The following is a 72,089-nucleotide window of genomic DNA, read 5'->3' as shown; positions in this document are numbered from 1 at the left end:
GCGGGGCCCTCACAAAATGTATGTGTTGATTCCTTAGAACTCAGGATAGGCCGTTCAGTGAACTCCACAGCTTTACCCAAAATAATAATACGCTAATCGCTTTAGGCGCGCATTTAAATAAATCTTATCTTTTTTAAACTCGGGTGCACATTTATGTGACCCAAATCCAAATCTCAACGGAGTCGAAATGTGTCTCTAATCACAGGTACATTGATTGTAATGTGGTTCGAGATGCGTGTCCATGACGTTGCAAATTCCTTAAAAAAAATAATAAGAATGAGATGAGCCTCTCCAAATAAAAATACAAAAATTGCGGGGCCCTCAGTAAATATTTGCTTTAAATTGCTTAGACTTCGGGATGGACCGTTTAGCAAAATTTCACGGCCCTACCCCAAAGTAAATGATACGCTAGTCGCTTTAGGCGCACCTTTAATAATTTAATTTTCTTGAACTCGGGTGCACATTTATGTGACCCAAATCCAAATCTCAACGGAGTTAAAATGTGTCGACGACCACGAGTACATTGATTGTGATGCGGTTCGAGATACATTTTCACAACGTTGCAACTCCCTGTAAAATAATAATAGCAATAATGAAAGCGGTAAAGAGTTGAAATCTGCACATAAGTTCAAATTTGTATAAAATCAGATAATCAAGCCGAATATGACAATTGAGCGACCGTGCTAGAACCACAGAACTCGGGAATGCCTAACACCTTCTCCCGGGTTAACAGAATTCCTTATCTGGATTTCTGGTGCGCAGACTGTTAAACAGAGTCATTCTTTTCCTCGATTCAGGATTCAACCAGTGACTTAGGACACCATAAATCTCCCAAGTGGCGACTCTAAAATAAATAAATAAATCCTGTTTCGATTGTCCTTTAATTGGAAAAAACTCCCTTTCCGAGCGGGCGGAAAAAGGAGGTGTGACAGCTCTAGCGACTCTGTTGGGGATAAAGAATGTTGTACCCAAAACCACTGGTTCAGGGTTAGAAATTCGAGCTTAGAATAATTTTTATTTTTGGCTTTGTTTATTATCTGATATTATCATGAGATATGTGCTTCATATGCCGATGATAAGTGTTACCGCTTTGATATTATTGACTGTATATATAAATTGTGTCGAACCCTTCTCTTCTTACCTTCGGGGATGCTGCTCATTAGTATGAGACTCCCTATTCTGTTAGTGTCATGTCCAAGTAGAAAGAGTCTCGGATAAGTTACAAAGCCGGACGATCCCGCGGGTCCCCGGTATGTATCCCCCTCCTCGACTCGAGTTGTCCGCTCGGGTAAGCCAGGTCTAGAAAAAAACCCAGTTTTGAAACTTAGTAAAACATGACTTCATGCTGGATCCCTAGTAGGAAACGTTTATTTGCATCACGTTGCATTTGACTTAGGGGGCTCAACACAGGGGTTGGGCCCGTCTAGGAAAAGCAACCTGGAACAAAAAGACCATCCTGATGCATCTTGTTTGTTGGCGCATTTAATTTGCTTCGAATTTGCATGTTGACGGTGGGTGAAAACAGAAATTCTGGAAAAAGTGAGAGTTGCTCATTTAAGAAAAAACCAATGTCCAAATAATGTGAGAACTCTGCCAAAATTTTGATTTTTTGAAGAATGAAAATTGGATTCGTGATTTAATTAATTTTTCTTACCCGAACTACGTCGGTTTGATTCTCACCGGATGTGAGATACGTAGGCAACCCTTATCGGGTCCAACTTCCTATTTTTGCAAAAAAAAAAACGATCAGGAAAAATGACAAAATATTGCTATTTTCATAAAAGAGTCAGATGATGCCACTTTTTGCGAAAATAGCCGAATGTTCCCAAAAGGGACGTCGGAAGGCTGTCTTTGCACAAACAGCCGCCTTTGGCCATTTTTCTTACCTTTTGGCCGGTTAAATCCCCACAGCCTTAAAATCTTCATCCCTGAAGAGCTGAAAGACCGTATTTGAAAAATCATTCTTTCTTTTCTCAAAATTAAGGAAAATGGGGAAAAATAGTTTTTGAGTCAAAATAAAGATTTTGCTTTTGTCTAAATCACCTTAATAAATGTGCAGAATGAGCACGAGTAAGAGTTCATCTGGGGCCATTATAAATAGAGTCCCTTTGGGCTTACACATGTGGTGGAACGACTTGGAAGAATCAGGGCGAGATACAGCAAGATATACTTAGGAAACTTGGTTGGATTACTGGACATCGATCTGCGAGGGGACATTATAAGGGCTTTAATCTCATTTTGGGACCCAGCACACAATGTATTTCATTTCTCAGACTTTGAGCTCACACCGACGCTAGAGGAACTGGCAGGGTACATCGGATGTCCTAAAATCCCTATGAAAGAACAATATCTTATTGCACCAAGGACCATGACCATACACAGGTTCCTAGACACTGTGAAGATCCGCAGAACTGTACACAACCCAGAGTTATCAGAAGGGTTTTGTAGTTTGGCATTCCTGTACGATAGGTACGGTCATCTTGGGGGGTTTAACAATCCCAAGAGTAAGATCTGCAGCGGGGAAAGCCGGCTGAAATGGGAAAGACATAGGTGTATTACTTTTATGGTAGCCTTTCTGGGTTTCCTGGTATTCCCTAGAAAGGATGGGAAAATTAACATACAAATCGCTGGGGTCGTCAGCACTTTGCTCAAACAAGACAACAGCACTCTGGCACCGATGATAATAGTAGACATCTTCCGCGCTCTCACTGTTTGCAAAATCGGAGGAGGTTTCTTTGAGGGTTGCAATATACTACTGCAAATGTGGATGATAGAGCACCTATGTCATCGCCCTCAGTTTCTGAAATATGGGTCATCACAAAAGACTTGTATAGAAGAGTTTTCCATAAGGGTCGACGGGTTCAGCCTGCCAGAAGGGGTTGCTGAATGGGTCACTCTGTTGCGTTCCGTCTCAGCAAACTAGATAGAATGGGCATTTGGGTGGCTACCCATAGATGAGATCATACACATGTCAGCCGTCGAATCTCACTTGTTGTTGATGGGTCTCCAAAGTATCCAACCCTATGCGCCATACAGAGTGTTGAGGCAGTTGGGGCGATGTCAATTAGTCCCAAAGGAAGAGGATCTCAGTAGCCGGGTGGTCGAAATCGGGCCTGGTGGACAGTTCCCTGAAGCAGTCGTTCGGAGAATCTGGAATGAATGTCAAACCCTGAAAGTAGATACTTGTGTACAAGATCGGGCCAAGGGCGAAGTGTCGCAAAAATACCTCACATGGTACAGAAGAGAGCTTGATCACCAGAGACCAACTAAGAGAGCTCACGCCCAAGACTTTGTAGAATCGTCGCAAGCACAATGAGGTTGGCTAGCCAAAGAGAAAGAATATCGGGTCGAGATTGGCAAACTAAAACAACAAATTGAGGGGTTTAAATACCAAAGCAGCTTGCAAATTGCTGCTGATACAGGGGAGAAAAGCAAGTTGACTCAAGAAAACAAGGCCCTGAGAGCCCGAATCCGCCAAGACAGAAAGAATGCCGGTGACCAACAGAAAAATCGGTCCAATGAGAGGTTGATAGCAGAGCTGAGGAGTTAGGTCAGCAAAAGCCGAGAGGACTTGGAGAGATCTGAATCTTGCATAGCGAGAATGTGGGTCAGATGGGCAAAAGGTACAATGGCCCGGAGGAAGCATCTTCAACAAGTCATAAGGGATTCTGAAATAAGCATCGGACTATTAAGAAAAACGAACTCCACTCTTCAGGAGCGGATCTTTAAACAAGCCCAAGATGCCCAAGCTGACAGAAGGTGCTGTTATGATGTGATGGCCAGAATGGAAAAACAAATGGAGAGATTCCAGGATCGACTCGCCGACAATGCTTAATCACTTGGACTGAAAAACCGGCGAATAGAGCAATTATTCAGGGAAAGGGACAACATCCGAGGTAGGATTGACGAGATTGGGCACTACATTTACATGAGATGCTTGGCATGTGAGCAAATGCCTCGTGACACCCTACTCGCCTCCGTCATGGGCTACGTTTACCGGATCATGAATGAGTTGAAAAGCTTACAAAGGGGTCTCACACCAAAGCCCGTGGAAAGGCCGAACGATGCCTCGCGAGCACCTAAGTTGAAATCCTTAATGTATCCCTAGTTCAAGTCTTGTTTGTTGACTTTATGGGTCCGTTATCTTCCCATATGTTTTTTTTCTTTTCATCGAGTCAGGTTAAGAATTTTGGAATCTGTACTATTGTTGTTCTTTGTTTAAAATAAGTAGTTTGTAATAGCAAATTTTGGTGATGAATTGAATGATTCCAAAAGAATTTTATGTCATTACTTTGTGGCAGAAGTACGTCCGGTCTGATTCATGCGGGGACGTGATACGTAGGCAATCCACATAAGATTCGACCGCCACTAAAAAGAAAGAAAAAGAAAAAGAAGAAAGAAAGAAAAGGAAAAAGAGAGAAAAAGAAGAAAGAAAGAAAAGAATAATAGATAGAAAAACGGGGGTTTCCCAAAACACTTTAAAGGCACAAATAAAGCAAGCCGGGATGACGCATGCGGTTGAAGCAAAAACATGTTAGAAATGCTTAACTGCTTAGGAACATTGCATCCCCAACGTGCTATTACCAAATCTATTAAACTCTAACGCTAACAAGTTTGTTGTTTTTCCCAAATACCATATAGTTAGTTGTTAAAGCGTTCTGGCAACACATCCTTATCAAACCAAATCCAAGGGACTTGTACCAATAATCATGACTACTTCAGAAAATAGTGCCGAGGAAGAAAGGCCAGTAAGCCAATTGTTGAAAGAGGCAATGGAGAAGATAGAGAGGATGGGATTGGAGATGAATGCGATGCAGTTAGCCTTGGCTAAAGTACAAAAGAGCCCTGAGCCACTAGGGTATATGCCGGAATACCCTCAATCTGGCCCTTCAACAAGCCTCCTGAATCACCGCTATTATCAGGAGAGAAGCACCTATGATTCCCAAGCTTCACCACCCCATCAACCTTTCCCACCACCAAATGTTCCCACTTTTATGGGACCCACACCAGCCACACTGCAAAGATCAACCAGTGAGCCGTTGTTTCAGGCTCACGATGTGCAGTACTATCCCCCTGAACCCACATTCAATGCACCAGAACCCCATACCTATAATTCGCACTTGGAGGTCCCGGCGAAGATTGAAAAGCCGGTTAAGGTGCCAGAGCAGGATGAGGTAATGAGGAAGTTCAAAAGCCTGGAGCAATCCTTCAGGAGCATGCATGGATTGGGCAACCAGGTCAGCGTGGCCTACAAGGATCTATGCCCTTTCCCGGACGTCCAACTTCCGGCAAGGTTCAAGATGCCCAAGTTTGACTTATACGAAGGGCACGGTGATCCTATGGCACATTTACGGGGTTTTTGTAGCAAAATGAGAGGATCAGATGGCAAAGATGAGCTACTGATAGCTTACTTTGGTCAAAGCTTAAGTGGATCGGCATTGGAATGGTATACCAGGCAAGATCCCAGCAGATGGTACACTTGGGATGATCTAGCTTAGGCTTTCGTGGGTCACTTTCAATACAATCTCAAGATAGTCCTTAACCGTCTCACATTACTGAGGACCGGAAAGAAGCCTGGGGAAAGCTTTCGCGAGTTTGGTTTCCGCTGGAGAGAACAGGTAGCCAGGGTTGATCCTCCCATGAGAGAGGGAGAAATGGTGGACTATTTCCTGCAAACGCTGGATCCAACTTACTTTGGTCACTTGGTGACGACGGTTGGAAAATACTTCAATGAAGTAGTAAAGATAGGGGTCATGATAGAGGAGGGATTGAGGTCCGATAAAATCCTGAATTACTCAGCGCTCAAGGCAACGACCCAGGCTATTCAGAGCGGCACGGGAGGTGCGCTGGGAAGGAAGAAGAAAGAAGAAGTCGCCACGGTTGAGGCAGGCAGTTGGTCCAGGTCCGGCAAACCATACTACAACCAACCCAGACCCCACAGGCCAAATTATCCATACATCCCGCCACAACACTACTATCCACCTCAAGAACCACACTTCTCCGTGCACCAAGCCCAAACATATACTCAGCCTTCGGTTCGCTCGCAATGGAATGCGTCGGCTCCCCAAAATGCATATCCACCTCCACAGAACACATACCCTCCACCCCAAAACGCCTACCCTCCACCAAGGACATACAGGAACCCTCCAGGGGCGGGCTTTCGAGGAAGTCAAGCTGCTAGAAATGACAGGCTACAGAGACAGAGAGCTTTTACTGAGTTGGGAGAGACCTATATCGCCTTGTTCCACAAATTGAGGCAGCTAGGTTTGGTGAGTCCTATCGAGCCTAGGGGGCCAAACCCCCCACCCCAAGATTTAGACCGATCGATAAGCTGTGAGTACTGCTCAAGAATGCTAGGGCATAATACCGAAAAATGTTGGAGGTTGAGGCATGCAATACAAGATCTTATTGACGCCAACAAGATCGAGGTCCAGATGCCGGAGGCACCCAACATCAACCAGAACCCATTGCCAGTACACCACGAAGCTCACATGATCGAGTTGGTGTACAAGGGAGGAGAGTCGAGGAAACCCTCACCGACGGTGATGATGATCCATGCCACTCCGAAAGAAGAACCGACCGGTGGGGAAGCAGGGGTACATTTGAAGGGGGAAGATGTCAAACCGGTGGTGATATTAGGGAAGAATCCATCCACCGCAACAAAGAAACCAGAGCCAGCCAAATTGGTGGTATCATGAACGTCATCCACACCCGTAGTTGTTGTAAAAGGGGTCTGCAGGGAACCGGCCATTATAAAGCCAGTGGTTCAATTGCCAGTGATTGATAACAGGGTTGTGCCTTGGAAGTATGAAAAGGCAGTGGTAATGTACAAGGGAAAGCAAGTGGAGGAGGATAGTTGTGAGGTGCAGGGACTGACTCGGTCGGGACAGTGTTTTGCTCCCGTGGAGTTGAGAAGGTCCAACCCAGCAGTGACAAAGAAACCTGTGTCAGAAGAAGAGGCAGAGGAGTTCTTGAAAAAGATGAAAGTGCAGGATTACTCCGTGGTCGAACAATTGAAGAAAACACCGGCCCAAATCTCGTTGTTATCATTATTGATCCATTCGGATGAGCATCGTCGGGCCCTAATGAAGATACTGAATGAAGCTCATGTGCCCAATGAAATTTCAGTAAATCACCTTGAAATGATTGCCAACAAATTTTTTTAGGTAAACAGGGTAACGTTCTCTGATGATAATCTGCCAGTGGAAGGCACGGAACATAATAAAGCTCTCTACTTGACTGTCAAATGTGAAGATTCGGCAGTTACTCGGGCGTTGGTGGATAACGGCTCAAGTGCCAATATTTGTCCATTATCCACCCTGAACCAGTTGAAGATTGACCATGGTAGAATCCGCAAGAACAACATTTGCGTCCGAGGATTTGACAGAAGTGGAACGGCCACCGTGGGGGATATTGTACTCGAGTTGACCATCAACCCGGTTAAGTTTACTATGGAGTTCCAGGTATTGGATGTCGCGGTATCTTATAACCTTTTGTTGGGACTTCCGTGGATCCACGCGGCCAAAGCGGTGCCATCCACCTTGCATCAAATGGTCAAGTTCGAATAGGATAGACAAGATGTCATGCTGCATAGGGAAGACACTGCGTGCACCATGTGAGGCGCCATTGTGCCCTTCATGGAAACCAACGGTGACAAAGGTCCCTGGGTTTACCAGATTTTTGATGTAGTATCAGCAAACAAGATTATCGAGGGTGAAAGCATTCCACACCCTAGGGTAGCTTCCACAACTGTCATGATGGTTTCAGAGACGCTGGGTAATGGGTTTGTGCCAGGAAAAGGCTTGGGGGCTGAGCTTCAGGGGATTGTTCAACCTGTCTCCCTGCCCAAGAATTAAGAGACCTTTGGATTGGGGTTCAAAACTACTGCGGCAGAGGTAAAACGAGCGCGGAAAATGAAGAAGAGAGTTCGGGTTCTTCCCAAACCAATTCCGCGTCTCTCCAGATCCTTTATTAGAGCAGGTGCCGAGGGATCACCGGTCCCGAAAATTCTCGGGCCCTTGATTGGGATGGACGGGGATTTGAATCGGAGCTTCGAAAGGCTGTTCGCTGATGTCCATGTAATAAAAGTTGGAGAGGGTTCCAGCAGAGCAGAAATACAGTTTGTGGGGCCTAAGGCCAATACCAACAATTGGACGGTTACTTCTCTTCCTACCCGGGGGGAGTCCTGGTAGTAGGCTTTGATTTTTCTTTCTTGTTTTTTTCAGATTATTCCAGGGTGTAATCCAAATCTCATTTTATTTTTGTAAAGTGTGAACCCTGTTATCCCGCATTTTTAATAAAATTCTCTTTTGTTGTCTCATTTTAATTTTGTTTTGTTCTTTTCTCTTTCTAAACAGTTCTCTTTTTACTGGTTCTAATGACATGGCATGCACAACGGATCTTCGACCTAGTCTAATAAATCAATCTGACTCCGACTTAATTATATAAGAGATCAGTTATGATAATGAGTCTGAATATGACGAGGATGAATCCTTCGAAGAAATAAACCGAGAATTGTGCCAGTTCGAAGAGAAACCCAAGCCTAATATGAATGACACCGAAGCTGTCAATCTAGGGGATGCGGATAATGTCAGAGAAACCAAGATCAGCATCCACATCGAGCCAAACATCAGGGAGGAATTAATCAAAGCCCTCATTGAGTTCAAAGATGTTTTTGCATAGTTATATGATGATATGCCGGGATTAAGCACCGATCTAGTGGTACACAAATTGCCCACTGACCCGGTATACCCTTCGGTCAAGCAAAAACTGAGGAAGTTTAAGACGGATATAAGTGTGAAGATCAAAGAAGAAGTGACCAAGCAGTTGCAGACAAAAGTTATTCGGGTCACTCGATATCCCGAGTGGTTGGCCAATGTGGTACCTGTGCCAAAGAAGGATGGGAAAATCAGGGTATGTGTCGACTACCGCAATCTCAACAAGGCAAGTCCGAAGGATAATTTTTCATTGCCAAACATCCATATCCTGATCGATAATTGCGCTGGACGCGAGATCGGATCCTTTGTGGACTGCTATGCGGGGTATCATCAGATCTTAATGGACGAAGAAGATGCGGAAAAGATGGATTTCATTACGCCATGGGGAACTTACTGCTACCGGGTAATGCCATTTGGATTGAAGAATATTGGGGCAACGTACATAAGAGCAATGACTACTGTGTTTCATGACATGATACACAAAGAAATCGAGGTGTACGTAGATGATGTGATCATAAAGTCCCGGCATCAGGAAGACCATGTAGCAGACCTAAGAAAGTTCTTTCAAAGACTGCGAAGGTATGATATTAAGCTCAACCCGACCAAATGCGCCTTCGGGGTTCCATCAGGAAAGCTGTTAGGATTCATCGTCAGTCGATGGGGTATTGAGTTAGACCCATCCAAGATCAAATCCATCCAGGATTTGCCACAGCCAAAAAATAAAGCGGAGGTAATGAGTTTATTGGGAAGACTAAATTATATCAGCAGGTTCATCGCTCAACTCATGGCGACTTGTGAACCCATATTTCGGTTGCTGAAGAAAGATGCTGCGGTAGACTGGACGTCGGAGTGTCAAGAGGCCTTCGACCATATCAAAGGGTATCTGTCAAATCCACTTGTGTTAGTCCCACCTGAGCCGGGGAGACCATTAATTCTTTATCTGACGGTCCTGGAGAATTCGTTTGGCTGCGTGTTGGGGCAACACGACATTACATGAAGGGAGGAGCGGGCCATTTATTATCTTAGCAAGAAGTTTACAGTATATGAGGTCAAGTACACTCAACTCGAGAGGACATGTTGCGCCCTAACTTGGGTGGCTCAGAAGTTGAAGCACTATTTGTCCTCATATACTACTTATCTCATTTCCCGTTTGGATCCATTAAAGTACATTTTCCAGAAACCTATGCCTACAGGGAGGTTAGCAAAATGGCAAATTTTGCTCACAGAGTTTGATATCTTCTATGTGACGAGGACAACCATGAAAGCCCAAGCGCTGGTCGATCATTTGGCTGAGAATCCCGTTGATGAAGAATACGAGCCTTTGAGGACGTATTTTCCGGACGAGGAAGTAATACATATAGGTGAGCTGGAATTACCCGAGGAACCAAGTTGGAAGCTTTTCTTTGATGGAGCCGCAAACGCGAAAGGGGTTGGAATAGGAGCGGTACTCATTTCTAAAACAGGACGTCACTATCCTGTTACAGCTCAGCTACGTTTCCATTGTACCAACAACATGGCCGAGTATGAAGCATGCATTTTGGGTCTGCGACTAGCTGCAGACATAGATGTCCAGGACATTCTGGTCTTAGGAGACTCGGACCTCCTGGTGCATCAGATTCAGGGTGAGTGGGAAACACGGGATTTGAAACTCATACCATATCGACAATGTTTGCACGATCTGAGCAAGCGATTTCAATCAGTGGAATTCAAACACATCCCAAGAGTTCATAATGAGGTTGTCGATGCATTGGCCACCTTAGCATCAATGTTACACCACCCCGACAAAATGTACGTTGACCCATTGCACATTCAGGTTCGTGATCAGCATGCTTATTGCAACGTGGTAGAGGAGGAAGTGGATGGCGAGTCGTGGTTTTATGACATAAAGGAGTACCTCAAGATGGGGATATATCCAGAGCAGGCCACCAGAGACCAAAAAAGAGCCATTCGGCGTTTGTCAAATGGTTTCTTCCTTAGTGGAGGAGTGTTGTACAAAAGAACCCCAAACTTGGGATTGCTAAGATGTATATACACCGGTCAAGCCACGATAGTTATGGCAGAGGTGCATGCTGGAGTCTGTGGGCCACATATGAGCGGATATGTATTGGCAAAGAAAATTCTTCGAGCAGGGTACTATTGGCTCACCATGGAGCATGATTGTATCAATTTTGTGAGGAAATTCCATCAATGTCAGATACACGGAGATCTGATTCATTCTCCACCGACAGAATTGCATACAATGTCAGCGCCATGGCCATTTGTCGCATGGGGCATAGATGTCATTGGGCCTATTGAGCCGGCAATGACCAACGGCCATAGGTTCATCCTGGTGACCATCGATTACTTCACCAAGTTGGTGGAAGCTAAAACTTTCAAGTCGGTAACCAAGAAGGCATTGGTGGATTTTGTTCACTCCCATATCATCTGCAGATTTGGGGTCTCAAAAGTGATCATCACGGATAATGGTGCAAATCTTAACAGCAATTTGATGAGGGAGGTATGCCAACAGTTTAAGATTACACACCGCAATTCCACCCCATATCGTCCCAAGGCGAATTGAGCAGTTGAAGCAGCCAATAAGAACATCAAGAAGATACTGAGGAAGATGGTAGAAGGATCTAGACAATGGCATGAGAAATTACCCTTTGCCTTGTTGGGTTATCGCACTACAGTCCGGACTTCCGTAGGTGCAACTCCTTATTTATTGGTATACGGAACTGAAGCGGTAATACCAGCAGAGGTCAAAATTCCTTCCCTCCGAATTGTCGCTGAAGCCGGGATTGGCGACGATGAATGGGTCAAAGCTCGACTGGAGCAATTGAACTTAATAGATGAAAAAAGATTGGCAGCAGTATGTCATGGCCAGTTGTATCAGAAGAGAATGGCAGGGGCATACAATAAGAAGGTGCGCCCCAGAAAATTTGAAGTAGGGCAGCAAGTATTGAAACAGATCCTCCCACATCAGATCGAAGCAAAAGTCAAGTTCGCCCCAAATTGGCAAGGGCCTTATGTTGTGACTAGAATGTTATCCAACGACACTTTATGTCTAACAGATATCGAAGGAAGATGCGTCGACATGGCTATCAATTCTAATGCAGTCAAAAGATATTATGCGTAATTTCTTTGATTATGGTAGTTATTGGTCCATTTGTTTGTACTTGGTACTTATTGGATAATGAAATGACGGAGGCAATTCTTTCTTGTATCCAAACACTTTTAACTTTTGCTTCCCCTTTTGAGCCTTGTTTATTCTTTCATACCCCTCTTTTGGAGTCAATAATAAAAAAATATATGAAAAAAAAGAAGAAAAGAAAAATGAAAACAAGATAAAGGTCATAAGAAAAACAAGGGAATCATGGGAACTACGTTTGACCTGATTCCTCAAAGAGGATACGTAGGCGCCTCACGGCTCGGTCATAGTGCACCATAGTGTGCATAGTTCAACATAGTACAACGAAAATAAAATCCCCCAAGCAAGAAAACTGGGGCAGAGGTTATGTTTTAAAGTTTCAAAAAAGGGTTGATTCCAAGGGTTGTAGTGGTTCACCCATCAAAGTTATTTTGAATTTTTGATAGCCTTTCTTTTAGCCCCACACCAAAACCAACATCGATGTCCAAAAAGACCTCCCGATCAATATCCGAGAGGTGCCAAGTCAGGCAAATGAAAGCTGAGAATAATGCACTGATCCCCTGCAAGAAGAGGATCATAAACTGGAAATGAATTGATAGCCGAAAAGAATCTCTAGAAGAGAGAGTCATATCGGCAGCACTCCAATCCCCTGCTGAAAAAATAAAATGAGAGAGTCTTATCGGTGAAAACCTTCACAAGCACCATAAGGCGATGAAAGATGAGAGAAATAAAACGAAAGAGTCTTATCGGTAAAAACCTTCACAGGCACCATAAGGCGACGGGAGCTGAGAGAAAGGAGAGAGTCTTATTAGTGAAAACCCCTCGAAGGGCACTATAAGGCGACAAGATAGATTGGCAAAAAGGATCCGCATTTGCGAAGAGGTGGGCACCTATTTATCCCCAGCAAGTGAAGCCATCAGGAAGATTGATTGATACAAATAGACTGGGCCGATTAATCCGTAATGCACGACATGATCGTTGGGACCAGTCATACTGTCCAAATAAGTTCTTTCCTTTTCTTCTCCCCCAGCGTTTGTTCAGAAAGATTTTTCTCTTTTTCTATCTTTTTCATTTCTTCGTCTAAAAAAGACTTTTTCCAGAAATTTGTTTTGAGAAGGATTTTTCAGAGTTTACTACCAGGGGCCAAAATGGTAGAAAGCAAAATGCGAAGGGGACAGGCCAAAGTCAAGGCAATAAGACAAAAGGCGTTTGTTGCAAGACCAAATGACAAACTGGCCTAGAAAGTTAAGGGGAACATGAAGAAAAGCGGAAAACGACGGTTGAGGGACTTATGGACCAAGTTCCAAGAAGATCCCCAGCAGAACTTCGATAGATCACTGACCAAGGTCCAAAGTGGTCAGACAACACAGAAAGGGGGAAGGAGGAAGAGAGAATTAATTCGCAGCAAGATAACCAACAGTCCTATCCTCAATAATGTTATCCCCAGATGATAACATTTTATTCCCTGCGGTACTGGGAGAAGATAAACTTTTAAGGGAGTAGTTTTGGAGTAGAAGAGGACTCCCCCAGCATGTTTTGAAACAAAAGAGCGGGGAAGGGATAAATGGAAAACCATCCCCAGCAGAAATGTCATCCCCAACAAGCAACTTTATCCCCAATCAGTTTTGGGAGCATAGAGCAAGGGAAAGGGAAAGGAAAAATCATCCCCCAGCAGGAGTGACACGATCACTCACCATGTTAAAACTAACAAAAAAAATTTTGATTTCTATAGGAAAATAAAGGTTGATGATGGCAGAAAGACACGCCACAAGGAAGGTCACCAAAACCGGGGCAGAAAAATTTCTGTCGTTGTCAAAAATTTTCTCGGAGGAACGAGGAAACAATTTCAAATATTTTCATGTCTTAGTTAAATAGGCGCCCACCTGTATAATGAGAGGAATATTTTCATGTCTTAGTTAGATAGACGCCCACCTGTATAATGAGAGGAATATTTTCATGTCTTAGTTAAATAGGCGCCCACCTGTATAATGAGAGGAATATTTTCATGTCTTAGTTAGATAGGCGCCCACCTGTATAATGAGAGGAATATTTTCATGTCTTAGTTAGATAGGCGCCCACCTGTATAATGAGAGGAATATTTTCATGTCTTAGTTAGATAGGCGCCCACCTGTATAATGAGAGGAATATTTTCATGTCTTAGTTAAATAGGCGCCCACCTGTATAATGAGAGGAATATTTTCATGTCTTAGCTAAATAGGCGCCCACCTGTATAATGAGAGGAATATTTTCATGTCTTAGTTAAATAGGCGTCCACCTGTATAATGAGAGGAATACTTTTATGTCTTAGATAAATAGGCGTCCACCTGTATAACGAGAGGAATATTTTTATGCTTTAGATAGATAGGCGCCCACCTGTATAACGAGAGGAATACTTTCATGTCTTAGTTAGATAGGCGATCACCTGTATAATGAGAGGAATATTTTCATGTCTTAGATAAATAGGCGTCCACCTGTATAACGAGAGGAATACTTTTCATGTCTTAGTTAGATAGGCGCCCACCTGTATAATGAGAGGAATATTTTTATGTCTTAGTTAAATATGCGCCCACCTGTATAATGAGAGGAATATTTTCATGTCTTAGTTAGATAGGCGCCCACCTGTATAATGAGAGACATTTTTTCATGTCTTAGTTAAATAGGCGCCCACTTGTATAATGAGAGGAATATTTTCATAGTTTTAGTTAAATAGGCGCCCACCTGTATAATGAGAGGAATATTTTCATAGTTTTAGTTAAATAGGCGCCCACCTGTATAGCGAGAGGAATACTTTTCATAGTTTTAGTTAAATAGGCGCCCACCTGTATAATGAGAGGAATATTTTCATGTCTTAGTTAAATAGGCGCCCACCTGTATAACGAGAGGAATATTTTCATGTCTTAGTTAAATAGGCGCCCACCTGTATAATGAGAGGAATATTTTCATGTCTTAGATAAATAGGCGCCCACCTGTATAACGAGAGGAATATTTTCATGTCTTAGATAAATAGGCGCCCACCTGTATAACGAGAGGAATATTTTCATGTCTTAGATAAATAGGCGCCCACCTGTATAATGAGAGGAATAGTTTTTATGTCTTAGATAAATAGGCGCCCACCTGTATAACAAGAGGAATATTTTTCAGTCTTTGCATTTTCATGTCTTGAAACCAGCAACTCACCAGAAAACAGAAGGTTGCAACAAGAGATCCCAGCGCAAATTCAAGCGCATGAGCCAAAAGGAAGATAAGACAAATCTCGAGAAGATCGGTTTTTGAACATCAAGTTATTCCCAACATAGCAAAAGCTTTAATGAAGGAAGTCATATCCCCAGCGGACAGAACCAGATAGTGAAAATTGGTATTCAGAGAAGCAAAAGGCCGGTATCATCCCCGTCAGTTTCTCGGAAGAAAGAAGCACTGGAATAGACGCAAGCCGACAAGAAAGCAAGGCGTCAAGAACAAATGGAGGGTAGATGGGATCTTGTAATCCGTTATCTAGTCTAGCTTCTTGATTTTTCTTTTAAGCACGATGTAATAAGGAGATCGGTAAGCAGTAGTAACAGCATGCAACAACAGTAACAACAAATCGCAGTCCCATGGTAGTCCCGGCTACCAACACTTCCTGAACTACATTAACCTGATTCCCCTTTAGCCAGGGATATGTAGTAAACCTTTGAAGCAAAGGTTCGATTAAATCATTTCAAAACAAAATGCTTCACATGAAGTCTTCCAACGAGCAAAGTCGCTCGTGTCTGCTCACTTTATCTTTGCACGAAAGCTCTTTATGCTTTCGGACAAAGAGGGGCAGCTGTGAGCACGTGATTTTTGCTTCGTGAAAACTACTCCAAAAGAAATCGAAAAAGTAAAACAAATTACCTTCGGGTACAATTTTGAGAATTTGCGTGACATTTTGATCATTATTCTATCCGTAAATGCTCGCCTTGCTATAGTTAAAAATAAAAAATACATGTCGCATGCATGATACATTTATGAATTAATTAACCATTATTTGGTTTTAAAAGCTAAAATCACAAAAAATATGCATTTTTATTCTACTTATTGTCATGGGAATTTTATTAAATGTTTTAATTCGTGCGATAATTGTTGTTAGGTGTTAATTAATATTTGTGTAGTTTAACTTTGGTTTTAGGAATTTTTGTTTAATTATAAGAAAAGAAAATACCGGATTTGGGCCAAAAATTCAACTGAAAATCAGGCCCAAACCAATACAATGACCCAGTCCAAGCCAGGTCTTCCAGGGACGCCCCCAAAACGACGCCGTATAAGGCGTTTGATCTGAGCCGTCCGTCCAATCTAATCTAACGATCCCATGGCCTTCCCCAGCACCCGACCCATTTAAACCTTAGACCGACCCAGTCTCATTTAATGGAAACGACGCCGTTTCCTATTACAAAATAGATCATGGCCATAGATCCAACTCGATTCAACGACCTGGGTCTAATCTCTTACCCCATATATAAACCCCTCATCACACCCCACGCCCCCAAACCAAACCCCATCACCTACTGTGCACCATTCGTCCCAGACACAAACCCAGCATCCCCCAATCAAACCCTAGCCGCCACCCTTCACCCTCGCCGTAAACCCGGCAACCACGACGCCGGTGACCGCCAAAATAACACCCCTGATGCACCCAACCACCCTGAACACAAATCTGTTAGCAGCTTGCCTCGAATCATTCCCCATCGTCTCGAATCTTCGTTTGAAGGTTCGAGCAAAACCCTGATCTACACCAACCCACCCCAAATTCACACCAGGAACTATCCTACCCTCACTCGTGACCAAACCAAGTTTGGTTTGGTCCGAATCTACCCACAAATCCTCAAGCCCCAAATCGGATTGTTCAAACCCTAGAACACAAGAACTTGGGGAATCCGGCCAGTTTAAACGGAGGGTTGGAGTCTAATGGACCTTAATCGAAGTGTTCTCGGTTGATAACACCTCAATTAAAGTCCGTTCGACCTCAAATGGTCAAATCCAATCAAATCTTGGGTCGTTTGTTGTTGAGCTTCCAAAGTGAGTTTTTTTTTTTTTCTGTTTTTGTTTGAATGATGTTTGTGTTCGTTAACATGTTTAGTTAGTTTGTTGATTTTACTGACGTTTTCTTTCAATTTTCTCTATCTTCGTAAGACCTTTTTATTTGGTCGATTATTCTTCTGTCCATTGTTAAATGCGTGTAATAGGATACATACTCGATTTGATCAGTGTCGTCGAATGTTTCATTCATGTTGTTCCCCTATTTTGTGCCAAGCTGTCTGAAGCCATTTGGGGCCCTATTCGTGTTATTTGTTTATCGACTAATCGTTCTATATTATAATTAGTATAGTCGATTAGATAAACTTCGTCGATTAGTTGTACATGGCTGAATGTTCAAATGTTCTGATTCTGATAAGCCTCACATGATTAATAGAACCACTGTAGTTTAACTGATTGTTTGAAATTATCTGCGAATGGTTTGTAGCGGCAGTACAATTAGAAATGGTTAGAAGTCAGTCTTGGGCAGGTGTTGAGTTTGAACTTCCATAAGTTCAAGCTTTAGGCTGCTGAAGCTTAGGTTAAAACAGTAATAACCAGGGGTAAAAAGGGGTAGTTTGGGGTTTGAAAAGATCAGAAAATGGTTAGTTTAAGTTGGGCTGACAGTAGGGTACTGAAGTATGATTAAACTAATACAATAGTGGGGAACAAAACTTGATAGCATGGGATGTTAGTTGAGTATTATAATAGGCCCATAACATTTGAGTAATAATAAAATGAATTGATGGGGGATTAGTTGGTTGTTGTCAGCTGCCCATACCATTTTGGGCACAAAACACCTGATAATAGGAAATTAAGGGGTATGGGCAAAGTTGAGGTCTGAAGGAAATAAGGCAGTCTGGGGCTTGCCTATTTTGCCTATAAATAGGCTCATTTAGAATAGAGTAAGGGGTTGGACATCAGAAATTGAGAGAGGTAGAGTGTTAAAGCTAAACTTCTACATTAAAGAGTTTGAGACTGCTTTTCTTGAGTGTTTTGACAAAAATCAGAAATTACTACTTTCGTGCACCAGTCTGTTGTGTTGGGACACTGTTGGGGTTCAGTTTAGTTCTTCCTGGTTTCTCTACTTGTTGAACACTGTTTCAGTTGAGTGTTCTTGGTTTGCTGTTGGTGACAAAAATCTGACTGCTGGGGTTGTGTTGCTGTGTGTGTGCTACTGCTTCCACTGATCATTCCTCTTCTTCTTTTTCTTTCCTATACCAGGTACACAACTGATACATTGGTCAATGTAGGCTGAAATTTGAAGCATGAATACAAAAATGAAGAGTTGAAGTTATTTTAAATTCGCTTTAGAAATATACTGAACATTAGTTGTATGTATGATAATTTACTTTCTCTACTAGAACCATGTAGCTAGCTGTGATGTAACTGAACCTTTATACATATCATTTAGTTGGAGAACTCTATGCTTTGCTTATAATTAAAAGGGACTAATGTTGCAGTAGCCATGTTCTGTTAGTTCATTATTGTTCTCGAGAAGCATGTTAGGTATCCAATAGTTACTTCTTTAAACAAATGGCATGTTTTCGAATTGGTAGGAATATTGCTTGATCAGACAAGCAGTACTTTACATTTTCAGCCGCCTTATAAATGTCAAACATATACAAAATAGGTTAACTAGGCCCAATTGGAATAAGGATGGCTCAGGTCGAGTTTCACGTTATGCACATTGGGCCTGGGCCCGTAGTATCAAAACAACTACCCATATACGCCTTCATGTTTCGGATTTTGCAAATCATATTCGGAACCCGACTATAACTAACTTGTAAGCATGTAAAAAAAGTTGGACCGTTCTTCTTCTTTCATTATTGGAGACAAACTCAATAGAAAACATAGCCACTATAGGACGACCTTTTAAATAAAATGAGACGAGCCTCGCCAAATAAAACGCATAGATTGCGGGGCCCTCACAAAATGTATGTGTTGATTCCTTAGAACTCAGGATAGGCCGTTCAGCGAACTCCACGGCTTTACCCAAAATAATAATACGCTAATCGCTTTAGGCGCGCATTTTAATAAATCTTACCTTTTTAAACTCGGGTACACATTTATGTGACCCAAATCCAAATCTCAACGGAGTCAAAATGTGTCTCTAATCACGGGTACATTGATTGTGACGTGGTCTGAGATGCATGTCCATGACGTTACAAATCACGGGTACATTGATTGTGAGGTGGTTCGAGATGCGTGTCCATGACGTTGCAAATTCCTTAAAAAAAATAATAAGAAGAATGAGATGAGCCTCGCCGAATAAAAATACAAAAATTGCGGGGCCCTCAGTAAATATTTGCTTTAAAATTGCTTAGACTTCGGGATGGACCGTTTAGCAAAATTTTACGGCCCTACTCCAAAGTAAATGATAAACTAGTCACTTTAGGCGCGCCTTTAATAATTAAATTTTCTTGAACTCGGGTGCACATTTATGTGACCCAAATCCAAATCTCAACGGAGTTAAAGTGTGTCGACGACCACGGGTACATTGATTGAGACGCGGTTCGAGATACATTTTCACAACGTTGCAACTCCCTGTAAAATAATAATAGCAATAATGAAAGCGGTAAAGAGTTGAAATCTGCACATAAGTTCATATTTGTATAAAATCAGATAATCAAGCCGAATATGACAGTTGAGCGACCGTGCTAGAACCACGGAACTCGGGAATGCCTAACAACTTCTCCCGGGTTAACAGAATTCCTTATCCGGATTTCTGGTGCGCAGACTGTTAAACAGAGTCATTCTTTTCCTCGATTCGGGATTCAACCGGTGACTTGGACACCATAAATATCCTAAGTGGCGACTCTGAAATAAATAAATAAATCCCATTTCGATTGTCCTTTAATTGAAAAAAACTCCTTCACCCCTGCAGGGGCGGAAAAAGGAGGTGTGACAGTGTGTACTCGATGATTTTCTCAAAATCGCTACGTTTATACAATTGCTATCGTCCTCACTTTCACTACCTACACAACGATGATCATTTATTGTCCATAATACTTAATATGATCTAGCTAGGGTCCTGTAAAAAAAAAGATGACATACAAAAAATATGCACATAGAATAAACTCAAACACATTCTCTACCAATATGATAATTGTCTTCCAAGCATAAATTTTATTTTATCTTAGTGTTAAGGTAAAATAATTCTTTACTATTACTTGTAACTTATTCTCATGCCCTCTATTAGCTTGGTATATTTTTTTATTCGCAATTATATATGCATAGCTAAATTAATAAGCTTAAGAAGTAGATATAATAACTTAACCACAAAGAGATAATAAATTTCCAGTTAAATCGATACAAAAATAATTCAGTAAGTAATAAAACTCTCAATACAACATCTATGATTTTTAAATATATATAGTATTCTGACTCAAGCTTGGAGCAAGTAAATCCCTATGCAAGAAAAAAAAAAGATAAATCCCAGAGTGACGGAAATCCTTAGTTAAATAATCAAGAAAAATATTCTAGCTAAACTTGCAAGATAATATTCCCAGCTAATTACACAAGAAATTAAATACTCGGGTATTTCGCCATAAAAAAATTTAGGTGCAACCACTTCAAGATATTCCCAGACAATTTTCTGAGGTAAATTACCAAGAAATTTCCTAGATAAATCACAAGTAAATCCTTGTTAAAGAATTCTCAAGTAATACCGCAATAAATAATTCCTAGGTATATAAATCCCCACATAAATCCCCATGAAAATATTCGCATGTGAAACCCGAACAATAAATCCCTAGGTACATAAATTCCCTGGGAAATTTTCCATGTAAAACCATAGGAAATAATCCCCAGGAAATTCCCCAGCAAAACTAAATCCCCAAGTACATCCCCATGAGATAATCCGCCGCAAAATTCGCATGACAATTAGATGGGTAAGTTTATGCCGACTCACAAACGAAAAAAAGAAAATTTTTTGTGTTCATTTACCTAGGAATTTACCTACTGATAGAAGACTTGCCGATTATTTCCTCATGTAATTCCCTAGGTAATACGTTTGCGCCTAATGGCGCCAAAAATACTTGCGGATTTATCAGGAAAAATTAAATTTGCAGGTATGATATTCTACAATTTAAGAATTTCAAATTTCGGCATGAAAATCTGCCGGTAAATTTGGGAATTTTATCCCCAGAATATCCCCAGGTAATCCGCCTTTTTCTTGTAGTGGTAGTTATGAAAGATAGCATGACAATATAAGAGGTAAAAATCTTTAGTTAAGCAAAATAAGAGTCAAATAGGCAATAAGAATGAATCATGAGCAATTAATTCCAATTAGAGCATGTAGAGGTGAAACTAGTAAGTGGAAAACTCAAGCATATCAGGTGCACCTTCATACACAGTGAATATAAGGACCTAAGAACCCTAAAAGGCCAATTTTTCCATAAATAAGTCCGATCACGTACTCGTCACCTCGCGTACACGAACTACAATTAACATAACAGACTCAAATCCTATGGGAAAGTCCCCCACACAAGGTCATGCAAGATACTTACCTCGAACCGGTTCAAAATCAACCCGAAACCATGTTCTTGCCACAATTACTCAACTCCAAATAGCACAAATCTGTCTAATTCAGTTGCATAATGTAAATAACAGTTTAAGTAACTGATTCTACAAACAAATTCTAAGTTAATACGCAAAATTGGATAAATGACCAAAATGCCCCTCGGACACACACCTCGGAATCGGGTAAAATTTATATTTTCAGAAACCTCGTACTCTCACGAGTCTATACATACCAACAACACCAAAATCAGAGTTCAATTTACCCCTCAAATACCCATTTTAAGGTCTCTTAATCTCAAACCCTAATTACCCATTTTGCACTGATTTTTCCCTAAATTTTCACCACTAATTAGACCTTTAATCACATATAAATGAGTTATGAAGTCAAGAATATTACCTCCAAGTGATTACCCTTTCGTTTCCTCAAAAATCTCCCTCAAAAGCTTCAATCTCGTTCAAAAATGATGGAAAAATGAAGAAGGGTCGCGGATGGGCTATATAAATACTGCCCAGGTATTTGTACATCGCGATCGCGGGAGAAGAGATGCAATCGCATAGAAGAAATAGTTGTTGTCCCAAAGTGTGCTACGCAATCGCGGAAGGACTGATGCGATCACGTAGAAGGAAAATGGCTACTGTCCAAATTTTGTGCTACGCGATCGCAAACTAAACAATGCGATCGCAAAGAAGGAAAAATGTTGAGGCCCAGAGCTACACTATGCGATCGCGAACCTATCTGTGCGAATGCAATGAAGGAAAATATGGCAAGTTGACATTGTACTATGCGATCGTGGCTATGCCTATGCGATCGCATAGAAAGAAACACCAGATAGTAGAACAACAGTTCAAACATAGGGAAAAATGACTCGTGGCCCACTAGGAACACACCCGAGGCCCTCGGGTCCTCAACCAAACATGCCAAATAATCCTAAAATATCATTCAAGCTTGTTCCAACCTTCGAAACGCTCAAAACAACATCAAAACATCAATTTCATTGGATTCAAGCCTAAGAATTCCAAAAACTCTCAAATTACGCTTTCGATCAAAAAGTTTATCAAACCTCGTCCGAATAACCTGAAATTTTGCACACACGTCAGATTCAACACTACGGAGCTACTCCAACTTCCAAAATTTCATTCTGACCCCGATATCAAAATCTCACTATCGAACCGGAAACTTAAAAAAATTCAACTTTCGGCATTTCAAGCCTAAATTAGCTACGGACCTCCAAAACACAATCCGAACGCATGCCTACATCCAAAATCACCATACGAAGCTGTTGAGATCACCCAAAATTCATTCCGGGGTTGTTTACTCAAAAGTCCAATTCTGATCAAATTCACACCGTTCAAACTTCCAAAACTAGATTTCTTCTTACAATTTGACTTTGAATCATTCATTAACTGAATTCAACCATGCACGCAAGTCAATACTCATGTTATGAAGGTGTTCAATACCGTACACCACTGAACGGAGCTTAAATTCTCAAAACGACCGACCGGATCATTACACCAGGGAGGATGGGCCCTACCAAAAGTACCCCTGCCTCCAGATTAGGCGCCACTAAATCCACAGAAATGACAATGCCTCTTATCAGACCCTTGCCTTCTCTCCTATGAAAGAACATCCTCGATCCGTATGGTGATATTAGCAGCCATCTGAAAAGAATTCTCAGCCCCAGTCACCTTAGACATCTGAAGCTTGATAGGATGAGTGAGTCTCTCAATAAAACTCCTCACCCCCTCTCTCTCTCTCAGTAGGAAGCACAAGAATGACATGACATGCTAGATCTACAAAACGGATCTCATACTGTGTGACTGACATATTTCCCTGTTGGAGACGCTCAAACTGCCTGTGGTAACTCTCCCTCAATGTGACAGAAAAGAACTTCTCAAGAAATAACTAAGAGAACTGGTCCCAAGTAAGAGTAGGCAACCCATCTGGTCTGGTCAACTCAAAATCCTTCCACCATCTCTTGGCAGAACCCGTCATATGAAACATAGCAAAATTGACCCCATTGGTCTCAACTATACCCATGTTCCGCATCATCTCATGGCATGGTCAAAATAATCTTATGGGTCCTTAGAAGGTGCTTTGTTGAAGTGATCTGGGAAGAGCTTAGTAAACTTGTCCAATCTCAATAAACCATCAGGAGACATAGCATAGCCATCACCGGCCTGTGCCGCAACCACTGGCTGAACTACCTTAACTAGCGAGGTTGCTCTGCTTCGGAGTGTGAGTAGCAGGAGTCTGTGCTCCTCATCCAACCTGAGAGACGGCTGGTGCCATAGGAAATGTGTCGGCCTGGGCCACACTCTCCATAAGACCCACCAAACGGACCAAAGCATCCCGAAGCACCAGAGGGGCGATGAACCCCTCCGCGACCTGAGCTGGTCCTACAGGCGCAGTCTATGTTGGAACCTCCTCATCAAACTCTACCTGAGGCTCCGCCGCTGGTGCTGCTGCTCGAGCTCTAGGCCGAGCTCTGCCCCTATCTCGGCCTTTGGCGCGACCTCGGCCTCGACCTCTTTCCCTTATAAGAGCTGCTGCTGGGTGCTCCGGCTGTTGCCCAGCTAAAGATACGGTGCATGTTCTCGCCATCTGCGAGAGGACAAAATAGAAAGGTTCAATCAGCAAAGATAGAATAAAATCGCATGATAGAGAAGGAAAAAAGTGAGTTTTTCCTAAACTCCATAGCCTCTAGAAGATAAGTACAAACGTCTCTGTACCGATCCTCCAGACTCTACTAAGTTTGCTAGTGACTTGTGATACCTATGTAACCTAGTGCTCTGATACCAACGTATCACAATCCGGAATTCCCACAGTCGGAACCGTGATGGCGCCTAACGTTTCACTTGCTAGGCAACCCAACGTTAGAACACTCTATCCATTTTTAACAGTTTTAATATTAGTTGACGAGAAAAGAACCGAAACTACTGCAATAATTGAAAGTAATAATACATAAGTTAAAACAGCCCAACGTTTAATACATCTCTGAATCCGGTGTCACAATTGCACGAGCTACTAGAATAGTACATACAAGGGTCTAAAATAAATACAAAGTCTTCTAAATGAAAATACACAGCTGAATAAAGTAAAGGGAAGGGGACTCTAGGAGCTGCAGGCGCTGAGTAGTTGTACCTCAAGTCTCCGCAAGCTGTCCAATCCGAGCTTACTAATAATCGCCGCTGGGACTGACTCCAAAATCTTCACAAAAAGTGCAGAGTATAGTATGAGTACAACCAACCTTGTGTGCTCTAAGTGCCGAGCCTAACCTCGACAAAGTAGTGACGAAGCTAAGGCGGGTCACTTACACTACAATCTATACGCAGTATATAATAAGGGCAGAAAAAGGAAATACAGAACATGATAAGAAAGTTAACTGCAAATAATAACCACAGCCTCAAGTTATAAACCAGTGTCGTCCAGAATTACCAATCCTTAACATTTCAAATGATAATACTAAAAACCAACACAGTCAAGGAAATACAAACGCATAGGTTGTTGCGACACACAAACCAGATCCTGTCGTACAACACAGAATCCTCCCCTATTTCATCGTAATAACATCAACAACAACAAATAACATATATGTGTTGTAACGCGCAACCCGATCCCACAATATATCAATATCAATACCATTGTTCGCCCTTATTTCACCATATCAATTCACCCTTATTTCACCTGTTGCGACGTGCAACCCGGTCCCACCGTACAATACAAATTTACCCTTATTCTACCATATCAAACCAGCCTTATTTCACCTGTTGCGGCGTATAATCCAATCCCACCATATCAGTATAAATTACTCAATGTGCGCGATCAATTTTTCAATTCAAATTACGAGAAACTTTACGGTCAATGAATACCCAACTGAACCAAAAAGAAACCTTGTACAATATGAGAATCTACATAAGTAATACTACGCAGTAAGGCCAGTCCAGTAATTGACAATTAGAATGTGCAAATAAGCCAATTTAAGCAAATAGCATGGAATTATGAAATTATATAAAGATCTAACATTATTAACAGGAGAATACATTGATTATCAAGTAACAGTTAAACATGAAAAATATTTAGAGCATATAACAATTAAGACATGGAAAGAGACAATCAAGGAAAAACGGAAAATTAGGAAATCAGATAATTCGTCAGCATATAACCACTTGTCACCTGGCATATACGCCGCTCACATGAAATTCACATAGCACATAGTCTAAGGGTTCCTAATTCCCTTAAGTCAATGTTAACCACGACACTTACCTCGCTTCAAAGATCACTTAAAGCTCAACCACAGTTTTGTCTTTCAAACACGTCTCCAAACCAACAATATCTAGAAAATTACCAATCAAACGATTCAAAATAAGCTTTAGGAATCACCCACGATTACAAAAGATTCAATTTAGGTCACTATTGAAAAAGTCAACAAAAGTCAACTCCCAGGCCGACCTCAATTTGAGGTCTAAATTTTCATTTTATTAAAATTCCTAATTCTACCGAAACCCTCAATTTCCACCATGAAAATACAAGATTTTAGGTTGAAATCTTAGGAAATGTAATGGAATACTGAAAGAAAATAGGTTACCAATGAATTTGGGAAGAAAGGGTCTTGGAAAAATCGCCTCTATGGTTCTAGATTTTGAAAATTTGAGGAATGAGAGAAAAATCCCATCTAACTCAAATTTTACACAGTTGTAGATGTCGTAATTGCGACCTGGAGTTCACAATTGCAAACCCCGTAAATGCGAGAAACACTTCGTAATTGGGAAGCCTTAACATTTCTGCTGCCGTCACAAATGCGGACAATCATTCGCAAATGCGAACTTGAGGGGATCACAATTGCGACCCCAGTTTTCGCAAATGTGAAAAGCTCCACCCCGCTTACTGCTCACAAATGCGATGGTTCCTTCGCAAATGCGAGGCTCACCAAATCAAATGAAATTTTCAAGAAAATTTTGAAACTTCTATTTTCATAATAGGACGTCCAAATCACGCCAAATCAAATCTGTTTCTCACCAAATTTGACAGAAAAGTCATAAATATAGTAATGGACATGTACCGGATACCGGAACCAAAACATGGACCCGATATAAACATATTCAAACATCGGTCAATTCTCAAAAATCATTAAACTTTCAAACTTTCAATTTTCGATAAAAATTAATAACTCGAGCTAGGGACCTCAAAATTCGATTCCGGGTAGACGCTCAGGTCAAATTACGATACGGACCCACCGGGACCGTCAAAATACGAATATGGGTGTAGTCAACTCAAATAAATATTTAAGGCAAAATTCTTATTTTTATTAGTTTTTAACATAAAAAGCTTTCCGGAAAACTATTCGGACTAGACACGCAAATTGAGGAGGGCTAAAATGAGATATTTAAGGCTTCAAAGCACATAATTGAGTTCTAAAATATAAGATGATCTATCGGGTCATCACAGCATTGCTCAAACTCTATATTGAATGTTAGTTTCTTCGTACTTGTGGTGAATTTGCATCGAACGAATTATTTTCCTCATTATCAAGCCAAGATTCTACTTTCTACAAATAAAACAAGAATATACAAGTACACATAGAGCTTTCAAGCTTAAAACCAGTGCAACTGTTCGAACTTCAGACTTAGTGGCTACTGAAGTGAAATTAGGCTACAATAATTCGAACTTTATACAATTGGCCTGAAGTTGAGTTGAAGCAAATGGTTTTAAGTTCGAACTATCACAACTCGAATTTCAAGAAAATGGTTTGAAGTAAGTTATAAGGAATGAACTTGCACAACCATGATCAAAGTTGTTACAACATGCGACAAGTTTATACATAGTAAAATTAACCATATCTATAACATGTGAGACTTTAGTTAACAAATTTTACATAACTCTTTATGCACTAACTTTTAGGTCCTTTTGATTACCCCGCCAAAGTTTTTTTTTTTTTTTTATATGGAGATGTTCCATTCGAAATCTTATTGTTTCTCGAGACATCTTTTTTGCTAAGGGATATAATGAGTTAGTTCTTATCAAATAAAAACAAATATTATCAAATATAAATACCACTGACAATAATTTTTTCTCGTTGTGGCATAATTCAGTCGAGCATCGTTCAGTGTCCCATTAGCATAGTAAATAAGACCAAAAAAATTTTCTACAGCCTAAAACAACCCCATCTATTCTAGAATTATATGTAACATCGAGAGGCTACTTCCAATCAGGAAACACAATTAAAGGGAAAGTTTTAAACTTTTTCTTAATAGTACCAAAAGCTTTTATATAATCACCTGATAGTACCAAAAGCTTTTATATAATCACCTGAAAGGTATAGATTTGTTGCTTTCATTTTTTATGACTATTATATATTTTTTCTTTAGTACTACTTCAATATAACTTACCTAAGTGATACGAGAAATGTGGTAAATGATATATGTTGCCAATTGTTTTTAGGCAAAATACATAGTTTACCCATCGATCTTGCAGCAAAATTCCTGTTACACACCTCTCGTTCATGGATAATATTTTACACACTTAACCTTTCAAAAGTGTGTCTAAGACACCTCACTTTTGTGCCTGGCCAATATTTTTAGATAACGTGAAGGGCACGCCCTAATAGGATCGTGACACGTGTCATCGACTTTAAAAGGGAAAGCAAATATTAGAAATTACAATTAAAACCCATCTTATTCATCTTTCCTTTTTATATCTTAAGCACCATTTTTGTTGCCACCATGGTTGTTCGTGGAAAAGTTTCTAATAACACCAAAATTCAACTTTTCTACACTATCTAAACAACTAGCCGAAAACAATCGACCAATAAATTGAGTTCAACAACTCAATAATCAACAAGATCCAATTGAATTTTCAAGTTTTTTTCGATACCCCAATAATGATGGATTCTAGATTTTTTTTACCAAACCTTCAATACTATTGTTAAAGCTTTTAAATCTATCACAAATAAATAGTTTTCATAATATTTGGACAATAAACCAACAAATTTCGCTCAATTTTAGATCTAAAATTTTATGTTCTTTTAAAAAGTCTATATGGGGAAGAAGATGAGGGGGAGGGTGATCTGAGGAAGAAGACCAGAGGGAGGGGGAGGGGGAGGGGTTCTTGTGTGGAGGGGAGACGAAAAATAGGATATTTTTCGGGGCTTCACACGCTTTTTTGTGTGTAAACACGCAAGCGCTATCTGGTCAAAAGTAGTGTGTCTTAGACACATTTTTGAAAGGTTGAGTGTATAAAAGGTTTTCCGTGAAGGAGAGGTGTGTAACAAGGATTTCGCTCCAAGGTTGATGGGTAAACTATGTATTTTGCCTTGTTTTTATAATTTCAAATTTAACGTTTCTGCATTAATGAATTCATTCTTCTTCTATTGGCCTGTAACTATCATAAATGAGGATTTTGTGCATGTAAATAACTGGACTAATTTGTTTGATCTTTGCTACAATTCACCCTAAGGCTCTTTCGCGTGCTTTTAGTACTTCAATTAATCTATTTTTTTTTCTGGAGTAAGAAAATATGAAATTATTATTGAAAATAATTCTCGTTCAAGATAAACATATTTTAGATGAGAATGGAAGACTTTAAGTTTAGTTTTTTTATTGAATTTCTTTAGATTGCATCTCCTCATCCTAAAATTTTTTCCAATCTTTTAGCTTTACTGGGTTCATCATCTTATGTGGTGCCTAATTTGGCCAACTATCTTTTGATTGACTCTGAAATTAATTGATCGTCATATGCAAGATCAATGATCATTCGATCAAAAAGGGTATTATTTCAAAAGGGTATATTAAAAAGACTAAAATTGCACTAATTTTAAAATTGTCATTATGTTCTAAAATAAAAACCATTAGAAGTGACTATGGGTGCAAATCGCCCTATTCGTGCCAGGCAACTAAGCAAATGCCTAAGCCCACCCAACCTCCAACTAAGGTTACAAACAAACCAAGGGTGAACTAACCACGGTTACTCTCTTCGCAATTAGCTCTCATTCTCAGATCAGCTCAATCTCTAGGGTTTCGAACCGCGAAATTATTGATTTTTGTCATCAAATCACTTGAATTTTCAATTTATTTCTTCGTGCAGATTACTTTATAGATCGGTATATGGAAACCCAACCATTAATGGAATTTCCTCGGAGAAATATAGATAAGCGACCTCGAAAACGGCCTCGTTTGGCATGGGACGTAGGGCCTCCAATTCAGCCTCCAATTCCACCAATTCCCAAGGTTTGATTTCAATAATATATATAATAATTTTGACTGATATTTTATTGTGTTTTTATTCTTCTTTATTTGGTGGAATTTGAAGTCTGTTTATGACTAAAAAATTGCTAATAATATGTGATTAAGAGTTCTTTTGTTTTGAGCAAAATATGAAATTTGTAATGTGACAGTCATAGGGAAGTTGTAGAGGTACTTGTGAAATTCGATTTAGATGCGAACATCAAGAATGGTGATAAAAGCCTGTAAGGCCTAGAAGGATAAAGTTGGTTAGTGACTGGTTGCTTGTGAGAAGATGTAGGTGGTTTCGGTAAGGCCTTTCATTTCTCCCCATTTAAAGGGTGCTAAATTACGGGTCTTGAGTAGCTTATTCCTAAAAAGATTATAAACTTACAGTTCTTGAGTGACTTAAATTTTAGCCTAAGATTGCTTTCGAAGTCAAAATATTAATGGGAATAAGGATAAAAACTCAATATGGAGCTGTATGGGGAAAAGAAAGTTCTTTTTCCTTCATAATATAGCATCAGGCATAAAGTTTAAGTGTTGAGGCAAAGTTGCTTGAAAGGTTTATTTGTTATGAAAGGATTCTCCAGTTCCCGAAGGTAAGTATGCATTTCCAAATGTGTATCTTAGACTTTGTTTAAGATATCAGAGCGAAGAAAATGTGTTCAAAACAATCACTATGTACATGTTAGGATACAGGACACGCATTAAACGGTGTTTGAGAATAATTTCACTGTCAACCGCTGGACATTCATATGTGTCTTTAGTGACCTTTTAAATTGAGCAATGTAAGGTGAATTTTGTGAAAGGATGTTGAAATTCAGAAAAGCTTAATTTATTTAGTTCAAACAGTTCATTTAAAAGAAAGATTGAAAGAAAGAAGATAAAATCAACACAAACGGGTGAGAAAGGATATATAAGTCGATATAGTTGCAGTAGAATAAATGTATGCTTCTGGAATCTTTATCACGCAACCTCCTATGTTTAGAGAAAATAATGTCACCATGTCCTAGTCCTTTTAGCACTGCTTTTATCTATGTCTATGCTGCATAGGTTAATGGAAACTATTGCAAAACATGATCTAGACATACTGCCCCTTCCTGAGCCGAGGGTCTATTGGAAACAGCCTCTTTACCTGCATTAGGTAGGGGTAAGGTCTGCGTACTGACTACCCTCCCCAAACCCCACATGTTGGGATCAAACTGGGTTAGTTGTTGTTGTTGTTGATCTAGACATACTGTCCCAAAGTATCATACTCACATCATTTCCTCTATCACACATAGGAGTAAGGTGTTGATATGCTATAGGCATACTGTTGCAGAATATGGTTACATGTACTATTGCAAAACATGATGTAGTCCATATCAGTAAATAAATATTTCATGGCCTTTGATATGCTATATGAATTATGTCATTCAAGGGAAAAGGCATTGAGGCAAAATGTACTAACATATTTCTATTCAATCTAGGTTCTTCCAACAATATACTGTGGGCAAGAGTTTGGGAACGGAGCATTGCTGAACTATGCTTATTCTTCAATATATTACAAGGGTATCCCTCATAATGGATCTCCTCCTCGGAGACCAGATGATAAAGATGGCCACTATGTTTTTGCGATTGGGGAAACCTTAACTCTTCGCTGTAAGTTGTTGCCGTTTCTTCCCTTAAAATTAATTAATTTCTAGGTAACTCCACATTATAAGTCTATCAGGATTTTCAATAAGTCCGAAAAGGTGATTCTGTCTTTCTTCTGGTCGGCAAAGGCCTTTCCATTATCTTTTTTTTTGACTTGTATATATGAAAAGTTGCACTTTTGAATTTCGACTATTCTTACCTAAGATCGACATTCCTACCGTCCCTTCTATCCAATGATTTAGAACCTTAGCATCTAAATGTTTTTCACATTGGTTTCTTCAACTTGACTCTAGTATTTGACAAATTGCACAAGCCAGTAGTATTTCAAGTAGTACTAAGCATTCTAGATGTGCATCTGTAAGTGTCTTAGGAAAGGAGATTTGCACCTATATGTGAGTTACAATGCTGCAAACTCTGATTTGAGCTGGCAATTGTTGAATTAGCCTTGGTCGAGGATATAAGGGTACCAACTAGTTAACTTTTTTTTTTTGCCTCTCTTTTTTACTGATTAAAAAAAGTAATCTCCATTCTGTTCTGGCAGAGGGAGATTCTTGGCTTTCTAGGTATGCATGTAGGACCTAGTTTTGTTCCCTGGTCATCTTTATCGAAAGGATTAAGGCCATCGATCTCTCCATTAGTTGCATGATGCGCCTTTTCCACATCTGTGATACTGAGTGCATTCAGGAACTTACATACACCCATAAATAATTGACTATCCGCTCGAGGAATATTAATCCCCGTGTTTTGGATATTCTGTTCAACTACCGTCATGTCAACAATGCTCTTCTATCAGAGTAATATAGGGTGGCACAATTTCTTTTCCCAATTATCACCTTAACCTAAATTTGGCGTACAGACATCTACGGTTAGCGTGATGATCACATGCACCAACATGATTATCATGTGAATTATTATGTCCGTAAAATATGTTTCTCTTTTGTAATCCACTCATTTCTGTATTTGCAGATAGGATACTCAGCAAAATGGGGGAAGGTTAGTTACCCCCTCTCTCTTTTCTTTTCCCGAGTCTTTTCCCCCTTTGCTTGTTATGTTTTTGAGAGGGGTTGTTTATTGGGTTTTATATGAGTATAATGTCGTACCTTTTTTTTTTAATTGAAGCAATCTTTATTGATGTAGCTATTTTTTCCCCAGGCCTGCTTAAAATCATTTTTTTGATAGTCTTTTTTTCTTGAAAACATTCACATGTTTTTGTTGATTTATTCCTGCTATTTTCCATTTTGTCTGAGGTAAACTTTTGTCTCTTTGCCCTTCCAGGGTAGGGGTAAGGCTACGTACATCCTACCCTCCCCAGACCCCACCTGTGGGATTTGTAGGATTACACTGGGTTGTTGTTGTAAACTTTTGGCTGTAAAAAGAAATGGCCTATGAAATATGTTACTCAGTATTTTTTCAATTTAGTTTCACTGAGTATTGACAGAAAAATGAATAGTTCTTCGCTTATCAAGGTTGGTACTTTTGGTAGTATCTATTGACAGGATCCCCTATTATATAGGAATATTAAAATACTTCTAGAGAAGTTTCCTAATATTGTGCTTGTACTTCCCATGAGACATTTTAGTTCATTTATTTAGCTGTATCTATTTGATACCTAATTGCAGGGACTTTTGGACAAGTCCTTGAATGCCTAGACAATGAAACAAAGGAACTTGTGGCAATTAAAGTTGTTCGTTCTATACATAAATACCGAGAAGCGGCAATGATTGAAATAGATGTCCTTCAGAAACTTGCCAGGCATGATCTTGGTGGCAAACAGTAAGAATCATCTTTCCTTTTGTGTTCCTTTACTGACAGCCGAAATTGAAGTGATTCTAGTACCACTGCTTTTATCCTTGCAGTTGTGTGCAAATAAGGAATTGGTTTGACTATCGTAATCATATATGTATTGTAAGTACTTAGTGCTTATGATTTGATTGGATTTGGAGGGGCAGCTAACTCCTTATATGATATTCTGGGAGTAAAAACTTGAGGATCGATTTAATTGGTCTTAACAGGTTTTTGAGAAGCTTGGTCCAAGCTTATACGATTTTCTTCGCAAAAACAGCTATCGTTCATTTCCCATTGATCTTGTCCGGGAGTTTGGCAGACAACTTTTGGAGTCTGTAGCATGTGTGTGAACTGATCTTTACCACACTTCTCTTTTAATTTTCAGAAGCTTTGTGAGGCTCAGATCGTGTTACCATTTAAAGTTGGATTTTATGTTGCACATATGATTACTATTGGAGCAAGGGAGCTTCTCTACTTATGCTTGCAAATATTTATTCTAGGAATATTGATGTCCATTAACTCTAGCAGTTTGCTCATTCCTATTTCTTGTGACAGTTATGCATGATCTGCGACTGATTCACACTGATCTGAAGCCAGAAAATATTCTCCTTGTTTCGTCAGAGTATCTTAAAGTTCCAGATTACAAGGTAACACATCATTTAGTTTGTCTGTCTTATTGAAATTGCTTTTCAATAGCATTGTGATTATTAGAGTCAACTAGTATAGAGAATGCAAACTAAAGTTTTCTTGGAACATTTTCTTCTGATCTCTCTGGCTCTATTAGTCTATCTCAGTGTTATCAAAGGCGAAAAGCGCAAAAAAGCTCTAAGGTCCGAGGGGGCTTTAAGTGCAAAGCGCAAATAAAGCGTAGGCTTTAATGAGAAAAGGCGCAACCGGAGAAAAAGTAAAAATATGTATATGTAGTCCAAGACTAATAATTATACGTATGAATAACAAATATATGAACAAAGAAATTACAAAAAAATTACGATAAAGTGAAATATCAATTGTTTAATGTCGCCTTTTCAGGATTACACTCATTGATAAGGAAAAATATGCCTTAGAGCTTTGATGCGACACTAAAGCGCCCACAAAGCGAGGCGAAGCGCTCAACATGTTTTGAGCCTCGCTTCAGGGCTTAAGCGCGCCTTTGACAACACTGGTCAATCTCTCGATGCAATTGGCATATGTAATGGAGGGACGGAGGGAGGGAGAGATTATAGCAATGGATTTTCTCCATTTCAGACTGGATATCATGATTTTTATTTTGTAATTATGCTAAAACTCCTAAGATGCAATACCAATTTTACTGCGTCTTTATGATCTCATGTTGCTTTTCCAACTCCTCCTGTTTTCGGTGAATAGAGCATTTCCTTTAACACAAGATTTTTCCTTCTCAAAGAACTCCACCTCTTGTAAAAAGATTTCGAATCCTATTGTGTTGATTTTTTTTTTTGGGTAATTAAACAATTTCGTTAATCACCAAAGTAGAGAATTACAAAGCAAAGCTTAGCCAAACACAGACAACTTTCAAAAAAGAAAGAAATTAACAGCAAACCAAATCTCTATGTCCTTGTCTAGATACTATGGAGCACACCGCCTAAGGAGGGTTTCTCCTATTTCTGTAACAAGGCATAGGTCTTACTAGAAAACAAATAAACTCAAAACTCAAAAACAAGAAACTAGAAAGAATATGACTGTAGCAAAGTCCTGAATCCAGCAGTAGTTCTGACATTGCAAATACAGGCAACACTTCTAGCAATGCTATCCACCTCTCTGCTCACCTTCTCAAAAATTCTTTGATTTCTTTCCAACCAAATAGCCTGCACAGTCTCTGCATACACTATCCTGAATATTGGAGCATGCTATGCCTTCCCATTTGGAGTTCTTGACAACCTATTGTCTTGATTTTGATGTTACATTTTGTCACTTTGCTTTTTACAGTCCTGACTCTTATCTAGTCTGCTAAACTGAAAGCTTTTACTCTTAGCCTAGTTGTTTTGAATTAGAAAATGCGGCCAACCATATTGTGTCAACATCATAGCATTAGGGGGAAGATGCAGATAAAAGGCCAATCGTCTGATGTCAGTTTCTACGGCATAAGTAAGCTAAGTCATCCATTTAAATATCAGACTTAAAAAAAGTCATCCATTTAGGATGAGGGAATAAGAACAAAGGGTGAAAAATTAATCAAGCCTCTCTGACTTTGCTGTGCTCATCACCGTCTAAAACAGATTAAACAGTAATCTATTGCTCTCCCTTGTCGCCCAATTTCATGAAATGAATAAATGATACATATTTTATGCACCCGCTTGATCGATCCAGATTTTCAATGTAAATCATAGTATTAAATATGAAGTGGGGAGGTAAATAGACATCATTCACTTAGTATTCGTTCCAATTTTCATATTTTTACTATGAGCACCCTCGTTAATGTAAGATTTAAGGTTTATTACATTCCAATCAGTGAGTGCCATAGAAGTGGGTGCATTTAACCTTTTTTGAGACATTGAAAATTATTAAAGAGTATGGAGAAAATGTTGATCTTTTAAGAGTGTGTTATTCTTTTGGGATGACCAGCAAAAGAAAGTAGAAATACTTTCTTTGCGGGGGTGGGATGGGGTGGGAGGTGGGTGGGGGGTTGTCAATCCTTTTGGGGAAGTAAGGCTGTATTGTGGTCCGGGCCCAGGCCAAACGGGTCAGGCCTAACGGTCCCAATGGGTGGAACCGGCCCACTGTGGTCCTAAGCCCACATGGTCCCGGGCTAAATGGGCCGGGCCCACGGGCCTAAACGGGCCTTTTCGTTCCGGGCTATTTTTTTAATTTTTTTTTATTTAAGACAATTTCTTGTAAACTATATATGTATATACTAATATAAATTGCTTATATATAGCTATATATATATATATATAGTATGTATATATAATTATATATTGCCTTATATAATATATAGCTTATATATATTATATATACTATATCTATATCTATAATATATATATCTACAGAGTTTATATGTATTAGATATATAATATATTTACTATATCAAATTTAAACACAAAATAAATTGCAAAGAAATATTCAAGGGAATGTCTTATAATTTTTATTGTTACGACATTAACAAAAAATGGCAATATCTTTCTTAGTCTTCCTCCCCCCAATGGAATGAGCACAATAAGGTACTAATACCACCATTAAAAGGAAAAAAAACTAAGGAAGATGTGCCAAAATACAAGTTACATATTAGTCTATGTATTATCTGTAACAAATCTCATAAATCCTTCAAGGTCCGGAGGAATTTCCTTTGGTGGTGGTGGAAAAGAAGCTTGTTCATCACCACTTCCGGGCGAAGCAACATCCTGCGCAAGTTCCACTAGCATTTCTTCATAAGTTTCGTCTATCTTCGGTTGTGATTCTGCAAGTCCAAAATTTCTTCTTTCCGAACGGATCCAATCTCTGAAGAGTACTGATCTTTCCAAGCTCTCCCTCATAGATGCTCTATGATCATCGATTTGAAGTCTCGCTTGACTGAAAGCGCTCTCCGATGCCACTGTTGAAGCTTGAACACTTAAAATATCTCAAGCCATCCTTGAAAGAACCAGATAATATTTTTGTTTGTCCTTCCACCATTCCAAAACATCGAAGGAGCCGTCGGGATTCTCTGATTCAAGTCCATGCGACAAATAAACTTGAAGCTTATTTAGTTGTGAACTATCACCAATATTATCACCTTGAGAACCCCTGAACTCCGTCCAAGAACTAAGGGCTTTTAGGCCCACAGTTCTTTTAGATGATTGCGAACTAGATGAAGTAGGAGTTGGAACATTTGGTCTAGCATGATCTAAGGCAAGTTGATAAGCATTATAAATTGTTTGAGCATTTATTTTAATTGAGGCTTTTGCATCTCCAAGTGTAGCAAATTCCTCAGCTGAAAGTGATAAAGCGTTATAAATTTTTGAATACCAAAAGTGAGGACCTCCTAATTTCATTGTACGATTTAACACTGCAGCAACACCAAAAATAGGGGGACAGGGAAAAAATATTTTTTAAACTTAGCTTTCATAGAATCAATAGCAAGTTGATAAATTACCCCACCCTCTGAAAATTGAGTAAACAAATCTGCAAGTGCTGCAATATAAACTAAACAGTTAGAAATAGTAGGATAATATTGCCCAGATAATTCATTTGTAGCAACATGAAATTGTTCTAAAAAGTCTACAAGCATTTTAACATTAGTCCAATCTTGATTTGTAAGGTGCTCATCATCATCACGTACACGAGCATTATACGCTGCGCTTATTGGGTTCCTATATTCATATGCAACAACTAAACTTTCATACATGTAATTCCATCTAGTCGGACAAGGTTTAAGAACCTTTATTCTCTAAGGCCAAATTCATCACATTTTTTAAAATAGTCTCTAAGTCTACTTCTACGGTTTGAATAAAAAAGTCAATTAAGAGCCATTTTAACCTTTTCAATTTCTACATTTAAAACTTTCATACCATCACCGACGATTAAATGGTAAATATGACAAATACATCTAACATGAAAAATATTACTAAATGCAGGATTTAGTGTAGTTGTAAGCAAGCCTATAGCGTTAGTGTTACTAGAAGCATTATCCATTGAAACGACACAATTTTATCTCTAATGCAAAAATATCTACAAATATCTGCAACTGTGTTAGTAATAAACTTACCTGTGTGGCGTGAATTAATTATTCTATAAGCAATAATGCGCTTTTGCATTATCCAGTCCTCATCTATCCAATGACTTGTAACAGTTAGATAATCACAGTCATTACCACTTCTACCAATATCAGTAGTAATAGCAATGCGACAATCTATATGAGTAAATAAATAGCGCAAATATTGTTCATATTCATGTTTATATTTATAAATATCGCTCTTTACGGTTGCGCGAGGCCATCCTTTATAAGTAGGATTAAAAACTCTTCTAATATAATGCACAAAATGAGGGTTAGAAGGAAAACTATAGGGTAAGCACATAACAGTAACCATTTTTGCCAATTCTTCACGATCTTTATTTGGATCATAATATAAAATGCCACCGGTAACAGTGTTAATTCCCGGTTGAACTAGATTTGACCCTGTACTAGGGTTAACCGTACTATCTACACTTGTCCCCTCTTGCGCAGCTTTCATTTGTAAATATCTAGCTTTATCTCTAGGGTGTGTCTTTATGTGTCTAGTCAAACTACCCGTACCGCTACGGTCTCCAGTAAATTTATGAGCCATCAAAGACCCACAAGTTTTACACTTAGCCTTATTTTGTTCTCTTAGTTAAGTAAAAAGCTGCCAAACAAGAGATGTTTCGGGCCGTTTAGAAGGTTGTCTATTAAAAGTAGGGATGACTACAGGAGGGTCAGGCTGGGCATCAGTTGGGGTTATTAACAGGACTAGTAGGTGTATCATCTAAATCCGATTGCGTTTCATCTGAATCATCATTTTCCTCTACATTTTCAAAGATAGTTTGATTAAGATAAAGAGCATTTATAACTTCTTCATTTAATTGTTGACCTGATGCAACATCATGGCAAAATTGACTATGGAAAAATTGAAAACAAGGGTTATCACTATCAAGAATAACAGGTGGAGGACGGGTAACAGGTCTGGGTCGGGGAGCCGGGGGAAGAGTAGTAGCTTGGCGACTAGATTCACCAATTTTAGATTTTCCCTTACCCTTACCCTTACCCCCAAATATTTTTTTCAAAGAAAAGTCCATATTAATTATAATTATACTAAATAAAACACACAAAACTATAATATTAAAACTTAAGAGTTGGAACGAGTTTACCGAATTGACGAACAACTTCTTGAAAATTGAATATCGTTGAAGACTTGAATACTTCAATTCACCAACTTCACAATTTTTTACGAAATTGCAATAATAAAGTAAGCAATTATAGAAGAAAATTAGAGAGATTGATGAATTTGTGAGTAAAAATGAAAGAATAAGGGGGTATTTATAGTTGAGAATAAGGAAAAAGTGTATTATAAAAAGTTTGGGGTTAAAACAAAGTTTGGGGGCTAAATGGCTATTTTTTAAACTTCCCAACGGCTGAAATTAAGGGCCCGTTAGGCCCGGTTGAACCGGCCCAGGCCCTCCTGCCGGTCCCGGGCTCGCGGTCTATTTGTGTAGGACCGTCCCACAGTGGGCCTCAAAGATGGTTTGAGACCGGCCCGTTTGAACCGGAATGTTTGGCCCATTAGGCCCGTGGTCTCACGGGCCCAGGGCGGTCCCGGGCCCGGCCTGGCCCACAATACAGCCCTATGGGGAAGGAATTTCCCTAGTATAAAAAATGTTTGTGAAACTAAACTAATGTTTGTGGAACTTTATTTTTATGTACTTTGAAGTAACATATTCTCTGCTTTGTCTGTTTTTCTTGTTTTTAACTCTGAAACAGGAGATCAAGCAAGTTCATTTTTGTTCTTCTTTCTTCTTCTCAATATTTTCATATGAGCTGCATTTGTATGTTTTGTAAAACTTACCAATGGTTCCATCTAGTTGGTTGGTTAGGAAGTAGAAACAAGAATTTAGCACAGAGAACGTATAACATAGCATGTTTTATAACATAGCATGTTCTTTGTTTTTGAAATGGCATATCATCTAGATGGTGATTGTTTTCTTATTTCTCCCCTTTCTGCAACGTGAAAAGTCTTTACTACTGATGTCACTTTCCCGCTGTTGCTATGAAGTTCCTGCTGCGACCTGCAAAAGATGGTTCCTACTTCAAGAATGTACCAACGTCAAGTGCTATTAAGCTCATTGACTTCGGCAGTACTACGTTTGAACATCAGGATCATACTTATGTGGTGTCTACACGTCATTACCGTGCTCCAGAGGTTATTTTAGGTAGCCACTATCTCATTTCAGATTTGCATTTTTTTAGTTGCTTGCCAGTCTTTTAGTTTGTTTTATGCTGTTTTTATAGGTCTTGGATGGAACTATCCTTGTGATATGTGGAGTATAGGTTGCATACTTGTTGAGCTTTGCTCTGTAAGTGAGAGTTAATTATGTGTATGGTTTTACATTCGTGTTTGTTATTTATCTTGTTTGTTTGTTACGTTTTATTTGTTTTTTTCTCCCAAACAGAGCATTTAAGATATTGAGGATTCTTATAGCTGATCCAAACTAGCTTGGGATTGAGGCGTATTTTTTTTTTTTTTTCTTTGCTTGTATTGTCATGAGATAATGATTGGTAGGGCTGCTAGGTTCTTTATGATTATCTTCGTCAGTTACTATACAATATACTACCATCAAACTTAGTTACGTGAAGTAAGAGGATAGAGGACTATTATGCCATCAGATCTGGCCTAATTGTCTAAATGGCAACACGATATACAACATTTGCTCCTGATGCTATTTTGTCCATAATACACATAATACCCCCAGACGAGGGCTTTAAAGTGCCATTAACGAGTACCCAATGAGGTGATACTGGAGAAAAATTGTTATGCTACAATTCCGCACCACCATCAAACTTTGTAACGTGAAGGGAAGAGGCTAGAGGACTACTAATCGTCTAAATGGCAACATAATATGCAACAGTAGCTCCTGATGCTATTTAACCATAAAACCCCCAGACTGAGGGCTTTGAAGTGATTATTTACCATTAGTGAGTACCCAATGAGGTGAGACTGGAGAAAACTGTTATACCACAGTTTCACGATGATTCCTGTGAATCACCCTTGACCTATTGAATACAGTGGCTATAGTCAACAAAAATCCATGGACAAATCATCCTTTTACCTGTAGTCAATAGGCTCAGCTTGTTTCCCTTGATAAGGCGGTCATAATTCAGTGATGCACGGGTGCTTTCTGAAAATGATTCTAACCTTTCGGTTAGAAATGAAAGAAATGTTTTTTATCTGTCACATGGTTCTTTCATTTAAATGGATTAGTTATCTTCCTTTTCCTATTAATGTCTGACAAGATCTCGGGGCAACTCCATGAATATAATAAGCAACCCTTATTTGAAAATGTGGGTAAGTTATTGCAAAAATTAGGGGTGACTACATAATGCTTGAAATGGATTCTTGTTTCTCATTATCGAAAAAAAGGATTCTTGTTTGTCATGCCAGCATCCCTTGTGTGCTGTCTAGTTAAATTTTCTCCTCGGGATTGCTTTATTCCTGTGATCTCAGGTTTAATCTAGGTTTAGATATCTTTTTCTTTGCCAAACATTCTTATGTTTGTTGCTCTATAAGCTACTTATATTTCTTTCTGATTTTGCTGTCAAAAGTTTGCACATCTGATATGATTATTTTATAAAATTTCATTTTCTAACTTTTGATTTTATAAAATTTCGTTTAAAAAAAATACCCCGATGGACATATAGGGTGAGGCTCTTTTTCAAACACATGAGAACTTAGAACATCTCGCAATGATGGAAAAGGTGCTAGGGCCTCTTCCTCAGCACATGTCTGTGAGAGCTGAGTAAGATTTTGCTTTCTTTTGATTTTATTGATAGTTTATGTTATTTCATCAAATAGCACAAGTTTTATTTGCCTCACTTTTTGTAGCCGCCGTGCTGAGAAATATTTTAGAAGGGGTGCAAGGTTGGATTGGCCAGAGCGTGCAACTTCAAGTGAAAGTATGAGGGCTGTCTGGAAATTGCCTCGTCTCCAGGTAATTCCTGAATCTAAGCTCTATCTGGAGGTGCAAAATCGTTTTGTTCTTAATCTGGTGAGATAGAATTTCACGAGGCCTTGTTGCGAGTGTTAAGCTTCTCAAGGAGCACAAGTGCAGATTTGTGAATTTTGCTTTTAGTGTGTAGGATTTATCTTAATACTTTATCTGTTCTTCTTTCGGTTTTGGTCTTCCCTAGCTTCTAGCAACTGCTTTCACAAATGTAATTGCCTATAGTTTGAGTTGGAAGTTTGAAAAGCTATAGTAAGCACTGTGAAGAATACATCTTTCATGTTTTCTGGTGTTCTCTTTTTCACCCTCAGCCGCTTGTATAATTGTTTAATTAGGTTTCTCCTTTTCTCCGAGGAAAATGATGGATTTTGGGGCAGCATTAATATATCTTGATAACGAGAAGTTTCCCTACTGCCTGTACATTGTTGAGTGGTTTGACTAAATGAAACCGCATGATTGGATAATGTAGTTTGTTTGCTGTACTGATCCATTGGTTTATATCGTTGAGAGTTGCTTCATTGATAATGGATCTATGAGTGATTTGAAGCTTTAATATTCTACTTTTTCTTTAAATTACTTTCCATTTATTGAGTTGTTTTTTCTTTCTTTCATATTCCAGAACCTAATAATGCAGCATGTGGACCACTCTGCTGGAGATCTCATTGATCTTCTGCAAGGGCTGCTTTGTTATGACCCAACAGAACGGCTGAAAGCTAGAGAAGCATTACGGCACCCCTTCTTCACTAGAGACCTGAGAAGGTGTGGTTATCCAATGTAATTGACAACCTCTTATTTTAATCTGTGTTTCAGTTGAAAAGATGTGTGAATGAGTCCTTATTATGAAATTTCCCCCCTCCTGCACGGGAAAAAAAGAATAAAAAGAAGAAAATGAAATAAAAAGCAAATCCCAAGGAAGAAGATAGAAGATCAAGGTAGGGATGCACGCGTAATATTTCCAGTATGCCTGTCCTTGTATAGTGTTGCTTCTCTTGTCAGCTCTTTTTTTTTTTTTTTTGGGCACTTGTTGCACTAATCATCCTGATCTCTCATCTGTTGCTATGTTCTTTGGCACTTCTTTTTGGTTCTTTCATGGTGTGATAATATGAAACTAATGTTGGTGGATTATTTAAATAAGTGGTAAAGTATTGCTCAATACTCGTGAGTCGGGAGTAGGGGGACGAGAGTGCTGTTATGAATTTAGTAGATGTTGGATTTGCAAAAGTGAGTAATTTAAAGTGGACGAGAATTTCATTTCCAGATATATGTAGTACTCTTTATTATTAAATACTTGTGAGAATTTGGACCAACAACGCAGTATAAATTCTGTAGATGTTGGATCCTAAAGTGATTTTAAGTGCAAAAGGTGGAGATTTTCCTGGATTATATGTACCCCATTAGGAAGGTTAAAATTTGCATTTCTTTTGACAGCCTTAAACAGGCTCACTTTAACGAAATTAATACCCTTGGAGTGTTTCATGTGCTGATCTGTCAGCTTGTTCCGTTGCTTTCTTCCTCTAATTGTGTTAATCTCTTATTCTGTTATTCCTTCCTTGAACTTTTAAAATGAACAGTGTCTACGGCTGTGCGCCCTACTGAGAAGAGTAAATCACCTATTCCTTATACAGTTAAACCTCTCTATAACAACATCCCTATATAACAACACTTCACTATAAAAGCCGAGCTTTTTCCGGAATCAAATTTCATGTTATGTTATATTATATGTTCTCTATAACAACACTTCGCTATAACATTCAAAAATATTCGAAACGAGGCTGTTATAGAGAAGTTTGACTGTAATTATTATTCTTTTAAAAAAAACACTTGTCCCTTACCACAGTACGGTTAATACTCTTTTACTGTCTGGGAATACTCTTTTTTGCTTTTTTCTTTTGGAACAAAATGGCCTGGGAATCCTGTTTCTGGAGATGGTGTGGGCGAGAGTGGGTGGCCTCTACGTATTGTTGACTGATAGGGGTTGGTCAAGCCTTATCGACGGTGGTGGATCCAGGATTTGAAGACCGTGGGTTCTGTTAAAATGTGGTCAGCCTTATTGACGCTAATGGATCCAGGATCTGAACACCACGGGTTCAACTGAAGTCAGTACCGTGTTTGTTAACTGATAGGGGTTGGTCGAGCCTTTCAAATGGTGGCGGATTCCTGGATTTGAACACCGTGGATTCTACTAAAAGTTGGAGCTACGAAAAACTATATAAAGGGATGTAGCTTGTGTGACTCGAACCCAGAGCTACCATGTGGTTAGCCTCCACTCTCAAGGTTTTCACCACTGAGCTAAATACTTATCTAATGTTATGGGTTCATATTCTGTTTCTCTCACTTTTAGTTAGCATTTCACATTTTCGCCTAAACCCACTGGCTTGAAACTAATTTTCCTGGGAAGAAATGTTATCCCTATGCAATGCATATAGAGGCAAGTTTCTGAATGGTTGGTTCTTTAGTTGTCTTTCATTTTAGCAATTGAGCAAATCATTTATAAGTGCAATGTTTAGATAAAACTTGAAGATAATGTTCTCTTTTAGAGCGTAATAAGTGGCTTGTCTTGACAGCAAGCACCATTTGGTGATTTTTCTGGTGCATTTCTATAGTCTGCTGTATTTTCATATAGCCGCTAATGAGTTAGAGTGACGATCCTTACTTACCAAGGCTCAAATCCTACCGGTGTTATTTCCATTTGCTTAAGTTTTGGTGGGCTGATTACCTCATTTGCGGTAGTGAGAGGCAGCAAATAACCAGTGAATATGCAGAGATGCGCATAAGCTGGTTTGAACGCCTCCATTTTGCAAAAAAAGGAAGAGAAGTCTGTCCTACGTGTGGGCACTCGCTCATGCATGAAGAGAAAAAGGTTTGTATCTCTACTTCGTGTTATGTTAGCTTTCTCAATCTGTGATTCAAAACCCCAACCTTTGATTTCCTACTAATTTTGCGAGGCTGGGATCTACTTCCCGAAATCATGTCTCATTTCTACTGCTGTCTCGAAGTCAATAGGCAAAAGCTATGGGAGCCATTTTTGCTCACTTTAAATTCATTTGTACTGATTTGAAACTAGTGATACTTAATTGCATGTGATTTTACACTAGCTGGGGTGGAGACAATAGGTCTTACACAAGCATTACCCAACGGATTATAGAGTTAGTTTCTTTTTTTAACTGTTTGGTGTAAGGTATGCGTATACTTTGATTTGGGTCCACATGTTATTACTTGTTTTATGTGACCTATCAAAGCTTCGATAAGTACCTACAAGTGGGTTTGAGGTGATTTTGATCGTGTAAAAGTTTTTATGCTATCAGTAGATTGAAGTTAAAGCTCATAATTAGACCCTGCCACGAGACAACGATACAATGACACGTTCCATGAACTGCAAATAAAATTGTTTGGTCCAAATAATCTTTTGAATAGATTGCTATGGACTTTGTGGTTTATATTGGTTAGAAGGTTTGGAGGAAGATGTTGACATGTTCTTCAATTTGGCTTCTTCACGTTTTTGAACGAACATTATGTTAGATGAATATTGATTGGGATATGATATGATGACTCCATTGGGAAATAACAATGGCCCATTTATCTATTTAAAGTGCACATGTTAACGTCAAGATATGAAGGTCTCTTGACAACTTATCTTACTATTTTTGAATACTAATCTACTTTCTAATACGTAAAGGTTAGGTATACGCCTTCTATGCCTAATTTTCCCCTCCCTTTATAGAGAGAATTACATTGTAGATCACTTATTTAATGACTTGCCTTAATTTATTAATCTTTCTCTCTCACCATTATACTAAATTTATAGTTTTTCACTACTAATTTCTGCCATATTTTTAGCCTTCCAAATCTTAAAAAGTGTTGACCTGATTTGTTTTGTGGAATCAACAGAGATGGAGTCATTTTCTTTTTCTTTTTACTGATCTCTTTCTAATGTGAAGATGCATTGGAATTCCAATTACTTCATGAAAGCATTACCAGGAGGGGCCTTCTTCCAATTAATACTTGATCTTTTGTCTTAAATAAATGACAACTTAAGAGATCAACAAATAAAAAAGAAAAAGAAATGGTACAATCTGGTGGCCTGCAATAGCTGGAATTAAAGTTTACCAGTTCAAATTTTCTATTCACCAGATTTGCTTGAGCATTTAAATATCTTTTAGTAACTAGCCTTAAGCTACGCTCGATGCACGTGTACTTTGTCTTATTGACTATGAATTTATTTAAAATTTGTGTTTGAATTACAAAATAAAAGTGCAAGTTCCTCAAAATGATTATGAATGTTGATCGTGTATAACTAATTAAATAATGAAAGAAATTGTCTCAAAATTCTTAAATATCAATTAATAGTCCAACCTAAAATTCGTTTCAACTTTATAATTTCATAACTTAATTCCACAAGTTATTATGCTTCTTTTTAATTTGAGGAAGAACTCATATAAGTACAAGTAATAATCTTTGAATTTCAAATGATCACATAAACCAAAGTGCAATGAAAGTCCAAAAAATACATAAAAAAGAGTACTAAAGCAAGCTAGCGATAGAATTTAAAACTGATGGATGGCTCATGTATGACATATTTATTCAAGAGACCTAATAATTAGAATTAGAACTGAAAGTGTATATTTGGTTTTGAAGTGATACTATTCAAGTGGAATTAATATTTGAATGATTCTATTATTGGCTAACTTTAAATATATGAAACATTAATTATCTCTGGGCAATGTAAAATCTATTTTAAAGTGTTGCAACACATGTATTCCGTCTAAAATTGAAGGGCACATCCTCTAGTTTTTACGAAAAATATAGTCATTTGTGACATAATAGTAATACGAAATTTAAAATGAAAAGATATTTATTATATGTTTTTATCACGATTCTTCGAGGAGCCGTCTAGTTAGCACAAATTTATTAAAAAAATGAATCTTTCTTTTAGAGATGTCGAATGAAGAGGTTGGTCTTATAGTTCCTAGAAGAAAAAAATAATAATTAAGTGACAATGTAAAATTTAAAAATGGCTAATATTGCGGGAATATTTTCCAACAAATAATTTGATATAAAAATTACTGAGAGCCAATTGTTGGAATTGATAAAATTAATGTCAACTCATTTTGAATGCATTTTGTCTTTTATTATTTCGTCCCCATCTCTTCAAGTTTCAAATTTAATTAATTTAACTCTTAATACTTTACTGCAAGTGGTTTTATTCTATTTTTTTTATTTCTTTCATCGCCGCTGGTCTTTTTCTGAAAATAAATTAAATTTATATACCCTAAGCTTTTTTGTAAACTGAAAATAATTTTACTTATGTCACAAATTTGAAAAAGAAATAATTGTTTTATATTCAGATTCTTAGTGTTTGCTCATATCGAATAATCAATTGTAAGTAGATTTCTTTCCAATAACAATTCTCCTTTTCGAATAGTTTAATCTTTTGGGTAAATTATTTTTCTTTTTCAAATAGTTAAAAAATCGAAGGTGGAAAACATTCATGCAAACAAGTTTCCCAAAAAAAAAAAAAAACCAAAGGAAATTTTTGTGAATCTCACAGAGTTATAATCACTATATATAATTCGAAAACCCTCCTAGAACCATATATATTTTTTTTAGTAAAAAAAAAAGTATTTATATTTAGCTCAAATATGTCTTATTTGAAAAAGTTTAAAAAAAATCATAAATTATCATATTGAAATAATTGATAATTTTGAGTATGTAACTGTTTTTTCAATATTCTGAATAAGTGTAATAATTAATTAAAAACCTTTGAAAGCAAAGATATAATACATAATAATATTATTAGTGAAATAGTCTTGTACATTTAGAAATATCTTAATATAATAAATTGAAATTTAAAAAATTATTAAAAAGTGAACCACGTTCGTTATTATCGAGAGCCTCGTACTTCCTCTTTATTTGATTTTTTTAACTCTTTCCTTTACTTATTTTGCTTATAATTTTTACATAATTTAAGTATAGAATTTATATAAAGTAAACTTTATATTTAAAAGTTCTATTAGGACTTTCTATATAGTTCAACTAAGGAAAATCTTAATAAGAATTTTTTTTAGTTAATTTTAAATTCTTAGAAATGAGAAAAATAATTAAATAATTATTTTTTCTAATGAGAATTATATTTAAAAATGATAAAAAAAAAAACGACATTTCTCTAAGGGCTTACATATTTTTAGCATGACGTATCTAGAAAGGTGGGTCTTCTCATCACTACCGAATGATAAAAACAAAAAAAAAGGAGGTTTAGTGATATTAACCAAATTGGAGGTTACCTTTTCTTTCATTTTTCAATTCTAGATATATCCTGCTAGTACTTTATGTTGAGTTGTTGTGGACTTAAATAGGAGGGGCAAGTGCAGGGGCGTATGTCGCCTTATAATATCGGTTCAATTGAACCATAATTTTCGATGTGGGGTATAAATTTATATGTCAAAAATTACTAAAATCGTAATAAATTATAGATATGAACCCATAATTTTAAATAATGAGTTTTGTAGTAAAAATCTTAAAAGTTGAACACATTTTAAATCCTGGATTCGTCTTTGGGCAAGTGCACATATAATTGATTTGGGACCATTATTTAAATTATAGTCACAATGTATAATTTTTTTTAAAGTTTAATCACTTCACAACTAACTTTATTAAAATTCGCATTTGAAGTTTGGCTATGCCTGAAGTTTGGCTTGCCAAGGCCAAATATCAAATATAACAACGACAACAATAACACTCAGTGTAATCCTACACAGTGGGGTCTGAGGAGGGTAGTGTGTATGCAGACTTTACCCCCATCTTGTGAAGATAGAGAGACTGTTTCCAATAGACCTCTGGCTCAGTGCAACCATAGCACAACAATAGTGAAAAATAAACAGCCAGAAACAATAATGAGGAGCCATGGAAAAGAAGCATCGAAAACAATAAGATAGTAAAATAACCAAAACGAAAGCAACAACAAGTAATAATAAGACTAAAAACAAGACGAGAGTATGTACTAATCTACTAGTAAGACCAAGAAAAACAACTCGGTCACTAACCTTCTGCCCAAATCCTTGACCTCCACATCATTCTATCAAGGGTCATATCTCGATAATCTGAAGCATCACCATGTATTGTTTAATCACCTAACCCCAGTACTTCTTCGGCCTACCCTACCTCTCTTTATGCCCTCCAAGGTCTACTTCTCACACCTCCTCACGGGTGACTCTATGTCTCTTCTCTTCCTATATCCGAACCATCTAATTCTAGCTTCCCGCATCTTGTCCTCCATAAGGCTTATGCCAATTTTGTCCCGAATAAATCATCCTGGTATGCCCGTACATACATCTCAACATCCTCATTTCAACTACCTTCATCTTCTGGACATTTGATTTCTTAACTAGCCAACACCCAGCCCCATACAACATAAACCACTGTCCTGTAGAACTTATCTTTAAGTTTTGATAGCACCTTCTTGTCACATAAAACACCAGAATCAAGCCTCCATTTCAAACACCCCTCCCCAATACGATGTGTGATATCCTTATCAATCTCTCCATCCTCATGTATAACTAACCCAAGATACTTGAAACTTCCCCTCCCAAGTTCGCTTCATGAGTCGCACTACTGAACTTGCACTCCAAGTATTATGTCTTGGTCATGCTCAACTTGAAATCTTTAGATTCTAACGTCTGTCTCCAAACATCTAACCTCTCGTTAACACCGCCTCTCGTCTCGTCAATTAGTATAATGTCATCTGCAAATAACATGCACCACGACACCTCCCCTCGAATGTGGCGCGTCAATGCATCAATTCTCAAGGCAAATAAAAAAGAGGTGAGGGTTGACCCCTAGTGCAACCCCATCACAACTGGAAAGTGATCTAAGTACCCTCCCACTGTCCTCACCCGGGTCTTAGATCCTTCATACATATCGTTAATCGCCCTAATGAATGCCACAGGTACCCCCTGACATCCAAACACCTCCACAGAACCTCCAAATATCAAATATGTATGTTTCAAATTCTGAGGACATGACTCTTGATAGTAACATGTAGAGGTCGAACATTAGAGTGGTAGGCTAGGGGGCAGTCGAGAGTTCTTCCCTCTTTGTACCGGATAGTCTGATAGAGTTTTGTTTAGGTTTGTTAGCAGTCTATGTTGTGTTCACATTGTTGTTTTGTATAGTTTGGTGTTATTGTCCTTTCACTTATTCGTTGTATTTTTTGCTTTCTGGCATCTTTTGTTGTTACATGCCTTTTCTTTTATTTCTTTTCTGATATTATTTTCTCTCTTGATTGAGCCGAGAGTCTCCTGGAAACAGCCTCTCTACCCTTTTCGGGGTAGGGATAAGGTCTGCATACAATCTACTCTTCCCAAACCCCAGTAGTGGGATTTTACTGGGTATGTTGTTGTTGTTGTTGTTGTTGTATATTTCAAATTCTAGTACAATTTTTTCAGGAAAGTAATAGCATGTTTAGTCAAGCTTCTAAAATCACCTTATTTTGAGAGTGTTTTTCTCAAAAATACTTTTTTAAAAAGTACTTTTGGTAAGAAACAGTTTATGTGTAGTTAATTAATTTGAAAAACACTTTCGACCCGCAATTAGTATTTGGCCAAGTTTTCCAAAAATATTTATAATAGCCTATTGACCAAACTTCTAAATCAGTTTTATTTTAAAAAGTGTTTTCTAAAAAAATACTTTTGGTGAAATGTAGTTTGTGTTTGACTAATTAATTTGAAAAGCACTTTTGAGCAACAATTCGTATTTGGTCAAATTTTTTAAAATATTTTTATAAGTGTATTTTTCTCAAAACTGCTTTTCAAAAAAGTATTATGGAAAAAAACTATACTTTTTTTAATTTCTCAAAAGATGCTTTTGCTTCTACTAGAAAACACTTTTTCCATTCTAAAACTTTGGTCAAACATTATAATACTAAAAATAATACGTTTGGCCAAAAAAAAAATACTTTTGGCAGAAAAGAAGCTTGACCAAATAGGCTATAACTGTATTTTTGTGGAAAGTACTTTTAAAAAAAATACATTTATGAAGAAGCTACTTTTTCTGCTACTTAAAAAGATCTTATACATTACTCAAAAATATTTTTTTCCTTCTAAAAATTTGACCAAAATTCCTTGACTTTAAAAAAATAGTACTTTTGACAAAAATATACACTTTAAGCTAAAAAAACTCTTGACCAAACAAGCTACAAATACGTGTTAAATGGTACTGTAAAAACTGGTTAGGAAGAGTAATTGGCAAAGCGATTAAAGGAACTTTCAGAAATGATTATTGTTTGGAGGTTTATTGCCATGCTTAACTGTAATTTAGCTAATTATATTTCATAGCTACTAATTGCTTGTCATGAGATGTATATCACTGTATTCAATTCGATTGTATACACTGTATTCAATTCAGATGTATTCGTTCTCATATATTTTACATTGTATTCAATTTTACTGTATTGGATTCAATTGCATTCATACAACAAAAAATCAAGAAATACGGTGTATATCGCTATATTAAATTCGACTGTATTCAATTAGACTATATTCATTTTAACTATTTTATATTATATTCAATGTCACTGTATTCAATTCGACTGTATTCAAATAAAAAGAAATCACAAATATAGTGATATTCGATTGTATTCAATTCATTGTATTTATTTGTAGCTGCTTTTACACTGTATTCAACTTACTGTATTTAATTTGGTTGTATTCGAACAAAAAAAAATTAAAAAATATAGGGATCTACCACAAAAAATAATGTCGCGGCCCAAAATTCCAACCACGGGCCATGATGTCGTCCAACACCGTTTGCTAGGCAAGCCAACACACAACTGATAAAAATATAGAAGAAACGATAATTTACGACTAACAACATGATAATATGAAAATAAAAGCATTTCAAAAGTAAACAAGATAGGTCTAAAACCAACAACTATGCAATCCATCGCAAAATGTGGTATCACAAGTATATGAGCTTCTAGAATTTTTTACACACTGTTCTGAAAGAATATAAAATACTGTTCGAAAAATGAAAACAGTACGACAGAAACAAAAAAGTGATTCTAAGGCATGCGAACGTGATGTAGATCTACCTTGAATCACCGTCTGGTATCCGCTAAGTAACTCTCGGGACTCCGCTGGTACCAATGTAAAGATCTGCATGAGAAGTGCAGAAGTATAGTATGAGTACAACCGACCCCATGTACTCAGTAAATATCTGACTAACCACGGTGAAGTAGTGATGAGGTTTTAAGTCCAAAGATACGCACTAATAAAACATGTTCAGTTAAGTAGGCAATAGAAACAATACTAGAAATAACAAGTAAATTATGAGAACAAATTTGAGAAGTAGTAAATGAATAACTGATTGAAATCATAGTTAGTTTCCTCAATATCACAACCAATCCTTTTCTAATAGCCCAAGTCAAGAGGTTAAAATGATAACTACCAAAACAACTTAGTAAACCCACGAATACTCATAAGATGAAAAAAGTGTTTAAAATATCAAATCAAATGGTACGATAACACCCTTCATGCATTTACCTCATCCTCACCAAAAGTGTACATGTATGTCAAATCAAATGGCATGACAACACCCTTCGTGCATTTATCTCATCCTCACCAAGCATATGTATAACAATACCAACTAGGTATAAGGAATACAAATAACAGTAACAACGAAGTGGCAGGTACACAAATAATAGTAACACATAAGGCAGAAGCCTATAGATAATTGTAACAAACAAGGTTGGAGGCATAGGAGTAACGATGGCAAATAAGGTAGGAGAGCATAAATTTCATTAACAAAAGGTAGAAGGTTTAGATAAAACAACAACAAATGAGCGAAGACATAGATGTAAATATAACAAACAAGAAAAAAAATATGATTTTGACAAGATAAACAGATAGAAGGCGGGGATAGAATAATAATAAATAAGATAGAAGGTAAAGACGTGGCAAAAACAAACAACATAGAAGCATAGATGCAGCAATGACTACTCAAGATAAAGGCATAAATGTATACGCAAGGGAAAGGTAACACAATACAATACAATACAAGTCCCTCGTCTTCGCCTGCACGAAAACACCATTCGTGCAATGAACTCTCATCCTCACATTATAATATAAAATTAATTGCACGATATCACCATTCGTGCTTTTACTCTCTTCCTATGATAATGTAAAATAATGGCACGAAATTATCCTTTGTGCATACTAATGTATATAAAATGTCACGGCATCATCCTTCGTGATTTATACTCTTCCTCACCAAGCACATGTATATCAAGAACAAGAAAGGTAAGTATGGATAACATCAAGAATAGTGGTTAAGAAAATATACCATGTGAATGTCAATCACAACTCTTATACCAATAAATAATTCAATAAATTAAACTTCAAGAACCCTATTGTTCAAGTATTTTGACAAAGCTCAAACATACTCTTCAACAAAAGTATGGAATCTAAATACCTCTGAATAACAGTCATACACATGTATTTATGATTATGTATAGTGATGACCGAATTTAGCACATCAAAAATTTCACAAAGAGTCTGACATATTTAATCAAGTTGTAATAGGTTGAATCATGGTTTCTAGCATCGAAATTTGCATTCATACTATTATAGAAATCAAGTAAAACATGAGGCAAGAAAATCACATAGTCCAACAAGGCACAAAGAATCTTAAAATCTACCCCCGATCATGGATAACCCTGGCACATGCATATACGCTCGTCACCTCGCATATATATCACCCCCACATGTAGCAAACAATATTATTTTATTAGAAAAAGTTCCCTCAACAAAGCTAGGTAAGACACTTACCACTTTCTGGAACACAATCAACAATCAACTACGACTTTTCCTTTAAAACAAGTCTCCAAACCAATTGAATCTAGCCAAATATCATTTAAACAATTCAAAACAAGTTTTAGAAACTACCCACGGATGAAAAAATCTCAATCTTTACCTAAATTGAGAAGGTCAACAAAAAGTCAACCTGGGCCCACGTGGTCAAAATCTTAGACTAAGACCAAATTCCAATTACCCATTCACCCCCGAGGCCGGATATGAGATTTGTTTCGAAATTTGACCTCAATTTGAGCTCTCAATCTCAATTTTAGAAAAATTCCTAAATTCTACTCAAAACTCTAATTTCTACTTTGAAATTCATTAATTTGATGATAAAATTCACGAAAAAGTAATTAAAATTGATTGCAAATAAGTTAAACTTGTTTACCAATGAATTTGGGAAGAAATTCCTCTTCAAAAATCACCTCTATAGTGTTTAGGGTTGGCAAATAGTGTAAATGAGCTAAGTCCTATTTTCCCCAACTTTTCCCCAACTGCAGATATCATAATTGCGAAACACAGAACGTTAAAGTGAGCTAGTGTAATAGACCCACAGATGTCGCAAATACGACTGTCCCCTACCAATTCCGAAGAGTCCCTTCATTGCAAATGCGAGCTAAGCTTCGTATTTGCGAAACTGCTAGCTCCAAGTCACAAAAGCGACTCCAAGGTCGTAAATGCGCAACCCGCCTATCCATGGTCACAATAGTAGGTGTGTTCAGGTTGCAGCTCTCGCATTTGCGAAATCTTTAGTCCCAGTACCTAATTTGCATTTGTGAGCGTGACATCACAAATGCGAGGCTCACAATTGCGATCAGGTCTTTGTCAATGTTAGACCTGCAACCTGAACACACCTACTGCTGTGCATGAGCAGTTCCAAATCAATCTGCAATGCATCTGAAACTCATACAAGCCCCTTGGGCTCCAAACCGAATATGCACACAAGTGTAACAACATCATATTAGCTTGCTTGCTCTCTCAAATCATCAGAACAACATCTAAAATCACAAATCGATCACCAAAACTTAAAAATTTCAAGTTTAAGACCAAATTTTTTAATTTTTCACATAATGTGCCGAAACGCGCTCGGGTCACCCGGACCCCAACCAAACATACGTACAAGTCCAAAAATATCATACGAACCTAGCAAAATCATCAAAATAACGATCCGAGATAGTTTACCGAAAAATATTGATTGTGGTCAACTCAATGTCACTATTAAAGTAAAAAATTATATTTTTTCAAAAATTCACATATAAGCTTTCCAAAAACTGACACAGAGCACACACACAAGTCATGAATCATCAAATGAAGCTATGGGAGGTCTCGAAACACAGAAAAGGAAGTTAGTACTCAAAAGAACCGGTCGGGTCATTATAAATAACCTTTTGGAATACATAAATACAAGCAAAAATATAAAAAATAAACTTTATTTGCATTGAAAAATACATAATACACACAAATTTGAGTGTATTTGAACAGAATACAATGTATTAGTATCATTATATGTGACTCAATAGAAAAAAGAGAAGAAAGTTCATCGTAGATGACGTCTTCTGGCCAAGCAAAATACTTTATATATTGTATTAAAAGTGAAATAGAGACGAACAAAATCTGGCTAGGTCTGAGAATACAATACCACATTGCATTTACCAAAATCCGGTCAGTCGAATACATTCAGATGAGAGATACAAAGAAGGAGAAGAAGCCATGGATTTCGGCATCTCTGTCAGATCCAGATCTGGTGACTTCGATATTCCTCCTCTACTGTTTCACTGCCGGTAATGGACCCATCGCGACTTCGTGATTTTCATATTTGAATCTGACAATGGATATGAGAGAAGATAAGAGAGAGAGGAGGCTGAATCTAATGATGGAGATGAGAGAAGGGAAGAGAAAGGGAGGCAGATGTTTGGTTAGGCTCCGGTAGAGCTAGAGGGCGGCCAAAAAATACAGGGAAAAGAGAGAAAGTTGAGGGGAAAAAGAGAGAGAGTCGACGGAGGAAAGAGAGCTCAATTGTATTTATTTTTAATTAACTATAAAATATAAAAAGTGACTATAAATAACAATATTTTTAGAGTATTTTATTTTATTGGTGCATTACTTAGCTATATCATATAAAATTGGAATTTTTACATTCATATTCCATATAGGAAACTATATTACCCTCAATGTTTAAGGTTTGATTTACTTACATTTAGTATACCTAATTACCAATTCTATACCATAATGTGTTTTAACTGTATAATTAATATATCGTACATCACTTCTTAATTAACGCTACCGTATATTCCTCCAAATCCCCACCCCCCACGTTTCTCTCTTCCAAACCCACACCCTCACCCACGTATCTCCCGACACCCACATTTTAAACCCATTATTCCCTCTGCTAAAACCAGAGAAAAATATGTAACACCCTTCCATTAACGTCCAATTTCAAGCTTTTTTCTTCTAAAACCAGTCAAAATTGAAGTCAAATCTTCAAAGTTCATACACACATTTACCTTCAGCTTCAAATTTTCTCAATGAAGAAGAACAAACCTTCAAAAAGACAAGAGAGCAGCAATTACACCATTGACAGCCATTAAAAAGCTTTGAAGCTTTGAATTCAAATTTGGGTTTTCAAAAATCATTATTTGTTTTGATTGGGTGTTGTTGTAAATAATTGAGAATATGTTTTGGAGTTTATATCTCAATTTTGAAAGGCTTTGGTGAAGATTTAGATTTGGTTTTGGCTGAATTTTAGATTGAAACTCGAAGAAGAAGAAGAAGAAGAAGAAGAAGAAGAAGAAGAAGAAGAAGAAGAAGAAGAAGAAGAAGAAGACATGACATACATTATATTGCAACAATTGTAGATAAATTATAGATAAATTGTAGACTGTTGTTTGCAGAAGATTTGTAGAAGTTTTAGTCGTTTTTTATTTGTGTAAACAGAAAACAAAGCATCTACAATTAGAATACAAATAATCTACAATTTATCTACAAAATATCTACAAACTGGGTACATTGAATTTTAATATTCCAATTCCCATTCAATTGTAGCTTAATTGGTATTTTCGACATAATTACGTTTTTTGCAGAAGCTTTTGTAGAAGTTTTAGTCGTTTTGGATTTGTGAAAACGTAAAACAATGCATCTACAATTAGAATACAAATAATCTACAATTTATCTACAAAATATCTACAAACTAGGTACATTGAATTTTAATATCCCAATTCCCATTCAATTGTAGCTTAATTGGTATTTTCAACATAATTGCATTTTTTGCAGAAGATTTTGTAGAAGTTTTAGTCGTTTTGGATTTGTGAAAACAGAAAACAATGCATCTACAATCAGAATACAAATAATCTATAATTCATCTACAAAATATCTACAAACTGGGTATATTGAATTTTAATATCTCAATTCCCATTCGATTGTAGTTTAATTGGGATTTTCGACATAATTGCATTTTTTTCAGAAGATTTGTAGAAGTTTTAGCCGTTTTTATTTGTGAAAACAGAAAATAAAGCATCTACAACCAGAATACAAATAATCTACAATTTATCTACAAAATATCTACAAACTGGGTACATATTTGGAATCGACATGCTTCCCCTGAAATGTATGTTTCATATTTTTTATACATATTTTTGTCCAAACGGTACTAAATCATCCACTTTAATACAATTTTTATACAATATTGTTCAACTTTCATACAATAGGTAAATGAATAAAAGACAAATAAATAAACAACAGTCTACAATTTATCTACAATTTTTCTACAATTTCTGCAATATGTCTTCTTCTTCTTCTTCTTCTTCTTCTTCTTCTTCTTCTTCTTCTTCTTCTTCTTCTTCTTCTTCTTCTTCTTCTTCGAGTTTCAATCTGAAATTCAGTCAAAACCAAGTCTAATCTTCACCAAAACCCCTCAAAATTGAGATATAAACTCCAAACCATATTCCCGATTATTTTCAACAACACCCAATCCAAACAAATAATGATTTTTGAAAACCCAAATTTGAATTCAAAGCTTTCAAGCTTTTTAATGGCTGTCAATGGTGGAATTGCTGCTCTCTTTTCATTTGCTTTGTATTACTGAAATTTGCGATTGAGAAATAGAGAGAAATGTAGAGAGAATTTTTAGAAACAGAGTGTATCGCAAAAACAAAGTATGAAAAATCTTGTTCTGCGTTATGGAAGATCAGAGTGAAGCCGACGATAATTATGGAATGTGCGTGATTTGCGTTGGGGAAGATCTGAAAAATATTTAATTCCCCTTTTATAGTGCGCAAAATAAGGAATCATAAAACTACAGTGATTCCTTATTTAATGTATTGTATATATTAGGTAGAAATATTATTAGCATAAAGGATAATAATCAAACTATGAATATGTTTGGTAATATAGTTTCATATATGGTATATATACGAAAAGGCGTCTATAAAATTTCCAAGAAATTACAACACTCCACATGACCTAGAGCTTCTACAATTCTGGGTTTAGTCGTAGAGCCCACTGGTTTGATAAGAGCTGGTGGGCCCGGAACCGGTTTTGGGCCAAACAGTGGATCTGTGGGCTTAGCTTTTTTCACGTGGCCTTTGATCATAAAATATGCCCTAATCCCATGACAACCAGCCATATACCACGTGGGCCTTACGTTCCCATCAACAGAATGACATCACCTCATCACTGCCTTAATTAGTACTCCAGTCTCCAGTGTTGTAATTTTTTTGGAGCAATATATAAAAACATATTACTCCCTCTGTTCTAATTTATATGAACCTGTTTGATTGACCATAGAATTTAAGAAAAAATAATTTTTTTTGAATATGTAATAATAAACAAGTCAAAAAGTGGTCCAGAGTATTTGCATAGTTATAAAAGCTTCTCATTAATGATAGAATTGTAAGTGTAAGTTAAATTATTTTAAAATTTAGAAAGAGGTCATTCTTTTTGGAATAGACAAAAAAAAAATAGTTCATATAAACTAGAACGAAGGAAATAATATTATTAGGTGCTCTGCTCCTTATATATATTTTATCAAAATTCATTTTTATTTTATATTTATATACTTTTTGATTTGCATATACCATTAATTTCGATCGACCGACCAATTTTTTGCCCCTTATAATACAGCCTCTTTCCGCACTGAATACTCCTCGTATCCATGCTTTCGTTTAAAGTTTGGATACACCACTTTAAAAATACTATATGATAAGTCTTAGCCATTAAAATATTTATTACTGTCATTTATCTCTTAGTAAATATTCATTTTGTTAATCTTCTACTAATTAAACAGTGAGAAATATTGAAAAAAATCAGTTTGCAAAACCAATTACTCAATTTTTTATCACAAGTAGTATTGTTTAAGGATTTAGATAATTTTATTTTTTTATATATAATTTCATAATTCTTAAATGTAAGTTAGTTATAAACAATGTAATATTTGATATTTTTTATATTAATAAATTGGACGGATAACATCATTTTCCATTATAAAATAGAAATATATTACCAAATTTGTTTACTCCTGTCACTAACATATGCCCACCTTTGCCGAAACGTCTTACACCCCAAATGTAGCTTTAGCCTTTTTCTTTTTATAGTAAAACTAGTTGTTTCTTCTACCAATAAACCCTACTTCTCCATCTTTCTCATACTCTCCAAATATAGTTTCTACTCAAATGCTTCTCCTCTTCTTGATACAAAAAAAAAAAAAAAAGTAACTCAGAGATTTCTTGATTTTCAAATTTCACTTAAAATTTCTTTTTAATTTCTTGAGTAATTGGATAGAAATGAGTGACTCGTCTGCTCAATACATCCACATGGTAAGTTTTAGCATCTTCTCTTCTAAGTAATAATTTCCTTAGAGTTTAAGTTATATATACCGTGAAATTTTTATATCATCAGATAACTTTTATTTGTGTAACATGTAATTTGTTTTTTTTTCAAGATAAAATATTTTTTAAACGTGGCAAATTTTCTTCTTTCTTTTTCGTCATCATCTTCTACTCCTATACTTTTTTTTCAGTGGTAATTAAGGTTTAGGCAGGTGATTTTAAAGATGGGGTTTAAATACTTAAATTTACTAATTAATTAAGAAAGGTGTGGTGAATTAATGCAGGTGCAGCACTTGATAGAGGAGTGTATAATTTTCAAAATGAACAGAGAAGAATGCATGGAAGCACTCTCCAAACATGCAAATATCCAGCCTATTATTACTTCCACGGGTAAATTCACCGGTTTTTTTTATACCTTTTTTTTTTTTACTTTTTATTTTTTTTGCTTCCATTTTCCCTTGTTCCTTTTTATTTTTTTTATGTTTTTTGTGTGTGTTTTGTGTGTTTGGGGGGAGGGGGAGGGTTTGGGTTGGGTTGGGGGAGAGGAGAGGAGAGGAGAGGGGGGAGAGCTAGGTAGGTGCAATAATATAATCACAAAATTTTGTGCAAGCGGTCTCGTTATTTAAAAAGAAAACAAATAAGAAAATGATTGCAACAAAGACAAATAAAATACATTTAAATACATTAATACAATTATACTCGATGAGTTTCTATTACTTTTTCAATACTAATGACAGATATGTTTTCTTTTTCTTCATTTCTTATTGTATATATGGTCATCTATGTAATTAGAGCAATTATAACCTATATTATTTACATATTTGTTTAGTGAGTTGTTTCGAAGCGGTATTGGATGGCATCGCTTACACCGACATAGATCCGTCCTTGATATGTGGAATTAATTTATTAAGATTAAGTAATTTTATTCGACAGGTTAAAATATACTGATTGCACAAAAGTTAATTATAAAGATAAATTCATAATTCTTTTCCCTTTTAATACTTATTTTGTCTAAAGCTTCATTTGCCTGAGAAGTTGAGCAAAGTTCAAACTCATATCTGGAACAGTATGAGTTTGATTAGGAAGAAAACATGTGCACGTGGGAATGAATGGATATTTGTTTGGTTTATTTTGGGTTTCTGATGAGGACAGACTTTCCATTAAACCAGCATACATTTTCTGATCAATGGCATTTTTATGTTTGCTTAGTTTTAGAGTAGAAGTGATAAATATATTTGAATATGTTGAAGATATAAAAATCTTTCCAAATAATGCTGTTATTATTATTTAGCATGTGAAGGGGAGCCTTGGCGTAACTGGTAAAGTTGCTGCCATGTGGCCAGGAGGTCACGAGCCGTGAAAATAGCCTCGCAGAAATATAGGGTAAAGTTGAGTAAAATAGACCCTTATACTGATCCGGTCCTTTCCCGGATCCTGCGGATGGGAAAAGTTTAATACAACGAACAGTCCTTCATTATTATTTAGTATGTATAGGAGTTTTGTCCCTTTCCATTTTCTTTCTGGCCATGAGATAATTAAGAAACTCCAAGACTATTTTAGCTACTCCTATTATATTTCATTTCAAAAGAAATTGTTCTAAAGTTCTTAGACTGTTCTACCTATAGTTTATTAGTTTAGTTTTAATTATCAATTGTATGTATGCAGTGTGGAAGGAATTGGAGAAGGAAAACAAAGAATTCTTTGAGGCATACAATAAAACGAGAGTGGAAAAATCATCATCAATATTATCAGCAGAATCACAATTGGAGACGACAAGACAAAGAATCCATAATATGTTGTTGGATTCTTCTTCTAAAGATTCCAATGAAAAGTGAGAACAATTATTAGTAGAATTTTCCGAAAGATTGCCTGCCTTTCTATTCAATTGGGACAATGATGTTTGATGTAAACTTTCAAAACTAGCTCAATGGTTAGTTTCATGCATGTACATTAATTTACAACTCAAATGGTTCTATTTTGTAGGGTAATAAAACAAGGAGATAAGGGTTCAAAGGTAAGGTGGTCCTGGTTGTCTTATTCCTACATATGAAATAAATTAAGTTGTTGGGGTGTGTGATGTTGACTAGCAAAGCTGTTTGACACGTAATTGCTATGTTGTCTTAGTTGGCGTTGTCTTGGTCGTCCACGTGGATTCGTCGTAGTAGTCCATGCATGTTATATCTCTTTGTTTATGGTTCTTTGTAAAGGATGGATTTTAAACGAGTTTTGTCAATTCAAAATTAATTATTTTCGACTTGAATTATATATCTGTACATGTGTGGAAAAAATTAAAATATGAGCAAAGTAAGCAGCTTATTATTCCAACTAGTTGAGTGGAGTTCCAGTATTGAAAGATATAATTTCAAGAGCTTCTTGGAAAGAATAGTTCCAAAGAAAACGAAATTAAGATATTAGAGAAGACATAACGAAAGAAGGAAGTCTAAGAAGATAAATTCACTACTAAAGTAAAGAGAAGAAGATCACCGAAACGAGTTAGAAAGCAAATGCATATGAAATAAGATCGCGTATACGAGATAGTTTATTTCTTATTCTTGTATTATTTATATAATTAAATCAAAGGCCGAAGAAAAAAACTATTGATTAATTAGAGATAATAACCAGAATGACATGATTTTGCCGACATTTCTTTATATGTCGCAACCAAAATGTGTTAAAACTCAAAATTGGTAATATTTGATAAGAGTAGTAAATAAATGTTATTATTTATTTGCTGACATTAATGTAAATGTCGAAAAATTCTGGACATTAAAATTTATGACATTTGATTTAAGTGTCAAATAAATGCCGGTAATTTATTTTATGACATTTGATTTCTTTCGGCCGTAGCTTCCTTACTTATTTATCGATAATAGTCATCGACTCCTTCTCATAAAATAACTTCTCATCAAGCGGTAAGTGGTGCTTCAAGCACTTGAGATGAGCCTGATATACATTTTCTTAGCATGTAGACATGAAACACTAGATGAATAAATGACAACTCGGGAGAAAGTACCAAATAATATGCTAAATCCCGTTTGGTCAAGTATCTCGCACGACCCTATAACCCTCGGGCTAAAGATACCTCTTTTTCGAATTACGTCACACCTTTCATAGGGGAGAGCCATACGGACACTCTGCCCCCGTTGTGAATACTAAGTTCCTTCTCCTCATATCCCCACAAGATTTTTGTCTATTTCGAGCCGCGAGCAATCTTTGTCTGGTTAATAGACCGAAAGCTAAAAGTTATTGTTGTGGGCAAATTCAGCTAAAACTATATAAGTGTCCAACTACCTCCAAACTCAAAATACAAGTTATCAACCTACCTTTCAACATATGTATAGCACGTTAGACTACCCATCTATCTGCTAATGAAATGCGGTACTAAAATTGACTCGTGTACCTAATGCATCTTAAAAAGATGATCAAAATTGTATAGTAAATTATCATCTTCTATTAGAAATGATGGACAATAGATCCCATATTTTTTTTTACAATTTTTTATTCTTATATTTTGTGCATATTTATCCTCAATATGAGAAGTTTTGACTAGTAAAAGTATCCCGACTATGAAAGCCAATTTGTAATTTTTCACATATAATTATAACCTATAATTATTTGACGTAGATTTGTCATAAGATTCTATCTCATTTCCACCTTGGAATCTCGAGTTGTTGTTGTGGACCTGTGAGTCACATATGTTGACATGCTAACAAGTCAAACGGTTAGAAATAAGGTTAAGGAAATCTTCCGTTTTTCTTTTTCCACAATTAATCTTTTTTAGTCATGGTACACCTTACTAGACCTTAAATGTACAGTGTATCTAGAGTTGTGAGTTTCTAAAAAATAACTAGTCTTAACATATCTACATCTAGTACACATAACTAGTTACTTAGTCAAAGAATACAATTTCTGTCGATAGTCATATTTTTTTTACTAGCTAGCGCCTCATCTCGATATTTGCATTACTGCTCATCTTTATTGACTGGCCTTTATGCACTTTACCAATGAAGATTTTGCTTGAATACAAGGTAACAATAGCTTTATATTTTCTTCACACTAAATTCGACATTTGTACCATTTAGTATGTGCATATTCTTAACCAAAAGTCTCTTTACTGGAGCTATATGTGCCAAACTACCCCCACAAATTTTTTTACGTTATGCATTAGCCACAACAATGGCCTTCCTCAGATGATATAGAATAGTGCAATCATAGTCATTAAATAGTTTTATCCATCTACATTGCTGATAATCTGAATATACCTATGTTAATGAAAAAATAATATTTGAAACTCGAATTAAACTCCGCTGAAAGTGGCTCTCTTGTGGCACCAGATCGCTAGACACTATCAAGTCCTTCTTGATTTCCTCTTTATAGATGTGAACTTGCTATCAGTAACTTTGTTGTTCCTCATTTTTTAAAACCCTTTTTGTTTTCTTGAAGTGTAATGTTTCCTCTGTTTTTCAGTTCCTCTCTTTCTTTCCTTAAGGCTTGATATAAGCTTCTGTTTTTTTTTGGTTTGCAGGAACTTTAATGCCCCAACTTTCCTACTCTTATTACTTTTTCTTTGAGATTGCAATGAATTGGAATTTCACCCCTTTCCAAACTCTATACGATGTCCTATATCAATTGTTTCTTGGGCTTCGACCCTTCTACATTTTTTTAATTGCTTGCTTGTTTCTATCTTTATTTATGTTTTATTGATTACGCATATACCTTTATTTGTAGGGTATTACATTAAACTAATTAATTTAATATATAAGTAGTTAATCCTAGTTAAATATAATAACTTCAGATCTAAAATGTTACAATCTAATCTTTCCTCCGTGAGAGGTCGCGACAACACCTAGTCTCTACGATTAGGTAAGCCTAACAATTTCGGAATAACAACAAATGAAAAATAAATTTGAACTACTAACAGTACAGTAAGTAATGAAACAAATGATAAGAATGAATTTGCAAAAGCAACTCCCAAAAATACATACAGAACTTTCCCCAAGACCCGAAACATCATAAGTCACAAGTTTCTAAGAATTTACTAAAAGTTCTATACATAATTGTTTAGAAGTAGTAAGGGAATTACACAAAAGATAGAGGGGGACTCCTAGGTCTGCGGAAAAGCGGCATATGTACCTTGAAGTCTCCGTAACAACAGCAGATGCACAACTAATACGAGGTTGGAATGATGTACCTGGATCTGCATACAAAAATATGTGTAGAAGAGTAGTATGAGAATACCACAACGGTACCTAGTAAGTGCCAAGCTTAACCTCGGTCGAGCAGTGACGAGGTCAGGCCAGGCCCACTGGTCTATAATAAATGAAACAGGAAAATGTACAGTATAATAACAGACTGGAATGAAGCAAAGGAAAACACAACAATGGTAGTAATACGGTATACAAGGATAAACAACAAGGGATCTCTCGGGATACTGTCCCGTAGTCCAACGTAAATGTGCAAGACATCTCCCAAGGTACCGCCTCGTAGTCTCAAAAGTAAACATACAGGGAGAACACCCGAAGAACCGCCTCGCAGTCTAAAAAGTAAATGTGCAGGGGGATCTCCCGGGATACTATCCCGTAGTCCCAAAGTAAATACGCAGCTCAAACAAATGAAGATAACAATTATAGCAAGAAAACCTACAATTTAGACTGTGTACAAGTCAAGAAGGAGCAGGATTCACTAAACATGCTACAAGGAGTTCAAATAAGCAATTAAGACAGGTAGACATGCTATTCTAGGCTAACAGGATAACTACGAATGCTAGTATATTCAGATAAGATAAAAGCAGGCTATTACTAAGTAAACACCAGATTTTTCAACAAATAGCCCGTGTACGCACTCGTCACCTCGCGTACACGACACTCACATATCATAACAACACCAAATCCTAAAGGGTTTTCTCCATACAAGGTTAGACAAGCCACTTACCTCGAACCAAGCTTAAATCAATCCGTAACAATGCTTTTCCCACGAATATCCGACTTCAAATGGCCCAAATCTAGACAAAATCAATTACATATCATAAATATAACTATAAGAAACTAATCTAGTTAATGAAATCAAAGCTAAAGTAAGAAATTATGAAATCGCCCTAAAAAGTCTCCCCGGGCCCATATCCGGAATCGGGTAAAAGTTACAAAATACGAACACTCGTTCACTCACGAGTTCACTCGTACCAAAATTATCCAAATCCGAAGTCAAAAGCTCAATCAAAACCTAAAATCTTAGTTGAAGAACTTCTTCCCATTTTCCCCAATTTTTCAACCCAAATCCGAAATTAAATGATGAAATCAACCATAGATTAGTGAAATATAACCATAAAGGAGTTAAGAATCATTACCCAAAAGCTTTTTCTGAAAATCCCTCCAATAATCGCCCAATCCGAGCTCCAAATATTTTATAAAATGGCCAAACCCTCATTTTTGAGATATAAATCTGCTGCCCAAGTCTTCCTTCTTTGCGAACGCGGAAGATCCCTCGCGTTCACGAAGAGTAACTTATTCTTTGCCCACAATTCCTTCAGTGCGAACATGAAGCACTTGATGCGAATGCGAAGTTCTCAACACTCAACCTTACACGAATGCGGGAACAATATCCCAAACACGTAGGCAAAAGGGCCTGGGGACCTAGCTGGCCAGTTCCTCTACGCGAACGCGTGACCTCCTTCGCGAATGCATATGCCAACTACCCTAGTGCTTCGCAAACAGGGGACCTCCTTTGCAAACGCGAAGCACAATAAATCGCCTGTCACCAGTTCCCCTTCGCGACGCGGTCCTGCATCAACACCTCATTGAGACCAACCCGGGACACATCACAATGAACAGTATAAGACCCCGAACCTAAAGGCAATACCAATACTGGGGCTTTAGTCAAAGATGTCTTGAGCTTCTGAAAGCTCTCCTTACACTCTTCTGTCTATATAAACTGGGCACCTTTCTGGGTCAACCTGGTCATAGATGCTGCAATAGATGAGAATCCCTCAACAAACCGATGATAATACCCCGCCAAACCAAGAAAACTATAGATCTCCAAAGCTGAGGACTGTCAGGGCCAACTCTGCACTGCTTCCACCTTCTTCAGATCCACCTTGATCCCATCACTTGATACTATATGACCCAGGAATGCCACTGAGTCTAACCAAAACTCACACTTAAATTTTTTTGCATATAACTTCTTTTCTCTCAAAGTCTGGAGCACAGTCCTCAAGTGCTGCTCATGATCCTCCCGAGTCTGGGAATACACCAAAATGTCGTCAATGAATATGATGACGAAAGAGTTAATATAATATAGGTCCAGAACACACTGTGCATCAAGTGCATAAAAGCAGTCTTCGAGATATCTGACTCTCGAATCTTTAACTGATGATAGCCTGAATGTAGGTCAATCTTGGAAAATACCCTGGCACCCTGTAACTGACCAAACAAGGCATCAATACGAGATAGTAGATACATGTTCTTTGCTGTAACTTTGCTCAGCTGGTGATAGTCAATGCACATACACATAGAAGCAACTGGAGCTGTAACCATAGCCTGAGAACTCTGCGGGGCACGCTGTGGCTGAGAAGTCTATGGAGGTGCACCCCTCCTAAGTCTGGGGTAATCCCTCACCATATGGCAAGTGTCGCCACACTCAAAACAAGCTCTAGGAGGGCATGGCTAGCTAGAGACAAGTCTACTGGACTGACCGCCGGAAACACCCCGTGCAGAAGGCACACTAGATACTAGCGGTGCATAATAAGGCTCCTGGGGCCTAGAAAGGGCTGGAACACCACTGGCGTCTAGAAGAGCTGAATGAACGGGGCGACTCACATAACCCCTACCATGGTGAGCTGCTGAGGAACGAGCACCACCATAATTGCCAAACTCTCAAGACCTCTTGGCCTCCCTTTCCTCTCTATCCCGAGCAAGCATACCCTCCAATCTCCTAGGAATACTCACAACCTGATGGTAGGGAATATCCATCTCCGGCTCCCTGACCATACTAATTCTGATACTGGGGTGGAGTCCCTCAATAAACCGACGAACCCTCTCTCGAACTATGGAAACCAAGGCCGGTGCATGTCGGGCCAAATCACTGAAGCGGACTGCATACTCTGACACAGTCATAGTACCCTAGCCCAGCTGCTCAAACTCCACGCGCCATGAGTCTCTGAGGCTCTGAGGGACATACTCTCTAAAAATATGTCCTAGAACTAAGTCTTTGTAAGTGAAGATGCCTTATCCGGACTACTCAACTTATAAGCACGCCACCACTGATAGGCTGCTCCTCTAAGATGGAATATGGTAAAAAATACTCCACTTGACTCCGCTACACCCATAGTACAGAGGATACGATGACACTCTTCAGGAAAACCTTGAGCATCATCTGTCTCTAATCCATTAAAGGTATGAAGATGGTACTTCTTGTACCTCTCTAGTCTGAGCTGCTCCGCCTCAGAAGCTGTTGCACTAGTCTCAGGCCGAACTGGAGCTACCGGCTGCATAGTTATAATCTCTGAAACCTGGTCGACCTGAGCCCACTGCTCTGGAGTATGAGCTACGGGAGTCTGTGCCCCTTCCTCATCCTAGGAAGTGGCAGGAGCAAGTGGAATCAATCCAGCCTGAGCTAAGGTGCTGAACATGCCCAAGAACTGGGCTAGAGTCTCCTAGAGGGCTGGCGCAGAAACAGGTACCTCAGGTGTCTGCCCATCAGCTGGAGCTACTGAGGGCTCCTCTATAGCAGCTTGCGTAGGTGCTCTGGCTGCACCGCGTAGTTATGCTCTGCCTCTACCCCAGCCCTGGCCTCTGGCGGCTCTAGTAGGGGGGCGCGGGTGCCTAGTCATCAGATCCTCCGGTATGGGTCCTCACCATCTATGAGAAAGAATGGAATACAAAAGTTTAATTTTTTTATGTCAACAAATTTCGCATGATTAGGAATCAAAGAACTGTAAATTTTTCCTAACAGTTCTATAGCCTCCCGAAGATAAGTACAAACATCTCCGTACCTATCTGCGAGACTCTAATAAACTACCTGTGACTCACGACACTTATGAACCTAGAGCTCTGATACCAACTTGTCACGACCTAATCTTCCCTCCGTGAGAGGTCGCGATGGCACCTAGTCTCTACGACTAGGTAAGCCTAACAATTGCGGAATAACAACAAATGAAAAATAAATCTAAACCACAAACAGTGCAGTAATAAAATAAATGATAGAAATACCGCTCAGCATATACAAAAGCAACTCCCAAAAATATATACAGAACTTTCCCCAAGACCCGAACATCGTAAGTCACAAGCTTCTAAGAATTTACTAAAAGTTCTATACATAAATGTTTAGAAGTAGTAGGGGAGGAACTACACAAAATATAGAGGGGGACTTCTGCGGACGCGGAAGATCTACCTTGAAATCTCCAAAGCTGTTTCAACTCACTGATAATGCGGCTAGTAATGAGTACCTGGATTTGCACACGAAAACATGTGCAGAAGAGTAGCATGAGTACACCTCAATTGGTACCCAGTAAGTGCCAAGCCTAACCTTGGTCGAGTAGTGACGAGGTCAGGTCAGGCACACAACAATGATTGTAATATAGTACACAGGGATAAACAACAGGGGATCTCCTGGGATACCGTCCCGTAGTTCCAAAGTAAATGTGCAAGAGATCTCCCGAGGTACTGTCTCGTAGTCTCAAAAGTAAACATACAAGGAGAACTCCCGAGGAACCGCCTCGTAGTCTCAAAAGTAAATGTGTAGGGGGATCTACCGAGATTGTATTGGGAAAAATTGAGTTTACATATTAAAGTGGTGTGAAGATGATGTGTCATGACACATAGACTGGTCAAAGAGTTACAACTGGCAAAGAGGCATGAGTTGCAACAGATACGAGCAGAGGCAAAGGAAGAGGCACGAGCGGTTATCCAAAAGACTCAGCGCTCGTACCTATTTAAGTCCAAGAATCAAAGGGAATGAATCTGACACTACATAGGAGTACAGATACAGTATTTACTGAGCCTTAAATACTAAAAAGTTAGAGAATCTGTATTAAATATAATGATTATGTAACGTAATATTTAATGTCTTTAATTGTCCATAATGGCCTTATTATGACAAAGGCAAAACGCATATCTCCAAAATAGCTATAAAAGGGAGAGAACAGATCAATTGTAGGGACACGAAATACTATCTGAATATACTGATTTACTTGCTTTTCTTCTGATTATCTTATTGCTAGCCAAATTACTTTCTTTCATATATTCTTTTGATTATCAGTAATCCGAGTTCTTCTAAATTAAAGCTTTGACCGAAATCCCATTTTTTGGTTAAGCAAATTGGTTCCGTTACCGGGAATCTGATAATCTATCCTATTTTAGCTTAACTTTCCTTGTTGCATCAACCATGTCGAACAACAATGACAACATTCAAGAAAACCAAGGAAACCAACAACTTTAGGGAAATCCACAGGGTAATCAAACCCCGGTCCCTTCTCCACGAGGCTCTCCTCGATGGTCTCGTGAAGGCTCTCCTGATGGATCTCATACAAATAGAAACGCTCAATTTGAAAATGTTGAAGCTATCAATGAAGCTTTGCAGAAACTAATTGCTGCACAGGTCAATAAAGCTCTTGAGGCTTTTGCTAGCCAGTTACCTGCTGCACCACCCACACCCACTCCAAATAACAACACTTTGGAGAACCCTCGTTCCGGGCTTGTTAATTCAGGTAGTGGTGGAACCCCCAGCGAATCATAGGAGGGAGAAACAAGTAACTTAGTCAATTCTGAGTTACAAAATTTAGTACTAACATTGGAGAAACAGCTGAAGGAACAAAGTGACCGCATAGAGCAAATACCCGGGGTGCCGCCCGTAATTAAAGGGATAGATACGGATAAATATTCCCAACAACCCTGGAAGCCAAGTGCTGCTTCCCTCCCAATTCCAAAGAAATTCAAAATGCCCGATATTCCAAAATACGATGGAACAACAGACCCACGAGATCACGTGACTGCATTCACAATAGGCATAAAAGGCAACGACTTGACCAAGCAGGAAATTGAATCAGTATTAGTCAAAAAATTCGGTGAAACACTCACCAAGGGTGCATTAACATTGTATTCTCTTTTACTCAAAAATTTTATAAATTCTTTTGCTGAGCTTGCAAATTCTTTCATCAAAGCACACTCGGGAGATCAAAAAGTCGAAAAAAGAATGGAAGATATTTTCAAGATCAAGCAAGGGGACTTAGAATTGCTTAGGGAGTTCGTGGACAAATTCCAACGTGAAAGAATGACATTACCACGTGTACCTGATAATTGGGCAACTATAGCTTTCACAAGTAATTTGAATGAAAAGAGCTCAGAAGCTACGAGGCAACTCAAGGAAAGTCTTCGTGAATTCCCAATAACAACATGGAATGACGTTTACAATAGGTATAGCATGAAGCTAAGGATAGAAGAAGATACTGTTCCACGATTCCAAAAAGAAGAAAAAGTAAGTTTGAGATGGGCGGAAACCGAAAAAGGTCCGGTAAAAACAGGTACGAGCCATACATGGGACATGTGGGAAAAGATTCACGGTCAAAACAGGACAATCAAAGGTATGATCATTGTCACACCTCCTTTTTGCGCGCCCGCCCCGAAGGGTTAAATGCGCGAGGGGAGTTTTCCCAATTTAAGTGACAATATTCGAAATGGGATTATTTATTTAATTCAGAGTCGCCACTTGGGAAAGGTTTGGCTTTTGGTGTCCCAAGTCACCGGTTTATCTTGAATCCCAAATCGAGGAAATTTTCGACTTTTCCAAATGAAGTCTGCGAACCAGAAATTCTAAGTAAGGAATTCTGTTGACCCGAGGGAAGGTATTAGGCACCCTCGAATCCCGTGGTTCTAGCACGGTCGCTTAAATTGTTATAATGGCTAAATATCTGATTTAAATACATGTTATGACTTACATGCTTTTATTAAGTTTAAACCGCTTTTATTATTATCATTTATTTTTATAGAATTGCAACGTCGTGAAAATGTATCTCGAACTACGTCGCAATCAATGCACCCGTAATTGTTAAACACACTTCGACTCCGTTGAGATTTGGATTCGGGTCACATCAATGCACACCCAAATTTAAGAATATAATTTAATCGAGCCGCGCCTAAAGAGTTTAACGCATTATTATTTTTGGAGAAGGCCATGAAATTTGCTAAACGGCCTGTCCCGAATTCTAAATATTTATTATGGTTAGTTATTGAGGGCCCCGCAATTTGCATTCTTACTTGGCAAGGCTCGTCTCATTATTTTAGAAAAGGATATCCTGAAGCGACTACATTTCTATTACGTTTGTCTCTAAAAAAAAAATAAAAGAGAAAAAAATACCAAACTTACTTGTTTAAGTAACTAACATACTAAATCTCTACTGTATATGACGAGTCCGAATTTTGCTTGATTGCCTAATTGATTGTTTATGAGGTGAGAATTATTTCATGCCTCGTCTTCAAGGAGTGAATAAGTTTTGTTAATTTGATAGGAGGGATTGCAAGCAACAGATAACTCATACTAAATTTACATTAAACAAACCTTAAGTTTGAACTTTATAATTAACTTATTTAGGCTTGATAAATGAAATCGACTACTTATTAAGAAAAACTACTGTTAATTGGATTCGAGAATGCCTATTAGTTTTCCTCGAAAGTCATCGCATTATTCCGAAACGATGAATCTATATTGAAGCCCATATCGAAGCTAT

At 37.7% G+C, this 72,089-nt stretch overlaps 2 protein-coding genes across 2 annotated transcripts; both read left to right on the top strand.

Moving 5' to 3' along the window:
* Positions 1–29,297: 29,297 nt before the first annotated feature.
* LOC107815871 (serine/threonine-protein kinase AFC1) lies at positions 29,298–42,856 on the top strand. Its single transcript, XM_016641517.2, has 12 exons — positions 29,298–29,625; positions 31,092–31,263; positions 32,224–32,250; positions 32,877–33,030; positions 33,114–33,162; positions 33,270–33,384; positions 33,598–33,689; positions 39,762–39,918; positions 39,998–40,062; positions 41,405–41,502; positions 41,589–41,694; positions 42,326–42,856. Exons 1-12 carry the CDS (start codon positions 29,503–29,505, stop codon positions 42,482–42,484), a joined length of 1,317 nt encoding a protein of 438 aa, XP_016497003.1. The 5' UTR covers positions 29,298–29,502; the 3' UTR covers positions 42,485–42,856.
* Positions 42,857–59,063: 16,207 nt separating this feature from the next.
* On the top strand, positions 59,064–61,637 carry LOC107815870 (uncharacterized). Its single transcript, XM_016641516.2, has 4 exons — positions 59,064–59,362; positions 59,659–59,764; positions 61,040–61,205; positions 61,358–61,637. Exons 1-4 carry the CDS (start codon positions 59,330–59,332, stop codon positions 61,422–61,424), a joined length of 372 nt encoding a protein of 123 aa, XP_016497002.1. The 5' UTR covers positions 59,064–59,329; the 3' UTR covers positions 61,425–61,637.
* The last annotated feature ends 10,452 nt before the right edge of the window (positions 61,638–72,089 follow it).

The sequence above is a fragment of the Nicotiana tabacum genome, chromosome 10 (assembly GCF_000715075.1).
Source record: "Nicotiana tabacum cultivar K326 chromosome 10, ASM71507v2, whole genome shotgun sequence".
Taxonomy (NCBI): domain Eukaryota; kingdom Viridiplantae; phylum Streptophyta; class Magnoliopsida; order Solanales; family Solanaceae; genus Nicotiana; species Nicotiana tabacum.
Note: the sequence above shows the minus strand (reverse complement) of the source record. Positions and strands in the feature narration are given on the sequence as shown.

Excerpts from the sequence above, each read along its gene's own strand:
- LOC107815871 (XM_016641517.2), top strand. The coding sequence starts at position 29,503 with ATGGAAACCCAACCATTAATGGAATTTCCTCGGAGAAATATAGATAAG. Across the intron at positions 40,063-41,404 it reads TACTTGTTGAGCTTTGCTCT|GGTGAGGCTCTTTTTCAAAC; the intron begins GTAAGTGAGAGT and ends ATGGACATATAG. Across the intron at positions 41,695-42,325 it reads GGAAATTGCCTCGTCTCCAG|AACCTAATAATGCAGCATGT; the intron begins GTAATTCCTGAA and ends TTCATATTCCAG.
- LOC107815870 (XM_016641516.2), top strand. The coding sequence starts at position 59,330 with ATGAGTGACTCGTCTGCTCAATACATCCACATG. Across the intron at positions 59,363-59,658 it reads CTGCTCAATACATCCACATG|GTGCAGCACTTGATAGAGGA; the intron begins GTAAGTTTTAGC and ends GAATTAATGCAG. Across the intron at positions 61,206-61,357 it reads TCTAAAGATTCCAATGAAAA|GGTAATAAAACAAGGAGATA; the intron begins GTGAGAACAATT and ends TCTATTTTGTAG.